Raw genomic sequence first — 50,759 nt, 5'->3', positions numbered from 1 at the left:
GGGCAATGTCAGTTCTAGAGAGCAACGACTCTATGACAAATCAGCTAATGGAAACGATTTAACAGGACAAGATAGTCACGATAGTGTACTGTTCTTCAGCCATATTTTTAGTTGAATGATGAGACAATGATTTAACAAGGATAAGTGCTTACTGTGCTTTAATGAAAACAGTTGCTATTAACCAGTTTAACATATCCAATCAGTATTTAGCTTAAAAATAAAATAAAATATTAACAGTATTTACAGGCATAAATAAATAAGTAACTAAAAATTAACTAAAAATAAATATCAATCAACAGATCAAGAAGCCATGCTTAATTAAGATCAAATATTTTGCAAAACATAAGGGGTCCCTTATAGCTCCTTTGGGAAAAGTCGATACATGTCCTGTTCAGTTTATGATAGTCTTCGTTCGAGCTACTCAATTTGTGCGAGTGAGTGGAGATATAATTTGCATGCATGCATAACCAGTTGATTATGGACTGGGCGTTTAACGGTATGGCTGAGAGTCATGGCTTCTTTAATTATTCGCTGTTGAAGTAGTGATGTAACAGGATTAGCGATAGGTGAATACAAATTTTGAATGCATTGCCCTGCACTACAAGTAGGCTGCACTCATCACCAGTCATATCTGTGTATGCGTGCAATCATAGATTAAATACAATACCGCTCTTTTCAAAGACACAAAACGTACTGGTGTAAGTGATATGTCATCAGCATGATGTGAAATTTCTACAGAATTACGATCCAGGTCTTTATGCCTATTCTGTGATAATCAATGGTGCGTTGCAAAGTTACAGCTTACTTACGTCGAGTGCTGGTCGATACATTCAAAAATTGAATTCACCTATCGCTATGTTAATTAATCGTTAGGAGGAAAAACTCATGAGTATTGTGGTCCCAGGTTTTGGGCCTTGCCCGTCCCTGGCAGCTTTGTGCGTATAGGCCCATATAAGGGATTCTCTCCAAATTGTCCCTTTGAAGTCCTTTGAGTTCCCTTTATGACCACTCTTTTTTTTAATGACGTTCCCTACACTTTAAAATTTTAAAACCTTCCCTTTAAGACTCCCCGTTATTCCCGTTGAATTGTTGACCTAAAAGATTTGCAAGTCTCCCCAGCACGACGTTGATTGCTGATGTAAGAATTAAGTTCCTCGATTGTATTTTAATGGTCTTCCCTTTGCCTCCCCCGTTGAACCCGTTAAAACACAATTTATACTTTCCGATGAAATTGTATGAAGCCCCCTTTGCCTCCCCTTTGAACCTCTATTATGTTCCCTTTAAAATGCTGGAAGGGAACACAAAGAGGCCATCGGACTTCAAAGGGACAATTTGGAGAGGATCCCTAATGTGGTTTCCAATTCATATTCGTTCTTTCAGGTCTAGTAGCATCTATATCTGCGTATCAGAAGGGATAGTAGTTATCTGCTTTTTGTTAGAGATTTCAGTAGGAAGACGTCTTGTTATGTTATTCATGTCCCCATCCACCACTGGTCCCGATCTATCACCGCCGCCAGATCGTTTTCGAGTACTTTTTGTACTTTGAATCGATCCATCGGAATTGGAACACCGGTTAGGGAGCTTTTTCTTCCAGAGTCCCCAAACCATCGAATTTGCAATGAAAGCAAGAAATATGTAAAGCCCTTGAAAAGAATTGAGTACGATGTAGATATACCAAAATACCTCCATGCCAGTAAATGCTGCTATAAACGCGAAGATCCACGTGAAACCCATTAAGGACGCTATCTGTAACATAAAACATATGGAACGTAACAATTATTCTAAAATTATTATTATTATTATTATAACACGTTTATAAAGCGCATGAACGTAAAGACATCCTAATGCACTAATAAGCAAATTAACAAAACCAATAATAAACGAGTAACATAACATTGCAAGTTCAAAAATGATGTGGAAAAAACATGACAAAAGTTATACAAGGAAAGAAATTCTGTTAGCTGCGATTTGAATTGAGCAAGAGTGGGTGATTTGCGGATCTGTTCCGGCAGTGCGTTCTCCAGTATTGGGGCGGCAACAGTAAAGGCCCGCCCGGCCCGCCCACCATAAGTCTTGATTGGTCGCACGTTACCTGCTCTATGGTCACGAGGTGGAATATAAGGGCTGATCAATTGAGACAAGTATGAAGAATCAAAATCGTGGACAACGCCTTGTACATGAGGAAGAGGATTTTGAATTGGATTTTTGCCTCGATTGGGAGCCAGTGAAATTCGTTGCGTAGAACGGGAGTTATGTGATCCTGCTTTTTAGCAAGAGCAATCAGACAAACGGCCATGTTTTGGATTCTCTGAAACTTGTTGTTGTCGTATTGTGGGAGATCGGAGAGTAGAGAGTTGCAATGATCTAGCCCGCTGATGACAAAAGCCTGGATGAGTTTTTGAGTGGAGTCCGACTCAAGGTATTTGTTTTTGCGCAGTTTACCAATCTTGCTCATGATGTAAATGTAGCGCCGCGGCAGAAGTTACTGACATGCTTCCATCCTAAGATGTTGATCATAATCAGCACCAAGATTTCTGACTTGAGGTGTAGGATTGACAGCAGCTTCACCCACATTGCATAATAGAAGGTAATTGGCAAGGTATCATGGGTATTGCAAAACGAGAAGTGAAATGAATGATTTCTGTTTTGCTGTGATCAAAAGCAATGAAATTAGAGGTCACCTATATAGTAATAGATAGCTGCTAGTTGTTAATGTCCTGATTAGCTTTGTCATAAAAGAAAGTAACAACTACAGATTTTTACAATTTAATATGGTTAATAAAGAAAAGCATAATCAATTTCATTTGAATTGCATAGTAATACAGCCCTTAGACCATGTTGACTGACTAAACAGACAAACGACAATATTATAGCATGCTTATTGCATGGAAGTAAGTAAGATACAACCTGCATATCAGAATAGTATACAAGCATAGCTTATATTACCTTTGCATATATCATCAGTTCCTGATACTTCTTCTTTCTTGCTGTTTCAGATGGTGGTGCCCGGCTACTTGTGCCTCTTTTACTGATATGTATTCCCCACACAGTCCGACAAAAGTAATAGATATTAAATAAAAGTGCAACTAATATCGGAATTCCAAACACAACAAAATTGGCAAATTCGCTGTTGATCCAACAAGACATCGAACTTCCATATTGAAATGACAGCTTCGTACAGTTACAAAAATGGATAATGATACATGGTATTATAACTAAAAGAGGGCAACACCATGCGTACGTCATGTGGATAACCAGCATTTTTCGGCTACCATCAACGCGAACAGGCGCGCTTTCTGCACCAAATATTCGGTACAAGTCGTAAGACAAAACCGTGCTCCATGAAAAGGTTGACAAGAAAAAATAATGCAAGAGAATTGCTATTGTTGTACACAGTTGTGTTGGTTCTGTTCTTCCACCACCTACCAATAGAAGCACCTGTCCAAGGAGAAGAGCTACCACAAGATTCATGATTGCATACGATGTCCTGTTGCGTAACGGGCGAAACATACAGTAGGTAACGAACGTTACGATTTCACCTACTATTGAGGTGATGTAACCCACTAGAGTCACTATGACCTGCGGTTCGGAATAGGCTACAAAACTAATGACGTCGGTGAAGTTTTCGATTCCTGTATTATTTAGGAAAGAACACACCTGTATACTGCCATCAGATGCCATTTGGTATTCGTCCGTTTGGAAAACTATTCCAGATGGTGTGTGTACTAAGGTACCTGACGCATTAGTAACAAATTTGAATTCCGATGCGTTAAATGTTATAAGAGGACAGTCCAAAGGATTGTCACAAATGATTGCATGTTGCACTTTCCGGAAGATCACTTGCTTTGAATGTTGTCTAGAGTATGTTATATAAAGCTGAGGTTGTGAAATATCGTAAAATTTGTTTGTCACATTAGAGAATACGAAAGAAGCATCATTTCTAGTAACAAAGCTAAATTCAGAGTCAACATTCATTTCTGAACAGTTCGTTAGTGATACACACATTTGCGATATTGTTGCTGCGACGACACCGCATATTTCGTCGCTCAAAATACCATTGTTTGTTGACGGAAGCACATCATCAAAAACTGCGAGCAAGTCGATGATAGAGTCACTGTCACTTTCAATACGAAAATGAAACTGCGCAACATTACCTTGTCTGCGTATTTCCTCTACACCATCCAACCAACTGGAGTTACGAGGGAAGATCCAAGGAGCCGATGTGTCAAGTATCGTTATTTTAAAAAGATTCGCCAAACACCTCTCTACGTCGCGTTGTAGCAGACTATCATCGTTGTAAGTAGTATAAGTTGATCTATTTACGCCAACAATAATTCCTAGCAGCAAATCATCTATCGCACAACCAGTCGATTCTGCTAACGGTATGCAAACATCTTGGAATAAATGCGAACCAACGGGACAGGACAGAAACCGACATATATCGGAGAATGGATCAAATACAGCACCTTCAGGACACTGGATTATCCTTTGTCTAACAACAGTTTCGTCAACTGATACACTGACAAATCCATTAGGGTTAAAATTGACCAGCACAGATATAGGTACTATTGTTGGACCTCGAGGTGGACGAGGCCGGAACGGTCCTTGTATAGCTTGAACAACTGGAATATCTAGATCACAATTCATGACATTGTACGGATAACCATGCTCACAAATAAAGCAATGAGGGTTGTGATGCCCCTCTAATGATGAGTCAGTTTGATCATCAGCATCTCGATCTAGTATATATGCGGTGTACTTCTTGCAAATATCAAAAATATCTTCTGAAATATCTTCATGGCATTTTTCCAATTCAACTTCCTGAACGCAGGAACGATTTCCTAATGGACCTACGTCTTCAGGGGAGCTAAACGATAATGAGCAATTTTTGGACAAAAGTTGGATGATTTCAAGAAATGTACTGTTGTTATCAACACTGTCATTTAAAATGGTAGAGGTTCGTTCATCACAGTGTGCCTGGATGTTCCATAATGTCAAATCTGTGGTAGACACTCCATGGCATATACCACAATGGACATTTTTATAAGTCAACCCCAAGTTATCTGTTACAGGTACAGTATCATACATAGCACTTTCACTTTCACTATATTCCTGACATTTCCTGCTTGCCTCGGAGTTCCTCATAGTATCCGGGCAACTGGAGACCATCCAAACGCCTTGTGTGCGCTTTCCATCACTATTAGGTCTCACACAAGTAATATGTTCACGAACTACTTGCCTTTCAGTCAAACTCCGGAAAAAGGAATCTCTATGTGGATTTTGTATAGCACATGATGCTTTCATATCATAACAACAGTCATTGAAAAAGGCACATAGGTCATCACAGCCACAAGCTGTGGCTTTGTTTTGGTATGTTCCCTCAGATGTGAGGTCGCTGATTGGTCGCTGACATTCTCCACACAAATGAGCACTTTCGCAAAATAATACCGAGTGGTTAAAAACGTTGAATGCAACTCCTGTAAAATATAACAAATATTACCCATTAAAATAACTTGCTTTTGATAAATCAAATTTGAATCTGTAAGCACAGATTGTAACTAAAAAAATATTTGTACAAATGTAATGTAGACAAATTGAAATATTGGCGAGCAAGGAGAGTCCCATGCATCAAGCAGAATCTTGGACAACAATCTAGTTACTACATGTACCACCCGAAATTAAGCCATTCTATCCTGGTAACTTTGCAACTCGGGCACACTGTAAAGTGTGCTGAGGCTTGTGGATCAACGTCTAGGCGTTGTGCCTGTGCGTAGCGCACTATAAATCACTGCGCTAGTATATTCTGCTTGTGCGAGCCCCACAGCATCTGATCGGTACAAATTTTTATTTGCTAACGGACGGATATAGTTGATCAAAACATTTAAGGAGTATTTCGTGATTTTAGCATCCTCTTTTAAGGGCATGGTTCCGAAAAAAACTTTTTTTGTTTATGTTTCAGTTGATTTGGACATTGCGAGTTATGCATATTATTACATGTATTAAAGCAATTAAAGGAATTTTGGGGTGTCGACAGCCCGATAATACAAATTCGACGATATGGCGTTATGCATTGTATGGTATGAAAATCTCCTGGGAGGGGGGGTCACTTGTAACTTCGAGTCTCGACATCTCACAAATTAAATGACTCGACTCTGATTTTGAAAAATTCCCTGTAGAGATTATACAGTGAGTGTCAGTGACGCGAGGTTTGTGACTCGATTCCGGTAATCTTTAGAAATGATTCGACTCGACTATGAAATGACTTACGAATCGTTCAGCAAAATTAAGCATATGCCCTTATAATTATGTATTATACTGAACTAAAATGATTGATACCTGTGTCTGCCTTGTTTTCAGTCTCCAATATTGCTTGTGCTACCCCAATCCTGATTCTAGTCAGTACTACAACCACAGAAAGTAATGTTAACATGGCGGACCAAAGCTGTTTCTCCACACAAGTTGTCATCTTATAGATCTCCTCACTATAGAATGCAGTGAACTAGGGAACATTAAAATTCCAGTCTCATTGACATTAAAAGCTGAGTGTATACTGCAACAATTTTAACGAGTGAAACCTATCATGTTTGTCGTGATTTATGGATGCATGCCTAAAACTAACCTATGGTATCACTACGTGTTGTTATCTTATGACCCGGATGTTAGAGCTATCATGACACTCTTTGATTAAGTTTAATCTAGATTAGATCTGCATTTATCATGCAGACATGAATCAGTGATCATCCCTACATGTGCATGTGCAACGACAAGAGTATAACGATTGAAATCAGGTTGATCGTAGTCTTGTTCAAATGCTAAATAGCGCGCTATTCTGTTACTCATTTGTCTGAAATTTGAATCTTTACTAATGCGGATCAAAAGTATCATGTAGCCTTTCTCTGAAAACTTTTAACAAATCGCCCTAAATGCACGTAGTGAAAGTATTAGTTTATTTACCCTTTACTTTTCAGAAGAGCAAAAACTAACAAAGTCCTTATACAGACGAAGTTTACTCAAATATTTAAGTTTTATATAGTTCTGGTTCTGAGTCATTGATTAAATAAAATGCAATTTCACAAGTCAAGAATATGTATTTACTTTATGAAAAAGTATTTATTATCGGTTATTTCTGGCTAGTTTCTGTATTCACAACCGCAAACTACTATTGGGAAGTAGATTTAGTTATCATGGTTGTGTTTGGAGGTTGGTATCAACTATAGCTAACTAAGGAAGGAAATGGCATGAAAAATTTCCTATGCACGTTACTGATTGACCTACTTCATTCTTCAAGTGGCACCTAAACAATGATAGCGTAATTCAACAAAACAATGATACCGTGATTAAGCAAATGCTAGCTCTTATATATACCCATTAAAAATTTTGTTAAGGGGGCAGACAGGACCACTCAAAATGGGAAATTGATGCAAGGAATCCATCTAGCACGGCAGATTTTCTGAGAATGTATTTGAAAAAAGCGCCAAATTAAATTTTCCATGCCAATTTTTTTCGGTCCACCAAAACAACTTACCCTAAATATCCAAAGTGACGAAAATTGCATATTAATTTTGTGTTTTAAAGACAAAAAACTAGAAACAATTTTCTCAAATGTTTGATTTTCTTCTTCGTTTTAAAAATATGGGTCAAAAAGGATCAAACATTTGACTTTTTCTTTCAATTTTGACCAAAAGTTTGGATATTTTAATGTATATTTTTAAAACTAAAGCTAACTATTAAATGAAGGAAATGACATGAAAAATTTCTACGCGCGTTACTGATTGACCTATTTCATTCTCCAACTGTCATCAAAAGATATGCACATAAAATTATGAAGTCCTAGGTTTCTGATTGTATCAAAATCTCAACCTTTGTGATTAAGAGCTTCACTTATAGGAGATAATATTCCCCATGCCATCAGTTCTCCATTCTTTACGTGAAGAATTTTACAGAACATACGGTATTGGGCTATTACAGAAAATAAGTGCACCCCCATAGAGGAGTAACTTTTCAATGAAAGAAATGTCTGGATTTCCAGGGTTGCTTCCTGAAAACGACTGGAATTTCGGTTGCCAATGTTAAAGGAAAAAGCCTGGAATCACGGATACACGGAAATCACGGTAATTTCCCGAATGACCTCTCAAATTGAGAAAATTTTCTGATTTTGAAATATTTTTGCTGAATTTATTCGCCTTTAGGCACTTGAAAAGTCTGGATATCTAACAATCACGACTGGATAAAAAGTCCGGAAACCCGAACTCCTCTACAGGGGGTGTGCATCTACTTTCTGGAATAGCCCATTGCTTCTTGCAACGTTTTTGATTTTTTGCAATTTTCGTAAAAAACTACACACATTGAAGCAACCACCATCAAAGCAAACTATCAAATGGAGGATTACGGACATCAAAGTTGCCACATATTTTGATGAGTACTAATTACATTACCATGATTACTGTGCAATCCTTGTAAGAAAAAAAAATGACTTCTTGCTATTATTTTGTGAAATTAATTTTCATTTTATAAGTGTGTGTGAAAATAAATTACATTTTGGCTTCTGTTTGCATATTTTCACGTTGTATAAGATTAATACTTCGATCAATTTGAGATGAATTTACATTTGTAGATCTAGTTGTTTTCTTGTTGCTTGACTTATCATCACGAGACTCCATACCGAACTTTTTAAGCCACAATCGACCAATGTTCCTTTTAAAAGTAAACGCGAAAAATATATAAAGCCCCTGAAGTGAGTTAATGATAATGTAAATATACCAGAGCGCTGACACACCACTAAATGCTGCTAAGAAGGCGAATATCCACGTAAAACCCATCAGTGTTGCAATCTGAAAAGAGACAAGAAATCAAATATAGAATTCTTTCTCCTAATACTTGTAAAAGCAATGCACACGATGCATTCGATGCATAATGAGAGGAAATCACAGATCTAATCTAAATATCATGTTTAAATTCAATATGACTTATCACAATATTCTTGTAAAAGAAAATATAAGTATCATTGAACTTCCCCGACACCCTCCACGAAGTTTGATGGCCAGCCTCTTTCCCCAGGTCCACCAAAACAGAATTGTGAGGAATAAGCAATTTAGGGGTCTTTAAGAGTTGAAATGATCAAAATGAAGGGTATTTTTGTCGAGCTTTATTTGTTTTAATTTAGGTGTTCTTTCGGAGCTTGGTGATTGATCAGCTATTTGTTTTGGTTACAATTGCATCTAGCCAGTTGGTGAAAATCTGAAGGTTTAGGGCACCAACATTAAAATACACACCCACAGATTTCGGCCTCTAAGCAAATTTGAATTATTTTTAAGGCAGATGACACCTAGTATTTCATAGTATGTATACATATATTTTTACATTCCTTTATTACAGTAATATCGGTATTATGTAATGTTTTTAACATTAACTATACTGACATTTCAGTCTGCATTGATCGCAATATTTACTAACGAAATGATTGTACTCACCCTCGCATAAATGAGTAATTCGTCTTTAAATTGGTGTTTATGACTCGAAACTGCCCTCGTTTTCGACTTTGTGCTGTGTATACTCCACATTGTATTACAAAACAGAATCAGGTTAACCAGCATGCAAATCATTAATGGTCCACCAAATACAACCAGATTTGCATATTGATTATAAATCCAGCACGCACTCTCATTACCATATTGGAATGGAACATCTGAGCATGCGCATAAGTGGAGTACAAGACAAGGAATAATGACGAGCATAGGTGATCCCCAACCATGAAGAAGGTACTTGTAACCGATGCGTTTCTTTTCTACATACGTTAGTGCCATTTTCGTAGAAAATGTTCTGTTCAAATCGAAAGAAAGTACGGTACTCCAAGTAAATGTACATAACCATAAGTAATGGAGCAATGCGGCTATAAATGTGCAAGTGATGCTGTTGCTGATACGTCCAGCTCCGAAGAGAAAGACTAACTGAGCTGTAAACATGGCCGCCACCAAACTCATAATGGCTTTAATCGCGCGAGATCTCAAACTGGAGAACACACAGTATGTGACGAACGTAAAGAGTAGGGCTAGCATTGATATGGTACAACCGACTACACTAAGAATAGTCTGAGGCGTATCGTAAGCTAAAAATGTGATCGTTTCAGTTATATTTCGAGTCCCGTTTCTTTCGAGGAAGGAACACACTTGAATCTGTCCATCGGAAGTGTACATGTACTCGTTTTTAGAAAATAGTTTGCCAGTTGACTCATAGACAAGTTCATTGCTCGAGTAATTGGTGAACAACGATGCGTTCAGTATTATAAGAGAACAGGAAAAGAGCTCGGTTTGACATATTTCTGCTGTGATTGACTTGATAAACTTTTCAGTTTCAGATACGTAGCTAAGAGACAGAACACCGCCCAAAAATGGATACCTTGCATTATCAGTTGCGATATATGTGTCGTTATTTGTGTTTTCCACCGATATACCAGTAAATGAGGTTGTGTTACTACAATCGGGAAGCAGCGGTTCGCAGACTATGCTAACGGTGAAGTTGGTTACATTGCAACTATTTTGCTTACTTGAGTTATCAAAAAGAAAGATGGCGTCGTAAATGTTCTCTAAATCCTCAAAATGTCCTGGATATTCAGTTTTCAATGTATACTGACCCTGGTCTGTGCCAGAACACTCAATTGTTTCATTTACGATGATAAAACTGCTGAAGTATATTTCTTTCAAACAATCTGACGTTATCCGATTGCTACCGTTTTGAGAGCATCTTGGATTCAACGCCGAAATATCAAATTCTGCAAGTCCGTTACATTCCACGTTACTTGAGTCTATTACGCATCGGTCACCACGTAATGCATAACCTGTCAGGCATCGTAAAACGCGGCACTGGTCGACAAAAGGATCGTAAACTTCATTTGCTTGACAAGTCACAGTTTGAACAGTTACCACAGTGTTATTTACTTTCAATGTTACTCCCTTTTGTGAGTTGAAGTCAACAATGACCGATATTGGGCGGATTCCCCCAAATCCCGGCGCTACACCTTCCGTCGGTCTTGGACCTGGAAGTATTCCTTTGATGTATATTACATAGATGACAGGAATATCAGATATGTCGCATATCAATTCCACTCTATAGTCATTATAGTTGATAAATAGTTGTTGGCAGAGAAAGCATTCTATGTTGCGGTAAATAGTAGGCTCAGAGCTATAAATTTCTTCCATTACATATTCAGGGTATTCTTCACATTTATTAACTTGATCTTGTGATGCATTTGAAGAACACGACTTACTATCCACCACATTAGGGTAGCAAACACGATTTCCAAGTGTTTTTGTCTCTGTATTCGGATGGTTAAACGATAATGGACAAAAATTGCTTATGACATTGAGAGTTGCAGCGAAGGAATTCACATTCTTGAGGCTATCTTGAAGCACATCGTCAACTGTCTCATCACAATCAGCTTTCAAAGTCCACCAAATGAGATCATCTAACAAAATGTCATTACACAATGCACAATAAACGTTTCTAAATGATATGAAATACGTCTTTTCGCTTACTGGTACGAAGGATTGTACATCTGTTTCATTAGGCGTGTGACAATTTTTAGCAAGTGGAGAGGCGAAGTCATCACATTTATCGACCATAAATATCCCATTATATAAATTGGTCATTGTTCCAGGAATCACCGGTTTTATGCAGTTGATTTGGTCGAGTGTGATGCCAAGTTGGTCGAATTCTGGGATAGAGGTGACGTCACTGTTACAGCTTACATTTCGACAGCAATCGTCAAATAAATGGCAAAGTTCGTCGCACTGACACGCCGTTGGTTGCGATGGACATCCGTGGGTACAGGAATGGGCATCCTCGCACTGGTTAATAGTTTCGGTCGGGAATGAAGTCTTACCCGCATCGAGCCCTGTGAACAAGTTGGAGTAAGATAGAACAGAAACACAATAAGTCATAAATCATTATGTTGAAGCTTTTAACTTTTCCGATATTCATACTAATGATATAATGTTACATTGATGAGAAGTTTTTAGGACCCAAAATTGGTTGACCCTCCACATTTTCCAACGCCCCAAAGTATTTTCGGAACACTCCTTTATGCGGTGCTTCCTCTTTCTATGAAACTCGTAACCGTTGCACTTGCTGCTGTTGTACGTAAGTCGATAATAAATATAGAAAAATTTCCATCTGAACCATCGTTTTATTGGGGGAGGGGAGGTGGTGTAATAGATTTTCCCGGTGCAATAAACTCTCAAATAAGTGATTAAATCACTTTGGATAATCTAAGGACCATTTAAGCGGATCCACACCCCCACACCCCACACACCTCCAACGCCCACTCTACACCACCCTCACCCAGGCACCCACCATCCCACAATAGTGGTTACTCAAGTACCTGGGCTTCAACTGGATCAGATCGACCGTGTCACATATTAGAGTCCTATGGATTAGAGTTTTACTTTTTTGTTTCGTGCTATAGCTTACGTGTCCCAATAATTAAGGAAAAACATTACGGTATTGTCGTTTTAACTAAGAGAAGGAAATCATATAATGACTTATTTGATTAATATTATGAACATGATGAACAGATGAAGCGAACCATAAAAATCTTTGTTCATTGCGAGATATGGTAAAAATGAAAGGCCAAGATGGGTTTTAAACTTTTTAGCAATTCTCAGTGTTCTCTTTCACCAAACCAGATGGGACTATTGCCCTTGCCCGTCACATTTAAACTGGCACAATACAATAATATTATACCGAGCAACAATTGCTATTAATGTTTAGAAAAGAAGGTTGCTTTTCATCAAAACGAGTTAAAATCATTATTAGAAATGTATGTAGGACCCGTCTTTCTAAGATGACTATAAGGGGACTCTTTGAAACATGGAAAAGGTGCAATGTGCACATGTGTCCATTGAATATTGTTATTTCACTCCAGAAAATTGATGTCAATTCTATTCAAATTCAATTGTTTCTACACCTGGAGTCTTGCTATTCAATTCCAATTCAATTCGATTCCAATTCATTTTTTCAATTTCAAAATCATTTCATTTCAATTCCAATCCAATGCAGTGAAATGAATAGCTAATCAATTTCAATTCAATTCTGAGCATTCATTTCAATTCCAATTCAATTCCAATTCCAATACAGTTGCAGTTTGTGTTAATTGACCAAAGGCACACTGCAAAAACTGTGTCTAGAGATTGAACACTTTTTTGTCTTCGATTTGATGTAAAATCTAAACACAAATGTCAAACTTCAAAATATCAAGTGTTTAATATCTAAACATAAGGCATTAAATTACTAAACATGTTTAGCATTTAGACATGTTTACAAGATGGTGTCTAGAATGGTGTTTAATATCTAGACACTGCAGTGCATGTTTTAAATTTTACTACCAATTTTGTAACACTTGAGTTAGCAACACAAAGTCAAACTCAAGTACACTACTTGTCACAAAAGCATTTCAACAGAAGATACTTTATTGTTAATGTTAACTCACTTTTCATATTCAAACAATGCGAGTGATCCTTGACCTCTGGGTCCTATTTTATGAAACTTTGGAACTTCTTAGGTCTTAGGTGACTGACTTCCTAATAATTTAATCTTAACTTCTTGTCCACCATGCACATTATTTTCTAAACTTAAGGTGTGTGGTACCATTGATAATGGAACCCTGTCTCCATTTTGACCCCAGAGATCAAGGTTTTGATACTATTAGATAGCCCCTGCTTGTCTCAAATTCCTAATTTTTATGCTCAAAAGTCATTTTGAGAAAAATAGGGGCTTTATAATTAGTGCCAAAAGTTTGAGATCTTTGGCAAGTTGGGGGGGATCTCATTATATATGGTGCCATCTATTGATGCTAAATTTTTAATGTGTGTCTCTTGTGTGAATAGACGACAGACGTGTAAGTGTATCAGAATTCAAAGCGGGGGAAGGGCACTATTTACAGGTGGAATGATCTGGAATCACAGACATCTGCTTGTGAATTGAAATGCTGAATTGAAATCAAAGCTATGAAATCGACACTATGATATTGACTAAGTAATATGCGTACACACTTCAAGTGATACCGCTTGAAGTGATATCACTTGAGGTGGAAAGTCACATGCGTATACACATGTCTGTATATAAATATATATAATGAACAAACCTGTTTCTTTGGGATCCAGACTGTTCAATACACCATTGGCTGGCTGTTTCATGCTGACTGTTGTATAAGGCACACTGCTGATTAAGCTGCTCCATATTAAGCAGATGACTATTTGTGTCAATACAAAAAATGTAAAATCTTGCACCGGACGCCCCATTTTGAACAACGGTCATCGTGGTAAGTACGGAAGTGACTGAAACCTTAGATTTGAGTAAGGTCACCTTAAGTAGCCAAATATCCGTTGCTGTGTGATGCATGACGTAAGTTATCCATGCGTATAAAAATCACCCTAATAATACCATTGTTGAGATTTTATTTGTCTAAACGATTTGCCATTTTAATTGCCTGCAACTTTTTTTGCTCAAGGTTTGTGTTTGTATATTAAAAACCTAGTATGCTGTAGGAACCTAATTCTTTAAATTGTTTTTGCTGAACCATGAAATGGTCTCAACCTATATTAGTCTATGTTACTTACTTACTTACTTACTTACCAACCATTTGGTCTGAAATGGACATATCTTTAAATGCCACAAAGGTATGAACCCCAAGTGGTGTGAAATGAAAGAGAACGAAGTAAAGAATATAATACAAAAACACAGGGGGTTCTACTCATAATAGTTTTAAAGTTGTGGTCCATTTTGTCTTTAAAATCATTACAAGTCGCCCAATTGGGCTCCTATCACGGGTTTGCCAACTTTCTCTTAGATATAACAATTACTGCCTGTGCCGGGAGGCAGCTTGTCTGCTATTTTGATAACAAGCATATTGTTTCCAAGAAAGTGAAGTAAATATTGTGAAAATTCCCAAAGTATTATTAAAACAGTATCTTAACCACAGTATGGACCAAACTGGACGTGTCTAAGATCGCCCACTATAGCCCATTTTGTGGTTAGTATTTAGATCACAGGAAATTACGGCATCCCATGATGCATTTATGAAAATACACACTAAGGGTATGTGACAAATGCTATATAGTTGCCTCTGATTGCGCAATAATGGTGAATACTTGTGCGGTGGGGTTTGGTGGTCAAATGTTATTCCTTCCCATGATGCATTTATGAAAATCAATACATACACACTATAGGCTTCAAGGTAAATGCTATATAGTTTCTACCAACATTTTGAAATATGTCCGATTGAGCTAAAACTTGGTACAAATAATCCTTGATCATAAGGGGATCATGAAACAGCATCTGAGATCATCCAAGGTCAAAGGTCAAATGTTAAAGCTGCTCCGATGGGGCTGTAACTCTGGAAAAACAATCCCCAGCACTTGGGGCTGTAACTGGGGAAAAACAATCTGTGGCATTTGGGAAGTATGAAACTTCAAAGGACATCTGAGGTCAAAGGTGAGGTCAAATTTAGAGTTGCTCCGATCGGGCATGGTTCAGCTATGGTGCGGTTACCGCTCTTTTTTTTGTGTTGAGTTTGTACGATTTTCAACATATAATAGAAGAGACAAAAGAATAATATTTACTTGGAGAATAATTTCGTAGTACTGTGAATGTGTCAAATTTACACTTTAGCTTCTGTTTGCAGATTTCCACGCTGTATTACATTACTTTGACCAGGTTTAGATAAATTCCCTTTCGTAAATTTATTTATCATTCTGCTGTTGGTTTCATTAGCCGGTTCATTAGCTATTAAAATTTGGGAAATCCAATTATTTTGTAGCATAATCGACCCATTTTCTTTTTGGCGACCCAATGGCGAAAACGGCCTGAAAAAAACCCCCCAGAAATATTAGGAATGAGCAATATTTGGGTCTTTTAGAGCTGAAATGATCAAAATCAAGGGTCTTTCGGAGCTCTATTTTGGTCAAATATAGGGGGCCTTTCGCGTAATTCGGAGCTGCGAAATCCAAAAGGGGGGTCTTTCCGGGGGAGCATACCCGAATGGTCATTTGTGTTGAGTGCCCCCGGGCTAATATGTTTGTATAATGATTGAATACGACCAGTTGTTGAACATCAGCTGAGCGAAGCGCAGTTTGGGTTCAGGAAGAACAGAGGGTGCACTGATGCCATATTTGCTCTGAGACAGCTGTGTGAAAGGAGTATTGAGTACAACCAAGATCTGTACACTATATTCATAGACCAAGAAAAGGCGTTTGATCGAGTAAACAGAGATCTACTCTGGACTGTGCTAGAAGACTACGGTGTAAAAGGGCAACTGCTGGACAGTGTGAGAGCCATCTACAGGGACAGCCTCTGCACTGTCAGGACAAGGACAGGACTCACCAAGTGGTTTCCTGTGAAGTCAGGTGTCCGACAAGGATGTGTCCTCTCGCCTCTCCTGTTCCTCATTTTTATGGACAGGATCACCCAAGAAGCAAATCTAGATGAAGAAGCTCTCAACGAACTACTGTTTGCAGATGATCAATGTCTCATCCACCAAGACAGCCTTAGCTTACAAAACCACACCAACAGACTGCACGCAACCTGCCAGAAGTATGGCATGAGCATAAGCATCCCAAAGACAGAAACCATGCTGATCAGCCGATCCCAAAAGACCTTGGACATCAAGATTGACAACACAACCCTCCAGCAATCAAAGGAGTTTAAGTACCTGGGCAGCATCTTTACTGAAGACGGGAAGATAGACCGAGAAATTGAAACCAGATGCCAGAAAGCAAACAACATCACCTTCATGCTTGGGCCTATACTTTCCCACCCAGCTGTGCCAATGGATGCAAAAAGAACAATCATCAACGCAATCTATACTCCGACTCTCTGCTACCAGGCACAAACATGGGCTATGAACAAAAAGACTGAACGGAAGATCACCACCTGTGAAATGAAATGCCTTCGAAAAGCTGTAAACAAGACACGACGGGACAAAATTAGAAATGAAGTCATCAGAGACATGGTTGGCACCAAGCCTATGCTAGACCAGATTGAAAGCCATCGCATCAAATGGTTTGGTCATCTTATGCGCATGCCCACAAATCAACCAGCCCTGCGGACCTACAACAGCAAACTGTCCGGTACCAAGCCTGTAGGAAGACCAAGAAGAAGATGGATTGAGGGGGTCAAGAAAATCCTGACAAGGCACAATACCAACCTGACAGATGCTACCCATGCAGCCCAAGACAGACGTCCCATCATTTCCCCGCGACTCTGAGAGGAACAAGCGGAGGACAAAAGTAAGTAAAGTAAGTAATGATTGAATGACCTTTGAATGTGTTAGGTACATACTCCAAAACTTGAGGTCAAATTTGAGCAATGAATAGTACATGCGGCACAGTGTAATCGCCCCGATATCTTCATGGCAGAAATCGCCATGGTAGGTTGAATCCACAGCCACGCATGACCATTTTGTTCCGACCTTTCATACGCATAATGAGCTGAGGGACATCCGACTAAGGCTACTGACAATAGCCTGGTAATTGACCTCTCTGTGTGTGAGTGAGCATGTATACGCCATGATGAGGTCAATGGTCATCTGCTTTTAGACTGCCTCCACGGGAGTGAGTGCAGCTAGCCTACGCTGCGCTATAGATCGGCACATATAAAATCAGAATATTTTTGTCACTTTATGAGTTCAAGACGCTAGCTAACGACTATCATATCCGTTGAACACATATATTCAAGTGCAAGGAACAAAATCTGCCTTCTTTATACTAAATCACTTACGGGAGATATTCATCAATTTCTACCCCGGTATCCAAAGATTTATCGTCTGAATATCAAATCGTGCATAGCACATTCACGTGTATCGTCTCGGGTATTCATTTCAGTGTATCTGCTGTATAATGTAATTATTAACCGGGCGATGTCGGTGTGTGCGGGTGAATGATATTAGTAGCTTTACCGAGATGTTGAATATTGAAAAGTTTTGTTTATGCTGATACCTGCTCTTATGCCTTAGATCAATCAAGACTAATTATATTTGAACTTGACTGGACCAGTCCACCTTTTCTGTCTAAACATATTATATTAAGTGAGAGTTAGGTTGTGTCAGTGCAAGAAAGGAACATTATATCTGAACATAATGATTAGTAGTGTCTTATGATGAACCAATTTATACATTCCCTTTAAAGTCATAATGTACGATCTTTTTTCAGAATTTACCTTTATTTTTTCAAAACCGATTTTTTGGCATTTTGTAATACTTACACATGTTCTAACTTAAATCTATGAGCAAACTGTCAAATTCGTCCTATTTGTAGTAAAACGGGACGATTTTCTGTTGGTCCGACATAAAGTCATAATTTTTAGATTTATGACTTTATGTCGGCCACGATCGCAAACCGTAGTCTCGTACAAAACAAGCTTGGTTACGCTCCCTCCACATGTGGAGGGAGCGTAACCAAACTGGCCGCGTAGGAGACTAACTCTGAGGCCGCACTCGCTGTCTATTATCCAAATAGTGCGAGATGTTTCGAGTGATAGAGGTGAAGTTTATGATGTTGTTTCTTTGCAAATTCCCAATGTTTTTCGCGTCCAAATGTATTGGGAACTTTCAAATGATTGCATATTATCATTTTAGAAGAAAAAAGAAAAATCTAAAAATTTAAAAAGATCGTACATTAAGGCTTTAAGGGATTTTTTATTCCAAGTAAACGCGAAGAGGATATAAAGGCCTTGAAGTGAGTTGATGATGACGTAAAATATACGCTGCGATCTGAAAAGATAGATTCAACGGAAAGTAACTAGAGAATTCTTTCTCCGACCTATTCTAAAAGCAAAGCAATGCACAAGATTTCAACTATATTGAAGGTAATTGTAATCTATGCCTCAGCCATGATACACTGCTGTATTATTTTACTTGTATGAAACAACAGGCGTCCTGAATGGAAAGATGTGACATAATAGGTTAATTCATCTATAAGAGTACAGGAGAGAATTCCCTGTGCACTTGTCAGTGCTGTTCAGGGGTCCCCGGAGGAAAATGGACCCCAATAGAAATAAGTTTCAGTGGATGTTTTGGGTTATCCAGCAATATGAACATGAAAGTTCTCATAAAAGTGTACCTCTGCTAGTGAAATTAGCCCACAAAGTTTAGATACTTCTTTCAGTTTTATGGAGCCAGCCCTGGATTTGACGGTTACATAACAAACTATTTAAGAAATCCAAAACTGTGTAGCAAGTTGGTATCATGGTATAACAACTGCCGCCAAAACCTTAGCCACAACGATTAAAAATCACGTTGTCCATATCCAAAACAAAAAATTTGGAAGTGACACCAGGAACTTGAAAAGGCGTGTCATTCTTATTATTACTCTATATACAACAATATAATACATATTCTTTTATGGTATGAACATGCTGTAGTTGACTATGCTGACTGATATAGCTAAAAATAACAAGTAATATTTTAAAATTTCTAATCGACATTTCAATGTTCATAAAACGTATACTTAGATAAATTATTGTACCCACCCTAACATAAATGAACAGTTCCTCTTTGAGTTGATGTTTATGATTCGAAACCACCCTTGCTCTTATTGGTTCTAGGTTTCTGATCGTATCAAAATCTCAATGTTTTTGGGTAACAGCTAGTAAGTTGGGGGATAAGACTGTGAATCACAAAGTGGGGGGGGGGGGCACTCAAGTTTCAAAGTGTATTAAAACATACCTTAAACAGGAATACACCATTAAACAGGAATTTAGCGCGGTTTTGCAACAAATTTTATTCCATAAACAGGATTGTACCTGAAAGACACCCCTAAGTAGGATTTTTTTGAAAGGTACCACCCTTACAGGTTTTTGATAAAATAAATAGTTCTTATAGTACATATTTTTGTTTATTTTCTAATATATATGTTAGGGTGACGTTCCTGATGCAAAACATGCCAGGGAAACACGGTTTGTGAAATAGCGAGGTCATTAAAATGACACACACCAACTGGAAGTTTTTTTTATAAAATAACCCTTTTTCTTGAAAACAGGCTTTTTTGGCCTCCTAAATGGGATTCTTGCGATTCGCGTTCATTCTCTGAAAAGGTATTAATCATATTAATGCGCGTTTTTCTGGTCACGCATGTGTACCAGGCCTCAAAATAAGAAGAAAAATCCAAGGGTCCTCTGGCCCCTTGCCTTTGAAATTTCAAGGGTCCGACCCGGACCCATGCCTATGCCTACGGTATGTAGCTTGTAGAAAATTGAAAATCCGGGTTGAAAACTTGATGGGAAACTAAAATGAAAGTGTACTCAGGGAGCTGGACCTATTATGTGAACCAGATTTTCCAGTGGAAAATTAAAACTAGAATTTCCTGCTTTTTGCATGGTTCAATTTTTACGGGTCACACGGACCCGTACCGTAGGAAATTTGCGGGTCCGCGCCTACATTCACGGGTATTTGACGCAAGGACGCGCCTTATTTCGAGCGCTGATGTGTACACTGTAAAACTTGAGTGGCCCACTGGGCCATTTGTCACGTTTGCCTTCACTTATAGGAGCTAACATTATAATAATAAATAATAAACAGACACTTAATACAGCGCATTATTACGAAGAGCCTCAGTGAACTTTACAACAAATATACAAGCATAAAAATCATTAAAAGAACCAACACGCTTAACAATACAGTCAGAAGGAGAGCAAAACAAGGCGAAAAGACTGAAACTTAAACGCGATGATTTTACAAAGCAGGCAAGCAATAAATATTAAATTACAGTTACAGAACCACAAAATATAGGCAAGCAATATAACATGATATAATATGAAAGTTGAATACAAATTAATATATCAGAGCAAAAATATTACATAAAAATATTTCAATTATTATCGGCGGTAAAAAGAGAGTGGATGACCGGCATCTACGCCCTCGGCAAAAAAGAACATGACAAACAACATTTTTAATGCAGGCAAAACCTTAATCTAAACAAACATGAGAATACATAACATAAGAGCATACATTTCAACAAACTATTTGAAACCACTGATGATCAATCTAGAAGTTCATTATTAATATTATGAAAACAAAACCAAAAATTGCGATCAAGCAAAACAAACAAACAAACATACAATATAATTATGCAAAATATAATGCAAAATGGATCAAAATAAAAAAACCAACATGAGGCAAGAATAAATGGAACCCTTGAATAAAGAATCCCCAGCAGTGAATAAACATTCCCCAGCAGTTCTCCATTATTTTACGTGAGGGATTCTACAGAACATTATATTATTGCTTCTTGCAACGTTGCTTGTTTGTAATTTTCGACAAAAACAACACAATGATTACAGAAGCAACACCATCAAGATCAAACTATTAAGCAAACCAGCACACACTCCGTGTATCCGCGCGTGAAATTGTCATTTGAAAAATATCACTTTTTTTTAGCGATTTTTGCGATTTTAATTCTTGAAAACACGAATGCACTGACCACAGTGGTAAGTGGTATAAACTCGTGGTCATAACCCGAGTCCGAATTTACATTAACTAGTTTTTTTCTCAAATCGGAAAAAGGGCTGTATAAATGTCCCTGGATTTAGTCCAAAGTAACATCAAATGGAGGATTACAGGCTTCACAGTCGCCGCAGTCTTCATATTTGGTGAGTAATAATTATATTACTGTGTAATCCTTGTTTCCTAATTGTAAGGGAAAAAAATGACTTTTTGCGATTATTTTGTGAAATTAGCGTAAAGAAGTGAATGACTATTATGTTACTGAAGTGACGAAATTCGTAAATTTATAAATGCGTCTAAAAATGAATTACATTTTGGCTTCTCTTTGCATATTTTCACGTTGTATAAGCTGAATTTGAGATGAATTTACATTTGTAGATCTTGTTGCTTTCTTGTTGCTTGACTTATCATCACGAGACTCCATACTTTTTGAGAGTCCGAACTTTTTAAGCCACAATCGACCAATGTTTCTTTTAAAAGTAAACGCGAAAAAGATATAAAGCCCCTGAAGTGAGTTGATGATGATATAAATATACCAGAGCGCTGAAATACCACTAAATGCTGCTAAGAAGGCGAATATCCACGTAAAGCCCATCAGAGTTGCGATCTGAAAAGATACAAGAAATCAAATATAGAATTCTTTCTGCTAATAATTGTGAAAGTAATGGATAGGATGGAGTAAGGCATGTGGGACATGGGGAAAAGTAAATGGAGCGGTTGGTAAAAAAAAATTTCACAAAATTTCCGTAAAAAGTAGAAATTTTCGTAATTTTTGGTTTTTATTGGAGGAAACAGGGGCAATCTAAAGATCATGTTTGAATTCAATATCACTTAAAAGGGCATTTCGTGATCCACAGCATCATCCCTCCACTTTTCTCATAAAAAGTTGAGATTTTTATATCACTGGTAACCTCTGGCTACATAATGTTTATGTACAAACAAATTCTTGCATATTAATTAGTTAGTTAGTTAAAGATATCGTGAAATTTGAATTTCGTTCTGGTATACCAGAACGAAATTACAATACATTGTCTATGGAGCAGTGTAATACACATAATCATGCATAACTCGCAAACGCAAAATCGGAATCAACTGAAATTTTGGGAATAAGCTTTTTTCGTGGATATCTACTGAAAAATGTCACGAAATACTCCTTTAAAATATAAGAGAAAATATAAATATCATTGAACTTCCCCGACAACCTACACGGAGTCCGGGGTGGGGGAAGGCACATCATACATTTGTGGTGGGTATGCTCCCCTAGAATTTTAAGGTGTTTGGTCTGTGGGAGCTAACGGCGTACAATGGTTCTTCCGGTAGAAAGAAAAATAGAAAAATTTAGGGATCTTTTAGAGCTGAAATGATCAAAATCAAGGTACTTTTGGAGCTCTATTTGGTCAAATTTAGAGGGTATTTTGGAACTGGGCCCTGGTAAGGTGTAGCTATTTGTTTTGATTACAATTACCATGGTTACATCTAGCCAGTTGGTGAAAACATGAGCGTGTAGCGCACCAAAATTAAAACCTTTTCAGTCACACCCACAGATTTCGGCCTCTAAAGCACCTTTGAAATTTGAATTATTTTAAGCTAGATGACACGTTTTATTTGAATGTATGTAAACACATTGTTAACATTCCTTTAATACAGTAATATCTGTGTTATGTAATGTTTTTAACATTATCATATATACTGAAATTTTAGTGTGCATACTGCATTGATTGAAATATATACTAATGAAATGATTGTACTTACCCTCGCATAAATGAGTAATTCGTCTTTAAATTGGTGTTTATGACTCGAAACCGCCCTCGTTTTTGACTTTGTCCTATGGATATTCCACATTGTATTACAAAACAGAAACAGGTTAACCAGCAAGCAAATCGTTAATGGCCCACCAAATACAACCAGATTTGCATATTGATTATAAATCCAGCACGCACTCTCATTACCATATTGGAACGGAATATCTGAACATGCGCATAAGTGGAGAACAAGACAAGGAATGATGACGAGCAAAGGCGATCCCCAACCATGAAGAAGATACTTGTAACTGATGCTTTTCTTTTCTACATACGTTAGTGCCATTTTCGTAGAAAATGTTCTGTTCAAATCGAAAGAAAGTACGGTACTCCAAGTAAATGTACATAACCATAAGTAATGGAGCAATGCGGCTATAAATGTGCAAGTGTTGCTGTTTCTGATACTTCCAGCTGCGAAAAGAAAGACTAACTGAGCTGTAAACATGGCCGCCACCAAACTCATAATGGCCTTAATCGCGCGAGATCTCAAACTGGAGAACACGCAGTATGTGACGAACGTAATAAGTAGGGCTAGCATTGATATGGTACAACCAATAACACTAAGAATAGTCTGAGATGTATCGTATGCTAAAAATGTAATCGTTTCAGTTATGTTTCGCGTCCCGTTTCTTTCGAGGAAGGAACATACTTGAATCTGTCCATCGGAAGTGTACATGTACTCATTTTTAGAAAATACTTTGCCAGTTGGCTCATAGACAAGTTCATTGCTCGAGTAGTTGGTGAACCACGATGCGTTGAGTGTTATAAGCGAACAGGAAAAGAGCTCGGTTGTACATATCTCTGCTTTTGTTGACTTCATAAAATCTTTAGTTTCAGATACGTAGCTAAGAGACAGAATTCCACCCAAAAATGGATACCTTGCATGATCAGTTACGATATACGTGTTGTTATTTGTGTTTTCCACCGATATACCAGCAAGTGAGGTTGTGTTACTACAATCAGGAAGCAGTGGTTCGCAGACTATGCTGACGGTGAAGTTTGTTACATTGCAACTATTTTGCTTGCTTGTGTTATCGGAAAGGAAAATCGGGTCGTAAATGTTCTCTAAATCTTCAAAATGTCCGGGAGATTCAGTTTTCAATGAATACTGACCCTGGTCTTTGCCAGGACATCCAATTGTTTCATTTACGATGATAAAACTCCGGAAGTATATTTCTTTCAAACAATCTGACGTTTTCCGATTGTTACCGTTTTGAGAGCATCGTGGATTCAACGCTGAAATATCAAATTCTGCAAGTCCGTTACATTCCACGTTACTTGGGTCTATTACGCATCGGTCACCACGTAATGCATAACCTGCCAGGCATCGTAAAACGCGGCAATGGTCGACAAAAGGATCGTAAACTTCATTTGCTTGACAAGTCACAGTTTGAACAGTTACCACAGTGTTATTTACTTTCAATGTTACTCCCTTTTGTGAGTTAAAGTCAACAATTACCGATATTGGGCGGAAACCAAATCCCGGAGGTAGGCCTACAGTCGGTCGTGGAAGCGGTATTTTTCCGTTGATGTATATCAAATAGATGACAGGTATATCAGATATGTCGCATATCAATTCCAGTCTATAGTCATCATCGTTATTAAATAGATTGTGGCAGAAAAAGCATTCTAAGTTGCGGTAAATAGTTGGCACAGAGCTAATTTTGTCCATTACATATGCAGTGTATTCTTCACATTTATCAACTTGATCTTGTGGTGCCGCTGAAGAACACGACTTACTCTCCACCACATTAGGGTAGCAAACACGATTTCCAAGTTTTGTTGTCTCTGTATTCGGATGATTAAACGATAATGGACAAAAATTGCTTATGACATTGAGAGTTGCAGCGAAGGAATTCACATTCTTGAGGCTATCTTGAATCAAATCATCAACTGTCTCATCACAATCAGCTTTCAAAGTCCACCAAATGAGATCATCTAACAAAATGCCATTACACAATGCACAATAAACGTTTCTAAATGTTATGAAATACGTCTTTTCACTTACTGGTACGAAGGATTGTACATCTGTTTCATTAGGCGTGTGACAATTTTTCGCAAGTGGAGAGGCGAAGTCATCACATTTATCGACCATAAATATCCCATTATACAAATTGGTCATTGTTCCAGGAATCACCGGTTTTATGCAGCCGATTTGGTCGAGTGTGATGCCAAGTTGGTCGAATTCTGGGATAGAAGTGACATCATTGTTACAGCTTACATTTCGACAGCAATCGTCAAATAAATGGCAAAGTTCGTCACACTGACACGCCGTTGGTTGCGATGGACATCCGTGGGTACAGGAATGGGCATTCTCGCACTGGTTAATGGTTTCGGTCGGGAATGAAGTATTACCCTCTTCCAGCCCTGTGAACAAGTTCGAGTATTTGAAGAAATAACAGAAACACAATAAGTCATACTTTATAATGTTGAAGCTTTTAACTTTTCCGATTTTCATAATAACTATACGATCGTATAATGTTACATTGATGAGAAGTTAGAAGCTGTTAGAGAACTATTTGTCTTTTACCTTTCCTGCTCTCCTATTTTAGACATTTACATTCACATGTTTTGATTCCTATAAATAGGCATGTCCACTAAAAATGGAAGTACTTTTAAATTGATTCAGACCTAAATTATTGCCTGGGAATTGGTGAAAGAAACATTTTGGCGTTTAAATAATCTTAATCGAACGTTTCATTCCAGAGATATGGCCTTGCTAGAACATGTTAAAAAGTTAAAGTCCAAAAAGGAATACTAACAGAAAGTGCAACTTTAAGGTACTTTTTCTTAATGTATTTATTAACTAGCGTTATCTGGAACATTATATTTGCTTATAACAACATGAAAATAAGATCATCCTGAAAATTTAATCAATTTTGTTGACATACAACAAAAAATATAAGACCTCAAAACCCATGGTTTGATTGGTGAAACCTCAAGTATGATCATAGATGGCCGCCATGGAAAATATCTCCATAGAGGAGATGAACAATAAGTGCATTATTTCAAATGAATAGCGGTAGTCTTAAACATTGTTCAATCTTTTAAAGTCAGCACATTTTATCTTCAAAAATGATTATATTTCATCATGGCATAAGTTTGGTAACATTAATCACTACCAATTTTGAGAAATTTGCTCCAACTCAAAGGTTATCTTTACTACATTGAGCAATACACTGTGTGTGCATGGAAGCCATGATGGATAGCATATGAAATGGACATGGTAGTGAGAAGTGCACAGGGAAGTGCATGATTTGAGATGGGCCGCGGTAGGCTTAAACATTCTTAAATTTCTTAACATCCTGCACATTTTGTCTTCAAAAATAGTTAAATTTTATCAGTATGTAAGTTTGCTTGTCTGATTTGCACTCCAAATTCGGAGATAATTGCGTTTGAACACCTGATGCACGGAATGGTGTCACTTCAACCTGTTGGAGTTCTCATCTCATTAAACTTTTCATTAAAAAAAGTTGATCTCTTCATGAAGGAAGGTCCTCTCTATTTACTGACCAAACAGGAAAAAGTTTGGTTAATATTTTCTGGTGGAATCAGGAATTTCTTGAAACACCCTGATATAGGCCTACATTTGGATCAAAACAAGTATGTACGCCATTTAACAGGCCTGGGATTTCTTGTATCGATCAGTTTCTCCATAGATGATACGTGTGTGAGTGCACGCACACAGTAAATGAAAAATCGTTCTAGTGGAAACTGTATTGACAGTGGGCATCCCTACTATAAAGGGACGTCCCTTTTTAAAGGGACGCAAAATTTGTTGACCCTCCATATTTTCCAACGTCCCCACAGAAGTATTTATGAACGCTCCCTTAACTGTTGTCCTTCGTCTTTCTATGTAACCATTGCACTTGCTGCTGTTGTACGTAAGTCTATAAGAACTATATAATAGGGATATTACAGTTTCATGTAAAATGTCGTATTTAGCCTTTAATACACGACTTTCGCTTAACCAATAACATGCTATGCTAGCATAGTGATGCTGCTAACAAAGGTAAGGTGCAAAAATGAATTTTGATGATATTAACGAATGAGCAAATCGCTGACTAGGACTTTATGGGGTCGGCCACTGACCAACCTTTGTACAGGTCTTTTATTAGGTCTTGAAATTTCATGTATATCTTCAATACGAAAAGTCAAAATTTTTAATTGATGGTCGGTTTCAACCCAGCTACATACACTTTAAGTACATATTAGATTTATAAAGTCTGCTTCGAGGACAGCTAAATTAAAGTATCAATGAATTTGCTACCACACTTGTGCTCTCAGGTCCCACAAAAATACTGTATAAATACTCCGAGCCCTTGAACGAATTACATAAATACTTGTAGTTATCCATTATGCTAGTCATAGTTACTTCACATGATAGTCAAAGTTATTTCACAAGTTCATTTCACAGCAAGTACATGTATATTTTGTGCCATGTTATCTCCAACTTAGCTGTTGCTATGTATGCAATCATTGAGGCGTGGGAGAAATAATAGAAGCAGACAAGGTTTACATTGAAAAGGTTTTTACGCCTGTTAAACATATAAATATGCAGACATGTATACCGTATGCCCATGTAACTTGCTCCGTAGTGATATATCACTTGAAGTGGTCCCATAATACAATAACTAACTTTTGTGTACAAGTACGACCTGCTTGTTATGTAGGCCTACAGCATGTTGATTTAGACGTGTAGATGTTGTGCATATTGACGTGTAAATGCCGTACACATTTACCACTTGTGCTGAAGTGACTTTTCATAAGTAAAATTCAGCAACTGGACGTGCAGTGGATGTCACCTGTTTAACATATTGACGAATAAATAGCATGTACGCATTTATCGCCTGAGTTGTTGAATTGACTTCACATAGTACAAACCACCGTAGGTGATATCCAAATATCGCCTCAAATTGTGTATATAGTCAGTTCAGCAAGTGGTAAATGTGTACGGCATTTATACGTCAAAATGCACAACAGTGATACTAAGGTCATCTGATGTGGCAAAACTTACTCAAGACGGAACGTGGATTGGAACACATCCAGTACGTTGCAGTAACGTAACTTTAGTATGACTCAATAACAATTTGATGGAAATATACTTTTAATATAATAAAATAAATCGATGAAATATGATCAACCAAATACCGAGACGAAGGACGAAAGGACGAATGTTGAAGCAACAAATGCCGAGACGAAGGACGAAAGGACGAAATGTTGAAGCAATCCTACCTACGGGACTATGATATGGACTATATAAGTAATTTGCGACCACTTCAAGTGATATCACTTGAAATGAGTATTATCCCATCCTTGTCCGAATATTCAGTCCCAGAACAAAATATTCATTTACTGACATAATCCCATCAATGATTATCCATGTCTGCATATTAATATATATATATATATCATGACTGAACATACCTGTTTCTTTGGGATCCAAACTGTTCAATACACCATTGGCTGGTTGTGTCATGCTGACTGTTGTATAAGGCACACTACCGATTAAGCTGCTCCATATTAAGCAGGCGACTATTTGTGTCAATATAAAACATGTAAACTCTTCCACTGGACGTCCCATTTTAAAAAACGGTCTCCCCTTATACTAGAGGTATGCAGTGAGGAAAGTATTCAAGTTCAAATTCACACACTAAAGTTGAGTGGTATACAAAGGCGACCACCTTATTATAGAGGTGAGTGTGAGTCATTTTGTATGTTGTGTACAATAGGTACAAATACGGAAGTGAATGAAATCTATAGTATTTAAATTCGAGCAAGTTCACCCCAAGTAGCCAAATATTCGTTGCATGCTGTGTGATGACGTTAGTTACATGTATATCTATCCATGCGTATAAAATCAACATACTAATATATTGTTGAGATTTCATTTGTCAATAGCATTTGCCATTTTAAGGAATCGGATATTAACGTCTGCACAGTATTTTTTGTGGGAGCTGAGAGTACACCAGACATATCGAATTACATTCTGAATACGAGGAATGTCCTTCTGATATCATATATAATGATGTATATTCATACGTAGCGGTAAACGTAAATAGAAAGCAAAATTATACTTCTACGCTACTCAAATTTGGTACATTCACCGAAGCGCTTTCACCGGATCAAACGGCGTCTTCAGCGGATGTTATTTCTCTGAAGATTGTTGTTGCTAGTGATGTAGTACTAGAACATCTTCGATGACGTCACAGATGTTGATGACGTCAAACTTGAAGATGTTGTACCGCCCCTTGGTTCCGGGGGGTCAGGAGGTTGTCCCAGATAGGGTCGATATCGGGGTCTTTTAGTTCTAATATGGATTGCTTCCAAGACCCTGCGAGGGAAGTGCTTGGACTCCCTCTCTAACACTTGTACGTTCTCCCACTCAATCCGGTGTCCTTTGCTCCTGTCGATGTGTTCCTTGATCGCTGACTTGGAACTGGCCGCTTTGGATTTATGTTCTGTTATCCTCTTTTCGAGCTTGCCTCCAGACTCACCAATGTATAGGGAGTCACAGTCTTTGCAAGGGATGCTGTACACGACACCAGATTGCTTTTCTTGTTCAGTTTTGTCCTTTGGGGAGACAAGAGTATCCTGAGGTTTAAAAGCTGTGCTACCACCTGCAGAGTTGAGAGCCCTGCGAAGTTGTTCCGAAAGTCCTTCCACGTAAGGTGACAAAAATGCCCTTCTTATCATGCTTATTGTTATCTTCGTCGCTGTCCTTATTTTGTTCTTTCTGTTTGGACGTGCCCTGAACAATGTCCAGTCTTGATAGCCGCTCTCGTGTAGCACCTCCTTCACATGTATTAGCTCCTTAGATCTGTCGTCAGGATCAGTAACAACCGTCTCCGCTCTATATAACAGGGTTCTCACAACACTCAGTTTGTGTTCCAGCGGATGGTGCGAGCTAAAGTTCAAATGCTGATCCGTGTGAGTAGGCTTACGGTATACTTGGATTTTTACCTATCCGTTCTGTGTTCGTGAGATCAGCGTATCGAGGAAAGGGAGTTGCCCGTCTCCCTCTTTCTCGTGCGTGAATTTGATATTAGGGTCCTGACTGTTTATGTGATTTGTGAACTCTTCCACATGCGCTGATGCAGAAGGTGTCATCCACATAACGATATCACGTACGCGGTGGGAGAGGAGCAGACGCTAAAGCAATACGTTCAAAGTGCTCTAAGTACGTATTTGCTGCCAACGGGCTACACGGGCTGCTCATCGCACACCCATCTTTTAGCTGGTAATTTTAGCCCCTAAACACAAAGTACCTAGTATTAAGACAGAAGCTTAATAGCTGAATAACTTGATCAACGCGAAGGTTTTCAGCACTGTCCAATTTTCAGCTTGTATCACTTTCAAGCAATTGTGTAAACAGCGCAGTGACATCAAAGGATATCAGGGACTCATCCGCACGTACAACCAGATCCCTAACCTGATCAACAAAAGTCCGAGTGTTCTTGTATGATGCACTGTTTGGCCGATAAATCGTGCCAACACCGATCATATGCTAGAAACGATAGGTCTCAAGGGACCACCGGCTTTATGAACCTTGATCAAGCCATAAAATTTGGGTATGTCACGTACTGTCAGAATACTCTGAGTAGATCTCTTGTCTCCCCAAAGGACAAAACTGAACAAGAAAAACAATCTGGTGTCGTGTACAGCATCCCTTTGACTGTGACTCCCTATACATTGGTGAGTCTGGACGCAAGCTCGAAAAGAAGCTAACAGAACATAAATCCAAAGCGGCCAGTTACAAGTTAGAAATTATTGTACCCACCCTCACATAAATAAGCAGTTCCTCTTTGAGATGATGTTTATGTTTCGAAACCGCTCTCTGATCGGTTTCTGATCGTATCAAAATCTCATCCTTTTTGAGTAACAGCTAAAAAGTTGAGGGATGAGGCTGTGGATCACAAAGTGCCCCTTTGCCCGGGTAGGGGGGGGGCTCAAATTTCACAGTGTATCAAAACATACCCTAGACAGGATTTGCTATATCGAGCAAAATACACCATTAAACAGAAATTTAGCGCGGTTTTGCAACAAATTTTACCCTATAAACAGGATTTTACCTGAAAGAGACCCCCAAGCAAGATTTTTCTGAAAGGTACCACCCTTACAGGTGTTTGATAAAATAAACTCTTATAATACATGTTTTTGTTTATTTTCTAATGTATATGTTAGGGTGATGTTCCTGGTGCAAAACATGTTTCTTGAAAATAGGCGTTTTTTGACCTCCTAAATGGGATTCATGCGATTCGCGTTCATTCTCTGAAAATGCCCGTTTCTGGTTGCGCATGTGGACACAGTGAAACCTGAGTAGCCCACTGGGCCCCTTTGTCACGTTTGCATTCACCTATAGGCGCTAACATTCCCCAGCCGTTCTCCATTGTTAACTTTATGTGAGAATTTTACATAACATATTGCTTCTTGCAACATATTAGTTTTTGATTGTTTGTAATTTTCGTCAAAAACTACAGGATGATTAAAGAAGTAACCACAATCAACATCAATCTATTAAGCAAACCAGCACACACTCCGTGTATCCGCGCGTGAAATTGTCGTTTGAAAAGTATCACTTTTTTTAGCGATGTTTGCGATTTTTATTTTCGAAAACACGAATGCACTGACCACAGTGGTAAGTGGTACAAACTCGTGGTCATAACCCGAGTTCGCATTTACATTAATTAGTTGTTTTTCACAAATCGAAAAAGGGCTGTATAAATGTCCCTGGATTTAGTCAATGTAACATCAAATGGAGCATTGCGGGCTTCACAGTCGCCAACGTCTTCATATTTGATGAGTAATAATTATATTATTGTGCAATCCTAGTTTCCTAGTTGTAAGAAAAATGTGACTACTTGCAATTATTTTGTGATATCAACGTAAAGAAGTTAAATGACTATCATTTCACTGAAGTGAAGAAATTCGTAACTTTATAAATGTGTGTAAAATAAATTACATTTTGGCTTCTGTTTGCCTATTTTCACGTTGTATAAGATTAATACTTCGATCCATTTGAGATGAATTCACATCTATAGATCTAGTTGTTTTCTTGTTGCTTGACTTATCATCACTAAACTCCATACCGAACTTTTTAAGCCACAATCGACCAATGGTTCTTTTAAAAGTAAACGCGAAAAGATATAAAGCCCTTGAAGTGAGTTGATGATGATATAAATATACCAGAGCGCTGAAATACCACTAAATGCTGCTAAGAAGGCGAAAATCCACGTAAAGCCCATTAGTGTTGCGATCTGAAAAAAATACAAGAAATCAAATATAGATACATTAAGGCATGTGGGGGGGGGGCATGGGTTCAAAATAAATGGGGGTGGAGGGGGGCAACATTTTCACAAAATTTATTGCCGCAAAAGTAGACATTTGTGCAATTGTGGGTTTTTATTGGAGGAAACCGGGGGCAAGAGTTCTGACGATGCAATTTTACCACCCCTGGCGCCGCCACTGTGTAACACCCCACCCAGGTGCAATGGGAAGCTGTTAGGGGTAGTCACAGTCGTTGTACTGATGAACCCTGCGCCTTTTGTAGGCTGCAAACGTGGCATCTCTCTCTCTCTCTAAGGTCACTTTATCCAGTGATACCAAAATAAGTATTCCCCACAAAAGTTCCTGGAATCGCGAAGGGGGGGGGGGGGCACGTCATACAATTTTGGCGGGTTTGCTCCCCCGGAATTATGAGGTGATGGGTTCTGGAAGGTGATTGCGTACCGTTAAATTGGGTCAGGAGCTTTGAACAAGTACAAGGGAGTCTTATGGAGCTGCGAACAGTCAACTTTCTGGTTGCCTAAAAAACAAGGAATGAGGAATTAAGTGGTCTTTTAGAGCTGAAATTATTACAATCAAGTGTCTTTTGGAGCTCTATTTCGGTCAAATTTTGGGTTCTTTCGGAGCTAGGCCCAGGTAATGTAATTTTAAAGGCAGATGACACGTAGTATGTCATAGTATGTATACATATATTTTTACATTCCTTTATTACAGTAATATTGTATTATGTAATGTTTTTAACACAGCCTATATACTGACATTTCAGTGCATTGATCGCAATATTTACTAATGAAATGGTTGTACTCACCCTCGCATAAATGAGTAATTCGTCTTTAAATTGGTGTTTATGACTCGAAACTGCCCTCGTTTTTGACTTTGTGCTATGTATATTCCACATTGTATTACAAAACAGAAACAGGTTAACCAGCATGCAAATCGTTAATGGTCCACCAAACACGGCCAGATTTGCATATTGATTATAAATCCAGCACGCACTCCCATTACCATATTGGAACGGAATATCTGAGCATGCGCAAAAGTGGAGCACAAGACAAGGAATAATGACGAGCAAAGGTGATCCCCAACCATGAAGAAGATACTTGTAACCGATGCGTTTCTTTTCTACATACGTTAGTGCCATTTTCGTAGAAAATGTTCTGTTCAAATCGAAAGAAAGTACGGTACTCCAAGTAAATGTACATAACCATAAGTAATGGAGCAATGCGGCTATAAATGTGCAAGAGTTGCTGTTGCTGATACTTCCAGCTCCGAAGAGAAAGACTAACTGAGCTGTAAACATGGCCGCCACCAAACTCATAATGGCCTTAGTCGCGCGAGATCTCAAACTGGAGAACACACAGTATGTGACGAACGTAATAAGTAGGGCTAGCATTGATATGGTACAACCAATTACACTAAGAATAGTCTGAGATGTATCGTAAGCTAAAAATGTAATCGTTTCAGTTATATTTCGAGTCCCGTTTCTTTCGAGGAAGGAACACACTTGAATCTGTCCATCGGAAGTGTACATGTATTCGTTTTTAGAAAATAGTTTGCCACTTGGCTCATAGACAAGTTCACTGCTCGAGTAATTGGTGAACAACGATGCGTTGAGTGTTATAAGAGAACATGAAAAGAGGTCGGTATTACATATATCTGCTTTTATTGACTTGATAAACTTTTCAGTTTCAGATACGTAGCTAAGAGACAGAACACCGCCCCAAAATGGATACCTTGCATGATCAGTTACGATATATGTGTTGTTATTTGTATTTTCTACCGATACTCCAGCAAGTGAGGTTGTGTTAATACAATCGGGAAGCAGCGGTTCGCAGACTATGCTAACAGTGAAGTTTGTTACATTGCAACTATTTTGCTTACTTGCGTTATCGGAAAGGAAAATCGTGTCGTAAATGTTTTCTAAATCCTCAAAATGTCCGAGAGATTCAGTTTTCAATGTATACTGACCCTGGTCTGTGCCAGAACATTCAATTGTTTCATTTACGATGATAAAACTGCGGAAGTATGTTTCTTTCAAACAATCTGACGTTATCCGATTCATACCTTTTTGAGAGCATTTTGGATTCAACGCCGAAATACCAAATTCTGCAAGTCCGTTACATTCCACGTTACTTGGATCTATTACGCATCGGTCACCACGTAATGCATAACCTGTCAGGCATCGTAAAACGCGGCACTGGTCGACAAAAGGATCGTAAACTTCATTTGCTTGACAAGTCACAGTTTGAACCGTTACCACAGTGTTATTTACTTTCAATGTTACTCCCTTTTGTGAGTTAAAGTCAACAATGACCGATATTGGGCGGGGATCTACCCCGAATTCCGGGTGAATGCCTTTAGTTGGTCGTGGACGCGGAGGTATTACTCCGTCGATAACATAGATGACAGGAATATCAAATATGTCGCATATCAATTCTACTCTAAAGTCATCATCGTTAATAAATGGATTGTGGCATAAAAAGCATTCTACGTTGCGGTAAATAGTAAGCCCAAAGCTATAAATGTCGTCCATTACATATGCAGTGTATTCTTCACATTTATCAACTTTATATTGCGATGCATTTGAAGAACACAACTTACTATCCACCACATTCGGGTAGCAAACACGATTTCCAAGTGTTCTTGTCTCTGTATTCGGATGATTAAACGATAATGGACAAAAATTGCTTATGACATTGATAGTTGCAGCGAAGGAATTCACATTCTTGAGGCTATCTTGAAGCATATCGTCAACTGTCTCATCACAATCAGCTTTCAAAGTCCACCAAATGAGATCATCTAACAAAACGCCATTACACAATGCACAATAAACGTTTCTAAATGTTATGAAATACGTCTTTTCGCTTACTGGTACAAATGATTGTACGTCTGTTTTATTAGGCGTATGACAATGTTTCGTAAGTGGAGAGGCGAAGTCATCACATTTATCGACCATAAATATCCCATTATACAAATTGGTCATTGTTTCAGGAATCACCGGTTTTATGCAGTTGATTTGGTCGAGTGTGATGCCAAGGTGGTCGAATTCTGGGATAGAGGTGACGTCACTGTTACAGCTTACATTTCGACAGCAATCGCCAAATAAATGGCAAAATTCATCGCACTGACACGCCGTTGGTTGCGATGGCCATCCGTGGGTACAAGAATGGGCATCCTCGCACTGGTTAATGGTTTCGGTCGTGAATGAAGTATTACCCGCTTCGAGCCCTGTGAACAAGTTCGAGTAAGATATAACAGAAACACAATAAGTCATACTTTGTCATGCATGTATTGAAGCTTTTACCGATAAACTTTACCGATATTCATTATAATGATATATTGATTATGTTACATTGATGAGAAGTTAGAGAACTATTAATTTGTTTTTCACCTTTCCTGCTCTCTTTTTATAATTTGGAATGTACATGCCTTGTCATATATTTTACCCCAGACTTTTACCCTCAATTTTTTTGATCCTCCTATTAAGGACTGCATGTTTTTGATCCTCCTTTTTAGGACCCAAAATTTGTCGACCCTCTTTATTTTCCAACACCCCACCAAAGTATTTATGTGCGTGTCGTCGCGATACTTGTACGCGCTATTTGAACCAATCGGAGGTGCATAGCAACAACAGGCTTGATCGGTTCTAAGCCCTAGGTAATTTCTTGCATAATGTAGGATTTAATTGAATTGTAATACTTATGATTAATTAATTTATTTGAATTTGTTTAAAGCTGCTGTCGTGCATCGATCATCTCATATAACACGCGAAATCATTTTGGCATAAAACAACTCGGCATCGCCTCGTTGTTTTACTTAAAATAATGATGTCGCCCGTGTGATATGAGACGATAAATGCGCGACAGTGACTTAAACTAATACCTTTCATATCAATTTGTAATCGCTCTTTAGCAAAGTCATAGTTCATTGAATTTACAACCGTATGACAAAACAGGCGAAAATAGTAGCTTTTTGCACAGGATTTGCAATTTTAAAGAGAATTGACCATTGCTCATTAAACTGTTAAAATGAGGCTAATATATGGACAATATAAGTGAGTGTGTTCTATCAAAAATTTTGTAAGGAACACTTGAGCTTTTGACTTTTAAAACCATTTTGGTCAAAAAAAAATGCGTTGGATAGGTAGTTTTCAATAGATTTACCACATTCGCCTTGCTATAACATTGAATTGCGTCATCTTTTGACTCAATGGGGAAAAGTATTTTTTGGGGAAGTGTTAGCCTTCGTTTGATATAAGAAATTTCTGATTGGATGAAGGAACACTTGAGGTTTTGACAAAACCAATCACAGAATAATTTCCACTAGATATCACACAGCTCTTATGATGCTATGCACTCAACCGTGTAGTATAACACAGACTGCGTACTAGGCTAGACTCGCTGTGCTGGAAATAACCGTGTGCTCGGGTGTATCGAGGTGGAAACTGCGTAGATGCATTTATAAGAGAATCGTTCTTGTAGTCAAACCTTTTCATATGATTCTCTAATAGAATAACTTTTCTATCTTAACCCTCATTTTACCGTGTGGGGCTAGTGGTGTGTATATCAACTCCCTTAATAGATTTAATAGATAACTCAAATAAGTGACTAAATCACTTTTGATAATCTAAGTACCATTTAAGCGGATCCACACATACACACCCCCACACACCCCACACCCACACCTCACACTCCCACCACCCCACCCTACGTACCCACCACCCCACACAAAATAAAATGATGGTTTGAGCTCGCCAAATTTTGACATACACAAAAGCTGATGTGATTTACACATGATTCGCCAACTTACGTCTCTATCAGGGTAGATGTCTCATTTAAGACAGACCATCACGATATGCCAATTAGGGTCAGGGTTAGGGGGTTAGTGTGAGAGTTAAGAGTTAGGAATAGGGTAATAGTTAGGGTTAGTAACCCCTGATCCTAATTAGCATATCGTGACGGTCTGTCTTAAATGAGACATGCCGCTATTAGCTTTAGCATTGTTTAGTAGGGTTGTGAGCAATAATACCATGTAATAGTGTTTACTCAGGGGCTGTGCAATAATTATGAGCCCTGGGGGAGGGTAAAATTGGGGGGGGGGGAAGCATTTTTGGACAGCCGAGGGGGGGGGGGTGGTACATTACTTCATTACCTCGCGCTTAGACAATGGAAATGTTCTACTAAATGGAATTACTGAACAACAGCTTAGGAAACTTCAACTTGTACAGAACTCTGCCGCACGCGTTTTGACAAACACTCGCAAATATGATCACATCACACCCATTCTTATGAATCTGCACTGGCTTCCCGTTCGTGAAAGAATTGTATTTAAAACTCTTCTTCTCACATGGAAAGGATTAAACAACATTGCACCTTCTTACATCACGGACCTTCTTGTTCCATACACACCTGTACGCACTCTCAGATCGTCAGACAAATGTCTATTAAAAATTCCACGATCTAATTATTCTCTGGGAGACCGTGCTTTTTCTACTGTTGCACCAAAACTTTGGAACTCGCTTCCCTATAATCTGAGACAATCAATTTCTGTTGATCAGTTCAAATCTGGACTCAAGACTTTCTTATTCAATGCTGCGTATAATGTCAGTGTTTGATTTATCATGCTTTTATACTGCTCTGTATTTTTGTTTTACATGTATTTATGGATTCTTTGGTTTCATGTTGATTGTCCCGGGTTGATTGTACATGTTTTGAAATTGTATTGAGCTAACAATTTGGATAGCTGATTTGTTTTAATCAGCTACACTTCTTGTAAACTCTGTTTTCATGTTTACTTGTACGTGTATCTTGTTTTCTGCGCCTTGGATTAGATTTAATTTTCTAGATAAATGGCGCATTATAAATGCTTATTTATTATTATTATTATTACACATTCACGGGGCGCCTTATAAATAAAACGCTCTAAAAAGGCTTAGGAAAAAGTACGGAAAAGCTTTAAGGGATCCAAAATGAGCGTTTATTGCGTTTCGACAGTATTTTTTTGTGGGACATGAGAGCACCTCAGACCTATCGAATTGCATTCTGAATACGAAGCATGTCTTTCTGATATCAAATAATTTTCATTTTTTTAAATCACAATATAATTCAAATTTTATGACAAATTATAAAAATTTGATATTTTTCAAATTTTGATATATAACAGTCCTCGAAGTAAATTATATAAATCTAATGATATATTCTTAAAGTGTATGTAGCAGGAGGAAAAGCCGACGATCAATTGAAAATTTTGACCTTTCATATTGAAGATATGGATTTTTTTCCCAAAAAGATCTTATTTTTTTTGGTGTTTTGGAAAAAAAAATCCATATCTTCAATACGAAAGGTCAACATTTTCAATTGATCGTCGGGTTTTCATCCCACCTACATACACTTTAAGTATAAATCATCAGATTTATAAAGTTTACTTCAAGTACTGTTAAATATCAAAAATATCAATTTTAATGATTTGCCATAAAATGTGTATCAAATTGCGAATTTCAAAAATCAAAATTATTTGATATCAGAATGACATTCTTCGTATTCACAATGCAATTCGATATGTCTGATGTGCTCTAATGTCCCAAAATAAATACTGTCCAAACGTTCATACCCCAGCCCTTAATATGAAAATTTTCCTGCTCGCTGAGCTCGCAACATCTCTTGACCATTTAAGGATTGCAAATTGGGATACAAAAAATTTGGCATGTGTAAAGGGGGAGGCAAAGATTTTTTTGGCGGGCCGAGAGGTGGGGGGGCGATTTTTGGCGGGACGTTCGGAAATTCCCCCAGGGGGGCTCATAATTATTGCACAGCCTCTCAATTACCGTCATGGGTTTGAACTAAATCAGATCGTGTCAGATATTAGAGTCATATGGATTAGAGTTTAGCTTTTTTTTTTCGTGCTATAGCTTACGTGTCCCAATAATTAAGGAAAACATTACGGTATTGTCGTTTCAACCTTCCAGGGTCTCTGTTTCAACTAAGAACAGGAAATCACATGATGGCTTATTGTATTACTCTATTAACAGATGAAGCGAACCGTAAACATATTTACTCATTGAGATTTAGGAGATATGGTAAAAATGAGAGGCCAAAAATGGATTTTAAGCTTTTTAGTAATTCTAAGTGTTCCCTTTCACCAACTATAAATTAGGTTTTGTTTTTAATATATATATCTTAGTCAACTTATGAATCTATTGATATGTACTTAAAGTGTATGTACCTGGGATGAAAAGCCGACGATCAATTGAAAAATATTGAAGACATACATTTTTTCCAAAAATACCTAAATATTTTGGTTTTTGGGACAAAAACCTATATCTTCAATACGAAAGGTCAAAATTTTCAATCGATCGTCGGCTTTTCATACCAGCTACATACACTTTAAGTACATATCATTAGATTTATAAAGTTTACTTCGAGTACTGTTCATCAAATTTTTTTAATCATTTGCCATAAAATGTGTATTATATCGCGAATTATTTCAAAAAAATCAAAATTATTTGATATCAGAAGAACATTCTTCGTATTCAGAATGCATTCTTCTGATATCAGAAGAACATTCTTCGTATTCAGAATGCATTTCGATGTCTGATATGCTCTCATGTCCAATAAAAATTCTGTCCAAACGATCATACCCCAACCCTTAATATAATAAAATAAATCGATGAAATATGATCAACCAAATACCGAGACGAAAGTACGAATGGTGGAGCAATCCCATCTACAGCACTATGATATTGATAATATACCCGGGTAATATGCGACCACTTCAAGTGATATCATTTGAAAGTTACGTGAGTATTATACGAATATTCAGTCCCCGGGGGGGGCACTCAATTTTTTTTTGGGTAGGGGGGTGCCACCGCCAGTTTCGAACTTGAGGTCTAAGGAACTGATCGGCAGGTCAAAAAGGGGGGTCTAGGGAACTGATCGGCCGGTCCAAAAGGGGGGTCTTGGGAACTGTTTGACCGGCCAAAAGGGGGTCTTGGGAACTGATCAGCCGCCAAAATCTGAAAAATCTCGGCAACTAAACCATGCAGGCCAAACCAGGGTTCAATTTTGTTGCGTTTTTGCCACAGATTTTTGAAGGAATCGATTTCACTTTGAATTGTGCATTAAATTATTAAATCAGGAAAACCATTAATGCAAAATAGGTCTGTTTGGCCTATTACGATGAAAATCTCAGCAAAGCAAAACAGCCTTCGAATCAAATTACTAGACCCTGCAGACCTACAATCTATGCTATTAGCCTACTGATAATTATAGCAGCAGCTAGCAGCACTACATAAAAGCCCACCATAAAAACAAACCCACAAAAATATTTTTTTCAGTGCCGAAAAGTAAAACATTGACTACATTGAACTGCATGAGATGATTGAGTGAAGTGTGCAGAATTTGACACCATTCCACTAGACCAGTAGATCGTACCGGGAGATCGTAAATTACCTTTTAATTCACTGTTATGGCCAGCTGCAAGGATGTGCACACAATTATTTGAGGTACTTTTCCTCATATTTGGCAATTTTATTCCCAAAAGAGATCTCAAAATCATTTATTTCTAGCAAAATGTTCATCAGCTGAAGGCATCGGCATCGCGGCAGACACTCGACAGTGCAGTGATGTTTATAAACAACAAACCAGTGTTGCCACTACTAAAGGAGCCCAAAATCCCGCCCAAAGTTCACCTTACTCCTAAGGGGAAGAAATTTATGGAAAATTCCCTTTGAAGTTTTTGAGCTCGCAAAAGTAGCTTTTGGGCTTAAAATAGTAGGACAGAAAACACGCCTGTCAAGATGCCGATGAGAGCGGAAATCGATGATCTGAGGGTCTATGGAACGGCTAGAAAATTTCCGGGGCTTCAGAGCGGGCAATCAATGAATTCAGAGGGTCTAAGGAACGGCTAGCGGCTCTGAAAAAGGGGGTCGTCGCCGCGGCACATACCCGTATAGCTGGGAAATGTGAGTGCCCCCCGGGATTCAGTCCCAGAACAAAATATTCATTTACTGATATAATCCCATCAATGATTCTCTATGTCTGCATATTAATATATCATGATTGAACAAACCTGTTTCGTTGGGATCCAGACTGTTCATTACACCATTGGCTGGCTGTGTCATGCTGATTGTTGTATAAGGCACACTGCCGATTAAGCTGCTCCATATTAAGCATAGGACTATTTGTGTCAATACAAAACATGTAAATTCTTCCACTGGACGCCCCATTTTAAACAACGGTCTGGCACAATATCATATATGTGGTTAACATATGTTAATATGGAAGTGAATGAAAGCTTAGTATTTAAATTTGAGCAAGCAAGGTCACCTCAAGTAGCCAAATAATCGTTGCATGCTGTGTGATGACGTTAGTTATATCTATCCATGCGTATAAAATCAACAATCTCTGTTGACTGTTGTTGAGATTTCATTTGTCTATAGCATTTGCCATATTAAGTAATCGGATATTAACGTTTGCACAGTATTTCTTGTGGGAGCTGAGAGTACACCACACATTTCGAATTACATTCTGAATACGAGGAATGTCCTTCTGATATCAAATAATTTTGATTTTTTGAAATTCGCGATATAATACAAATTTTATGACAAATTTTTAAAAATTGACATCTTTTAATATTTTTTGAAATTTAACAGTCCTCGAAGTAAACTTTTTAAATTTAATTTAATTATACTTAAAGTGTATGTAGCTGGGATGAAAAGCCGACGATCAATTGAAAATGTTGACCTATCTTGTTGAAGATATACATTTTTCCCAAAAATAACTATTTTTTTTTGGGTGTTTTGGGGGAAAAAATATATATTTTCAATACGAAAGGTCCAAATTCAGTTTGATCGTCGGCCTTCATCCTAGCTACATACACTTTAAGTCAATATCATTAGATTTATAAAGTTTACTTCGAGGACTATTAAATATCAAAAATATCAATTTTTAAATCATGTGCCATAAAATGTGTATTATATTGCGAGTTTAAAAAAAAATCAAAATTAATTGATATCAGCCTATAGGACATTCTTCGTATTCAGATTGCAATTCGATATATGTGACGTGCTCTCATCCCTTAAATATGGGCTCTCAACATGTATCTAGACCATTTAAGGCTTGCAAAAAAAAAGGGGGGGGGGCAAAGATATTTTGCCAGGCCCCGGGGGAAAGGGTCGTAATTATTGCACATCCCATAAAAACCTAACTGTTTAAATTTGTTTTGTTGATTTTGTACGATTTGCAACATACAATAGAGGAGAAAAAAGAATAATATTTACTTAGGGAATAATTTCGTAATATTTATGATGTGTGCCAATTTTACACTTTAGCTTCTGTTTTTGGATTTCCACGTTGTATTAAATTACTTTGATCAGGTTTTACTGGTTTAGATAAATTCACTTTCGTAGACTTCGTCATCATTCTATCGTTTGTTTCATTAGGCTCTTCAAATTTTGGAAATCCAAATTTCTTGTACCATAATCGACCAATTTTCTTTTTCCAAGTAAACGCGAAGAAGATATAAAGCCCCTGAAGTGAGTTGATGATGATGTAAATATACCAGAGAGTTGAGATACCACTAAATGCTGCTAAGAAGGCGAATATCCACGTAAAACCCATCAGTGTTGCGATCTGAAAAGAGACAAGAACTCAATTATAGAATTCTTTCTCCGACCTAAGTTCTAAAAGCAATGCACATGATAAAATATATCGACTGCTCAGTGCCAGAAGTGGGTAAGTGCAATAGCTGGCATGTGTAGCTGTCATGTGTAGATGAGTACAATATACTGCGGGTAAATGTTCACAGGGCAGCTATTGCACTTACCCACTTCTGGCACTGAGCAGTTCGATATTTTAACTGGAAGGTAATTGTAATGTGTGCTTAAGCCTGGACTTTAAAAAACATGTTGGCCTTACACACTCACGAACGTTTTCTTTTTTTCTTTTATGGTATGAACATGCAGTAGCTGATCATGCTGACTAGCTGATAGCTTAAAATAATATATTTTAATAATATAATTTCTAATTGACATTCCAATGTTCATAAAACACATGCTTAAAGAAATGATTGCACTCACCCTCACATAAATGAGCAGTTCCTCTTTGATCTGGTGCTTATGATTCAAAACCGACCTCGTTCTTGATTTTATGCTGTGTATATTGCACATTGTATTACAAAACAGAATCAGGTTAACAAACAAGCAAATCGCTAATGGTCCACCAAATACAACCAGATTTGCATATTGATTATAAATCCAGCACGCACTCTCATTACCATATTGGAACGGGACATCTGAGCATGCGCATAGGTGGAGCACAAGACAAGGGATAATGACTATCAAAGGTGATCCCCAACCATAAAGAAGGTACTTGTAACCGATGCTTTTCTTTTCTACAAATGTTAGTCTCAACTTTGTAGAAAATGTTCTGTTCAAATCGAAAGAAAGTACGGTACTCCAAGTAAATGTACATAACCATAAGTAATGGAGCAATGCGGCTATAAATGTGCAAGTGATGCTGTTGCTGATACGTCCAGCTCCGATGAGAAAGACTAACTGAGCTGTAAACATGGCCGCCACCAAACTCATAATGGCCTTTATCGCGCGAGATCTTAAACTGGAGAACACACAGTATGTGATGAACGTAATAAGTAAAGCTAGCATTGATATGGTACAACCGACTACACTAAGAATAGTCTGAGGTGTATCGTAAGCTAAAAATGTGATGGTTTCAGTTATGTTTCGAGTCCCATTTCTTTCGAGGAAGGAACACACTTGAATCTCTCCGTCGGAAGTGTACATGTACTCGGTTTCAGAAAAAACTTTACCGGTTGGTTCAAAGACCAGTTCGTTGTTCGAGTAGTTGGTGAACAACGATGCGTTAAGTGTTATTAGAGAACAGGAAACGAACTCTATGTCACATATTTCTGCTGTGATTGACTTGATGAATTTGTTTTCTGGAGTTACAAATGCATAACGGAGAGAGAGAATCCCTCCTACGAATTGATACCTTGCATTATCACTTACGATATATGTGCTGCTATTTGTGTTCTCCACCGATATATCAGCAAGTGAGATTCTATTTTTACAGTCGCGAAACTTTGTTTCACAATCCAAAGTCATGGAAAAGTGTGTGATATTGCAAATAGTATCCTTATTATGCCTGTTAAGGTCACCAGGAAGAAATATGGTGTCGTAATGTTTTTCCAAATCCTTAAAACGACCGGACGATTTAGTGAAGAATGTGTAGTGATCTTGGTATGGGCCTATACACTGATTGGTTTCATTAAGAATGGTAGAACTTTGAAAGCACAATTGTTTCAAACAATCTGATATTATCTGATTTTTACTATTTTTCAAGCATTTTGGATTTGATGCCGAGATTTCTATCATAACATTGCATTCATATCTACCTGTTGCCATTATGCATTGGTCATCACTCAGTACATAACCTTTCGGGCATTCTAAGTCTCGACATTTATCGACGAAAGGATCATAAACTTCATTGGCTTTGCAAGTCACACTTTGAACAGAAATAACCGTGTTATCTAATTTTATTGTTACCCCGTTTCCGGAACTGAAGTCAACAATTACAGAAATTGGGCGAAGTTCTGGCACGTTTTTGGGCGGCAGAGGAGGGGGAGGAGGAGGTAGAGGATTCATATCATCCCCAGTGTAAGCAATATAAATGAAAGGAATACGCCCACAAATCAATTTTACTTCATAGTCATTAACGTTAATAGACGGATATGCGCAGAAAAAGCAGTCGATGTTACGATACACAGTATTGTCGTCCGTTACATATGCAGCGTATTGCTCACATTTAGCAACTTGAACTTTTGATGCGTGTGAAGAACACGACTTGCTATCTGCCAAGTTAGGGTAGCAAACACGATTGCCGAGTTTAGTTGAGTTTAGATTTGGATAAGTAAACGAAATAGGACAGAACCTACTGATTATGCTTAGAGTTTCAGCGAATGACTTGGAATTTCTGAAGATCAATTGCTCAATTGCTCTTTCACAATCAGCCTTTATGGTCCACCAAGCGAGATTTTCCAACAAAATTCCATTGCACAATGCGCAATAAACGTTTTTAAAAGTAACGGCATACGTCTTTTCGCTTACTGGTATTGAAGACTGCACATCTGTTGTATTAGGCTCGTGACAATTCATTGCAAGTGAAGAACTTAAGTCATCACACTTATCGACCATAAATATCCCATTATACGAATTTGTCATTTTTCCAGCAATCACTGGTTTTATGCAACTGATTTGGTCGAGTGTGATGTCAAGTATGTCGAATTCTGAAATAGAAGTGACGTCACTGTTACAGCTCACATTTCGACAGCAGTCGTCAAATAAATGACAAAGTGTGTCACACTGACAAGCCGTAGGTTGCGATGGACATCCGTAGGTACATGAATGGGCATTCTCACACTGGTTGATGGTGTCGGTCGGGAATGAAGTATTGCTGGCTAACCATCCTGTGAATGAGTTTGAGTAAGAAATAACAAAAACACAATGATTCATTCCAAAACACATATAAACCAAATATTGAACTTATTAATATGAACTTATTAATTGTTCTTTAGTTTTTACCTATAAAATTTATTCCAATCATGACACATATTGTGAATTTAGTGTAGTGTGCAATCTTGTCGCATGCTTGCAATTTAGTGCAGTGGGCGTCTTTATGGGAAAAAAAAGAAAACCCTGTCCTTTGAAAAATATATCAAATTAGTAATAAATCAACAAGTGAAGAAGTATCAAATGTTTGGTTCCGATATTAACACGATTAAGGGGGTACTACACCCCTGGCCAATTTTGTGCCTATTGTTTTTGCATTTTTCTCAAAAATTATAGCGCATTGGTGACAAGTAAGATATGTATATTATAGGGGCAAAGACTACAACTACTGCACTGAAAATTCAGCAACTCAAGGCAAGTAGTTATTGATTTATTGATCAAATATTGGTTTTCCCTCATTTTTGACTGTAATTCCACAACTGTTGTCTGTGCTGAAATAAAATTTCCAGTGCAGTAGTTGTAGTCCTTGCCCCTATAATATACATATCTTACTTGTTACCAATGCGCTTTAATTTGTGAGAAAAATGCAAAAATAGGCACAAAATTGGGCAGGGGTGTAGTACCCCTTTAAAGAAGATGCAAATGTCACAGTGACTAATTTGCATTTCTCTTCGCCTGCGCTTGCAGTAAACACCTATCATTTTTCAACAAAGAGAGCACCGATTATTGACCCATCTATTTTAAAACACTAACACCCTGACTAAGGTGAGAGTAGTCGTGGTGTAGTTGCTTTTAATATGAGCGTAAAATTGATAACTATGATATAGATTTGTTGGAAGCGCTTCGGCCGTTCACGCTCATTAAAACGTGTAAAGTGGAAAAATACAAGGTGTAATGGTACAACGAAACAATGTCAATTTTTCAGATATTATTTATTCATCCTTCTTGTACTTATCTGCAAAGTTTCAACTCTGTATCTTAAAAGCAACTTAACTTATAAGCGCGAGATGTCGGGGCTGTCAAATGTGGCTATAGCCATCAAAATGTCGCACATCGAAAGTTGACCACAAGCACAAGTTGTTTTCATATTTTGTCTTTGTTACTTTTATTTTTTAATGGTTGAACTTATTGCACAAAAAACAACATATTGACAAGTAAATATTGTACACTGAAATAAATCAGTTTAAGCGTTTCTGGCTTCTTACTCTTGTTGATAACAAATAAAGGAAGGTGGTCATTAGAGAAGAACACGTTTTTGGTGACGGCGTTTTTGCACGCTGTATCTCCTGTCATGTCATCACTGTAGTAAAATTAATAACAATCTTATATCACTGCTGTGGTATAATTATACTGCAATAAAGTTAGCTCAATCGATAAGGCATTCGACTATGGTGCGAGAGGTTCGAGGGTTCGAACCCTGGTGGTGCCTAGTACGCTCTCGAGTTCGCTCTTGAGTTAGCCTGAAATTCCTCTGGACAAGGAACTTACTGCTAATTGTCTCGTTGTAACCCGTACGAAACTCGGGGAGCTGATCCCGGTTGCGAAGGTTATTTATGGGATGTCTAGGGTGTGCGCTCTTGTAGCAGCAAAGTCCCTGAATTTTGTTAAATGGTTTATGGAATGATGTGGGGCCATACTGGTCAGCGACAACCTGTAAAGTGTGCTGAGGCTTGTGGATTAACGTTTAGGCGTTGTACCTGTGCGTAGCGCACTATAAATCACTGCGCTTTTTTGTATTGTACATTTCTGACTGAAGTAAAACTGAACAAGTTTGATTCTCTGTTCATCAAAATAAATACTTCATCTGCCATGATATAGCTGGGCCTACTCAAATGCCCGCCAAATGCGCGAGTAATGAACCTCGTGTTGCATTATGTCACGTAAATAGCTTGCTCATGAATGCGTGGAATGCGGGATAACAACGCCAGTTGTGAACTTGACATTCACAAGGATACTAGTAGAGGGTACATAGATTATGTCATGAAAAAGAAATTAATATTTGTTAACATTAACATATATTATTTCCAAAAATCTACATGTAACGTGTTTTGGGACACCCAGTATGTCCATTGAAATAGAAATATAGCTTTGATTTGCTTGTTTACAGCGTAAAGGCGTTGCAATAACGTTAAGTTCTTCTGAAGAACACGTCGCGCCGCTCCTACAACGCTCCTATCGATGTAGCGATAGTACAAAATGGGCCGAGTCCCGGTGTAATGGCTGAAAATCTGATCTTCTAGATAGCCAACAAACAAACCGGCAAGACTCGTGTCGATTTTAGTCCCCACAGCCACACCCTGATTTGCTGTTAAACTGATAGGTGTTGTTTTTCAAAACAAGTTCAGTGAGACGAAGGAGAGTCTCTGTTGCAATGGTACAGTCTTTTCGCTGGTCAAGGAAGTGTCTGAGAGCCTGTATAGCACCCTCATGTAATATAGAGGTATAAAGGCTGGTAACATCCATGGTAAAAAGCAAGGACTTGTTGCTGTGACCTTCAGGAAATTTAAAATTGTTGATAATGTGGAGAAAATGTGGAGAGTCTTGAATGTAAGACGGAAGAGTGCTGACAATGGGGAACAGGACGAAGTCCATGAATTCTCGACCTGGTGTGTTTTCCTTATGCACTTTGGGGAGCATGTAAAAGTTATATATACGTACTAGATTTAATCAGCAATTTAGTTGTTGATTGCTTGGAGCCTTTTAATCATGAACATGGTGAAACAAGACACCAAAGCTGCATTGTTTTCCAATTACTCCGGGGCAATTACTATATTACTTGAGTGGATTACTCCGGGGCAATTACTATATAATGTACACGTCTATGTAAAAATACCTCTTGAGCGGATGACCTTTTTATGATGATCTCAAGCGCTTTGTAATATAGAAGTATCTATTATTTAGATAAGTAGCTCTTATTAATTGTCCATGACAGTCTATAGAATAACCGTTACAGTTCTTAAAGGAATATTTCGTGATCCTAGCATTCTCTTTTTATGACATTTTTCTGCAGATATCCACGAAAAAAGCTTATTCCCAAAATTTCAGTTGATTCTGATTTGCATTTGCGAGTTATGCATGATTATTGTGTAATACACTTGTCCATAGACAATGTGTTGTAATTCTTCAAGAAACATTTTGTACGTAAACATTATTTAGCCAGAGGTTTCCAGTGGTATAAAAATCTCAACTTTTTTGAGAAAAGTGGGGAGGGCGGTGATACTGTGGATCATGAAATGCCCCTTTAAGTCCACCCTTGATTACAGTTCTTAAGTTCTTCCTTGCTTAAGTTCAATTTAAGCCATGTTGAAGAGATAATTTGTTGTTGCCAATGAGCCATAAGCTACGGCAATGCTTTGCTATGGCCAATTAGCATGATTAGTAAGAGACAAGATCGACATACAGATATATCGCGAATATTTAATACGAATTTACGTTGTTCTTACCCTTGTTATTATTCATGCTAATATAACTCATATTAGCCGAGATAAAGAAATGTTTTGTTTGTTTAATAATGGTAACATTTTCTTAACCCTTGTAACACGGACTACGAAGGGTTGTTAACCCCTGGTTTTCTATTACAAGCGTCACATACTTATATATTTGGTATAGATGTATAGCTCTATCCAGTAATACCAAATACGTACAAACATTCCCCACATAATATAGCTATGACGTCATAATGAGAGCGCACCCACAATTTTGGCTATGTACAAAAGTATGGTCAAAGTTGATATCTGGTTCATATGAAAAGGTTTCTATACAAAAACGATTCTCTTAAAAACTATCTATGCACAGTTTCCATGAAAAATTATATGAACATGCGATTTTCACTGGATTTTTACCCAAGTACAAAGTCCATATCCCTTGCCATAATTTTACAATAGCAAATTTTACAATAGCAACTGTATAAACCTATGGTGGGCCTCTCCAAACCCCCACCATGTGGTCAATTTTGATGGTCGGTCTTACTCTCGGGTAAGGTGCTGGGGTAAACATGATCACTAAAATGAATGCAAAGGATGGATCTACGATTAGTCAATTTAGCGTACATGCGCGTATTGTTTTTTATGACGGATGAAAAGCACTGGAAGAGCCTTAGGGGGATTGGTACCAGTGGCTGCACCAGGAATTGTTTTTGGTGGTGGTGGGGGCATTGGGGGCAAAGTAATTTCAGGGGAGTGAGTGGCAAAATTGCCGCAAAAAGTGGAAATTAATACGTAATTTTGGATTTGGAGGGTGGGCAGGAACAATATTTGGGCGGGGGAATCCCCCTTGTACCCTCCCCCGTAGCGCCGCCACTGATTGGTACGCCCCACCTTCGTAGGACTAGGTATAAAAGTACTTTGAACAAATAAAGAATATGCACCTACAGACTGCAGTGTTCGGTCAAATATCGAATACATAGAGAGCTATCCATTTACGTTTAAATTTACACTTGCTTGTACAGGTTGTAGTGATATTGATAATTGATATCTATTTGCTAGTTGGTTTCATAACTTTTCATTTAGGGATTTCATATCAATAACGTACAATGGTTAATAAATTTATAGTAGAGCTCACGGTTTTTACTAACATGCATCTACCGTATTACGGCGAGACGGTATTTTACCACTTATTTGAATGTCGAAAAGTGTAACACTGAACAAACCTGTTTCTTTGGGAT

General features: G+C 37.9%; 4 protein-coding genes across 5 annotated transcripts; all 4 read right to left on the bottom strand.

The window, feature by feature from the left end:
* Window positions 1–239: 239 nt before the first annotated feature.
* Window positions 240–6,737, bottom strand: LOC140153138 (uncharacterized). Its single transcript, XM_072175783.1, has 3 exons — window positions 6,337–6,737; window positions 2,947–5,477; window positions 240–1,746 (listed from the first exon to the last, which is right to left on the bottom strand). Exons 1-3 carry the CDS (start codon window positions 6,464–6,466, stop codon window positions 1,393–1,395), a joined length of 3,015 nt encoding a protein of 1,004 aa, XP_072031884.1. The 5' UTR covers window positions 6,467–6,737; the 3' UTR covers window positions 240–1,392.
* A 1,739-nt stretch (window positions 6,738–8,476) lies between these two features.
* LOC140153137 (uncharacterized) lies at window positions 8,477–14,375 on the bottom strand. Its single transcript, XM_072175782.1, has 3 exons — window positions 14,138–14,375; window positions 9,471–11,890; window positions 8,477–8,831 (listed from the first exon to the last, which is right to left on the bottom strand). The coding sequence occupies exons 1-3, from the start codon at window positions 14,292–14,294 to the stop codon at window positions 8,532–8,534; spliced, it is 2,877 nt and encodes a 958-aa protein (XP_072031883.1). The 5' UTR covers window positions 14,295–14,375; the 3' UTR covers window positions 8,477–8,531.
* A 6,101-nt stretch (window positions 14,376–20,476) lies between these two features.
* LOC140153136 (uncharacterized) lies at window positions 20,477–29,614 on the bottom strand. Of its 2 annotated transcripts, none has more exons than XM_072175781.1 (3): window positions 28,717–29,614; window positions 25,298–25,656; window positions 20,477–22,097 (listed from the first exon to the last, which is right to left on the bottom strand). In XM_072175781.1, exons 1-3 carry the CDS (start codon window positions 28,871–28,873, stop codon window positions 21,798–21,800), a joined length of 816 nt encoding a protein of 271 aa, XP_072031882.1. In that variant the 5' UTR covers window positions 28,874–29,614; the 3' UTR covers window positions 20,477–21,797. The 2 variants fall into 2 exon arrangements, with proteins under 2 accessions (XP_072031882.1, XP_072031881.1); XM_072175780.1 differs by having other exon boundaries at window positions 23,243–25,656; window positions 28,717–29,603.
* A 2,160-nt stretch (window positions 29,615–31,774) lies between these two features.
* Window positions 31,775–42,105, bottom strand: LOC140153135 (uncharacterized). The gene is made up of 3 exons (XM_072175779.1): window positions 41,641–42,105; window positions 33,383–35,802; window positions 31,775–32,546 (listed from the first exon to the last, which is right to left on the bottom strand). The coding sequence occupies exons 1-3, from the start codon at window positions 41,795–41,797 to the stop codon at window positions 32,325–32,327; spliced, it is 2,799 nt and encodes a 932-aa protein (XP_072031880.1). The 5' UTR covers window positions 41,798–42,105; the 3' UTR covers window positions 31,775–32,324.
* Between the last annotated feature and the right edge of the window lie 8,654 nt (window positions 42,106–50,759).

Source organism: Amphiura filiformis, chromosome 5 (genome assembly GCF_039555335.1).
Source record: "Amphiura filiformis chromosome 5, Afil_fr2py, whole genome shotgun sequence".
Lineage (NCBI taxonomy): Eukaryota > Metazoa > Echinodermata > Ophiuroidea > Amphilepidida > Amphiuridae > Amphiura > Amphiura filiformis.
This window is presented reverse-complemented; position numbering and strand designations above follow the sequence as displayed.

Coding starts and splice junctions, on each gene's coding strand:
- LOC140153136 (XM_072175780.1), bottom strand. CDS start 28,873: ATGGGACGTCCAGTGGAAGAGTTTACATGTTTTATATTGACACAAATA. Junction 25,657..28,716: donor TTTGGATCCCAAAGAAACAG/GTATGTTCAGTC, acceptor ACTTGTTCACAG/GGCTGGAAGAGGGTAATACT. Junction 22,098..23,242: donor AATTACTCATTTATGCGAGG/GTAAGTACAATC, acceptor GTATCTTTTCAG/ATCGCAACTCTGATGGGCTT.
- LOC140153138 (XM_072175783.1), bottom strand. CDS start 6,466: ATGACAACTTGTGTGGAGAAACAGCTTTGGTCCGCCATGTTAACATTA. Junction 5,478..6,336: donor TGAAAACAAGGCAGACACAG/GTATCAATCATT, acceptor TATATTTTACAG/GAGTTGCATTCAACGTTTTT. Junction 1,747..2,946: donor AACTGATGATATATGCAAAG/GTAATATAAGCT, acceptor TTTATGTTACAG/ATAGCGTCCTTAATGGGTTT.
- LOC140153137 (XM_072175782.1), bottom strand. CDS start 14,294: ATGGGGCGTCCGGTGCAAGATTTTACATTTTTTGTATTGACACAAATA. Junction 11,891..14,137: donor TCTGGATCCCAAAGAAACAG/GTTTGTTCATTA, acceptor ACTTGTTCACAG/GGCTCGATGCGGGTAAGACT. Junction 8,832..9,470: donor AATTACTCATTTATGCGAGG/GTGAGTACAATC, acceptor GTCTCTTTTCAG/ATTGCAACACTGATGGGTTT.
- LOC140153135 (XM_072175779.1), bottom strand. CDS start 41,797: ATGGGGCGTCCAGTGGAAGAATTTACATGTTTTGTATTGACACAAATA. Junction 35,803..41,640: donor TCTGGATCCCAACGAAACAG/GTTTGTTCAATC, acceptor ACTTGTTCACAG/GGCTCGAAGCGGGTAATACT. Junction 32,547..33,382: donor AATTACTCATTTATGCGAGG/GTGAGTACAACC, acceptor TATTTTTTTCAG/ATCGCAACACTAATGGGCTT.